Source organism: Talpa occidentalis, unplaced genomic scaffold (assembly GCF_014898055.3).
Source record: "Talpa occidentalis isolate TD23 unplaced genomic scaffold, MPIMG_talOcc4v2.1 talOcc4.16, whole genome shotgun sequence".
NCBI lineage: Eukaryota > Metazoa > Chordata > Mammalia > Eulipotyphla > Talpidae > Talpa > Talpa occidentalis.
In genome coordinates, this window is record NW_023601653.1 from 40,744,367 (window position 1) to 40,816,455 (window position 72,089).

General features: G+C 45.5%; 1 protein-coding gene across 1 annotated transcript; it reads right to left on the reverse strand.

Moving 5' to 3' along the window:
- Positions 1-27,641: 27,641 nt before the first annotated feature.
- On the reverse strand, positions 27,642-28,051 carry LOC119248299 (cytochrome b-c1 complex subunit 7-like). Its single transcript, XM_037515260.2, is given in 2 exon segments — positions 27,642-27,933; positions 27,935-28,051. Coding segments are annotated over 2 exon segments (333 nt in total). The 5' UTR covers positions 28,045-28,051; the 3' UTR covers positions 27,642-27,710.
- Positions 28,052-72,089: the final 44,038 nt, after the last annotated feature.

Consider the following 72,089-nt stretch of genomic DNA (forward strand, 5'->3'; position numbering starts at 1 on the left):
GCCAGAGGGGGTCTGGCGTGGGCGAACTTCCCCGCTCACCTCTGGCTCCTGAGGAAGCCTTCTGCAGGTAGTCTTTACTGAAGAAATGTCCCTATTCTATAATGGTGATGTGGGACACACTCCCTGCGCGTCCGGTCTCAGGCACACTGTTCTGCGCGCTTGGTCTGCCCCGGCTGTGGGTGCTCGCTCTCCCTGTGGGCTCAGACTACTTGTTCGGAAGGGGCCCGGCGTGGGCTAACTCCCCAGCTGGCCACTAGCTCCTTCAGGAGCCTGTGCTGGCTTCAAGTCGCTAGGTGGCGCCAGAGATCTCTCCTAGAGCCCTTGGGGAGCTGATTTTCCACCCCGTGGGACAGGGAGCAGAGCGGGGATGGTAGGGTACACCTCAACGGCTTTGGGGTGCTGTGTCTGCCTTGTGCCCCACCGTCGTGGGGAACCCACGCCCCTAATTTCGTGCCCCGGGTCTCAGTTCCAAAGCCCTCAGTTCCAGGACTCAGGCTGTAGCCCAGTTCAGTGGCGCGGGAATGGTGCCTTTTGAATCCCGCTCCCCTGCCTGGGCGCCTGGTTCCTGCTCACTCAGGGAGGGCCTCCGCGTGTCTCCCCGCAAGCCTAGGTCGCAGGCGCGGGGACCTGGGCAGCTGCGATCCGATCTGGATCCGCGTTTGCTTTTCAACCGCACTGCTTTTCAGCGCGATCCGCGCCGCTTTCCGCGCAATCCTGACCGCGATCCGCGTCTGCTTTTCCAGCGCGCCGCTTTCCGCGCAGGCTTACCGGGCGGCCGGGGCTGTGTGCTGGTCCTGGCCTCCTCCTGGGCGGGGTCTCTCTTTAATGGCGCCCGGAGCTCACCTCCGCGGCAGATCCTGCAGGGTTCTCCACAGCTCCCGTTCACGGGGTGTGGTGGCTGAAATAGTTCCTTTCCACTCACAGTCCCGCTTGCTGCGTCCTTTGTTCTTGTGGGCCGTTTTGGTTTGTTGTTTTCCTCCCCTCTGCCGGTCGGAGAGTGCCGCCTCTGTGGGCGGGGGAGGGGAGCAGGGTTCTGCGCTTCCCTCCCTTCTAGTCCTCTTTTATGGCCACTTTCTTCTTCGGGCAGTTTGCTGGAGTCACCCGTTTATCTTCCGTGTCCCAGTTCTCACTGGGACCTGCCGCTTTTCCTCCCTATTAACTTTTTTTTAATGGGAGATCTTACTCGCAGCGTCTCCTCGCCGCCATGTTGCTCCGCCCCCCCTGCAAGAGACTTTAAAGATCATTTTTCAGATTTGAAAACAGGCCCAGGAGAAGACAGACAAGTCCTCACTTGAGCTCACACTGCTGGTGTTGGGAGGTGAGGTGTAGAATTGGGTCCTTCAGCTCATGGTGGAAGGTTCTTTACAGCACGCCACAGTTAAATTAAGTCAGGTTTCTCTGCGGAGCACCTACTTTATACCATGTGTTGTACTAAGTCCGAGCAGGCGGACTGGGTATCCAAAAGACCCCCCCTCCCCCATTTTGGGGGGAGATTTTAAAATTATTTATTTATATATTTTTACATTGTTGTTCATTTTTGTACAATGTCTGATTTTGCCTCTCAGGTATACTCATAACATTCCAATCACTAAGACACCTGTGAATTATCATTTGTGTTCTTCCCTCCTGTTTTGATCTCCCTCCTTCCCTCTCTCCTGATGAATGTCTCCAATTTATAGTTTGCTTGCTAGTTTTGTCTTTATCTTTTTGATGGCTGTGTAGTATTCCATTGTGTATATAGACCACATCTTCTTGATCCAGTCATCTGTTTTTGCAAAAGGCCCTTTTCTTAAGGAAACTGAAAGTTTGAGCCCTAGGCCAGCCTGAATGTCTAAGCATCTGACAAGGCAGAGGCCCCAGGGCGGAGAAGTCCAGTGAAGACCAAAGCAGAAAGGCCCTAGGGTGCAACTTGCCAGTGTCCTGTCTAGAAAGGAGTCAGATCTAGTACACATGCAGGGCTGGTGGATGGTCTATTCTTTATGTTCCTCCTTCTTAAGATGGGATGGGGTGAGAGTAGGGCATCACAGCATTCCAGGGTTCCACAGTATGGTAAGGATGTTTAGGGGGTCCTTGCTTGGCTGCAAATTACCAGCAGTTCTGACTGTAAGATGAGCCAGGGGAGGGCCTCCTGTGAAAGTGAAGGAGCCAGGGGTGGTGGGCAGGTAGTATACATGAACAGAGACTATATATTCTTCAGAAAAGCTGTTTCTACTTCAGCACACAGACAAATGGGTGCATGCAGATCCTGACGGTATATGCCAATCAGCGTGGCCAAAGTTATTTTAGATTAAGTATTTATTTAAACATGAAATTCATGACAGCCATGGAAAAACACAATAAAATATCTATTTACTATAACTACCATATGATCCAGCCATCTTGCTTTTGGGAGTATATCCAAAGAAAATGCAAACAGGATCTGGAAGAAGTATCTGTCCCATGTTCACTGTGGTGCCATTCATAGTAGTCAAGAGTGAAAACAACCTAGGGCCTATTGGCAGGTTTATGGATAAAGAAGTGATAGTGTGAGAGACCTCCCTGGAGACCTAGGGGTTAAGTCTCAGTGTTGTCACCTGAATTCGATCCTGGCCCACATGGTGGAGTAGACCTCTCCTGTCTCGCTTGTAGATCCGCCTGTTCTGCTCCCCACTGTGTCTCTGGTGAACCCTCTTACCCCCTGCACCTCTGGTCTACACCCCTGTTGTTGTATGCATAATAAGTAAATAAATCTTAAAAAAAAGAAGTGATAGTGTGAGAATATGAAGGGGTCTTGAAGGCATTATATTAAGTGAAATAAAACAGACAAAGGAATACAAATACCGTGTGATATTATATTGCTTATATTTGGAGTCTAAAAATAACTACCTTGTGGGAACTGAGAGTAGAATGGTGGTTACAATGGGGTTGGAGATGGGGGAAGTGGGGAGATGTTGGTCAAAGTGTACAAACTTCCAGTTAGAAGATGAATGAGTTCTGGCAATCTAATGCAGTGTGATGATTGCAGCTAACAGTATTATATACTAGAAAGGGAGTACATCTGAAATAATGGTAATTATGGGATGTGGTAGAGGGGTGAGCTAGGGCTCTGGTGATGATTGTTGTGCAATAGGTAAATATATCAAATCAGAACCTCAGCATGCACCTTAAATTTAGATAATCTTAGGCCAATTATATCAATAAAACTGGAAAAAATATTATTTGCTTTTTGATGATTTCTTAGTGGTGAATTAAATGCAAGTTGTGCCTTTAACTGACCTGCAAGCAGAAGATCATTGGTTACATAAGAGCCAGTTGACTCACCAGAAGGAAGTCATTATATATGTTTAGGCTGTGGGATGTTTGGTTTAGAGGCTAGCAATGCAGAGTGAGTTTCTGGAACCTTCCATCTGGGATTAGGGGAGTGGGCACTTCTCAGGGGAGAGTCCCGGGAGAAGGCTGCAGGAGCACAGTCCTTAAGTATCTCAGATTGCCTCAAATTCAGTAACTATATTTTAATCAGTTTTTGTTACTTTTTCAGTTTTGTTTTATCAGTTTTTGCAAAGGATCTGAACTGTCACTGGGTCAGAACCTCTTTCATCAGTTCTGGTTCCAGCCACTAGATGTCACAAATGCAAATATAAGGGCCCTTGGTGCAGCAATAAAGAAAAAAACATTCCAATTTATTCTGAACAACAGGTTAGAGGACAACTAGCAGGGGAGAGGGACAGGGAGAGGAAGAAGGCCCAGTGGAGGCTACAGGAGGCTGCAGGTGAGACAGAGCTCTGCCACCCACCTCTGCTGGGGGTTGAGTAGCAAAGGTCCAGCATGGCCTGTAGGGGCAGGGAGGGTGCCACAGCTGCTCCACTGAATAGGAGAGAAATCCATGTGCTCTGCTTTCTTTTTTTTTTTTTTTTTTTTATAGAGGCATTTTTTTTTTTTTTATTTTGTTTTGTTCGTTTGTTTGTTTTGTCTATACATGCACTGGGTACAGTCAGAAGTGCGGGAGGGCGAGAGAATTCACCAGAGCCAGAGCGGGGAGCAGAGCAGGCAGAAGGACCGAAGTACACTGCTGAGGGGAGCAGCGGGCGGCAGGAGAGGTCTGTGCACCATGTGGGACCCTCCTCTGGTGGCTGGGAAGCAGCCGGGGATCGAACCGGCACCGCAGAGGCCGCGGGCAGCCTCGCAACCCAACGCTCAACCGCTGCGCCACCGGGGAGGCCCTCTGCTTTCTTTTAAAGGCTCACAAATGGCCACTCGTCCCTTCCCCTCTCACCCCCCCTCCCCCAATGATGTCAGGGGCAGAGTTCAGACCTAGGCACCTTGGCCCCTCCTGCTTGGGAGTATCTGGATGTTAGAGGGAGGAGTCTCACCCCCAGTCTGCTCATGGCTGCTCTAACACTGTGAGAGGCGTATTATCAAAACCATCTGTTAAGTTTTATTTAGACAGGGCCTCTGCACAGCCAGGTTTTTATCTGCCCTTGCCTTTTACTTGTGTAAGTATGAGTATCTTTATAAACAAATGGTTGCTTCTTAATTGATAATTTAAGTGGCTCGCTCTCAATTGCCCATCAGTCAGGGTCATTCCAATGTCAATACATACAACATCTTGGTCAATCAGGGTCATCACAATATGAATATATATGACAGAGGCAACAGCCTGAAGTCTCAAAACTTCTGCTTAGGTGTATTCCGTTGACACTGATGTTGCTCTTAAGGACTCCTGGTTAGAGTGTTATGGGCCAACCCCGATATAAAACGGATTGCCCAGTGTCTTTTGGCTTTGGTCTGGAGTAGGGGGTGGAGTCCACAAAGCCTGTATGGAATTAGCTTTAGGACATCCTTTTCCCCCTAACAAGAGAACATGAATGATTTGAGCAAAACTAGCTCCTGGAGTAGGCAATGTCACTGCCTTTTGGTGTCTTCTGTTTCCTTGTCAAATGATCACCAAGTGATGATCTTTAAAAACCTTTTTTTTTGGGGGGGGGCCTCCCTGGTGGCGCAAGGGGTTAAGCACCGCACTGTGAAGCAATCTGCAGCCTCTGCAGCACGAGTTTGATCTCCGGCCAGCCAGGGAGCAACCCACATGGCGCAGCAGACCTCTCCTGCCTCGCCTGCTGCTTCCCTCAGCAGTGTATTTTAGTCAGTCTGCTAGTTCTGTTCCCTGCTCTGTCTCTGGTGAATCCTCTCACCCCCCACACCTCTAGCCTGTACCCCAGCTCTTGTATGCATAAATAAATCTTTAAAAAAATTAAATAAAAGCCTTTTTTTAAAAAAAAAGATTTATTTATTTATGCATACAAGAACTGGGGTACAGGCCAGAGGTGCGGGGTGGGGGGAGGTGAGAGTATTCACCAGAGACAGAGTGGGGAACAGAAGGGGCAGACTGACTGAAATCCACTGCTGAGGGGAGCATCAGGCGAGACAAGAGATCTGCTATTCCATGTGGGTCACCTCCCTGGCCTGGGATCGAACTCATGCTGCAGAGGCTGCAGATAGCTTCATTGTTATGTTTAACCCTTGTGCCACCAGGGAGCTCCTCTAAAAGCCTTTTTGACAGAAATTCCCAAGTTTGCTACTGTAACAGGGTGGTCCCAGGAAAATGGGAAGTTCCAGGTTCCCCACCCCACCCAAAAGGAGGGTGGAGTTGAGCAGGGAGGAGAAGAAGCTGGAGAGGAGATTGAAGAAGGAAGTGTTAGGGGGAAAAGGATGTCCTAAAGCTAATTCCATACAGGATTTGTGGACTGCACCCCCACCCCAGGCCAAAGCCAAAGACACTGGGAACTCCAAATCCCATCACCACCAAAGGGAAAGTGGCTGGGACCTGAGGGTGGGGTTAAGCAGCCAGGTTGGTATAAAGCCAGACACGTGGGCTTTGGAGGGGTCCCCCATTTTGACTCTCTGCCAGCTCGCAGCATCCGGCCAGCTCGGAGAGTGACTTTGGGTTTCCAGGTCAGCGGATCGGGTAGGACGCATTAAAGACTTTATTTCCCTATTTTCTTCCCGAGTTGTACATTTTCCTTATTTCCTTTCCTCTTGTAAATAAACCTTTTATTAACCTTTTGTGTGTGCCTGTAGTGGAGTGTTAATAAGTCCCTTGTAAGCTCGCGGATGAGGACCCACAGCCAGGCAACCCTTTCAATATCGGGGCTGCCCTATAACAGAAGGAAGCAGGAAGGAGACCTGGAGGAGGCACGTGGAGCAGAGAGACATGTGAAGAAGCTGCACTTGCTTCTTGGTTCTGGACTGGGTGAAACAGAAGTGGGTGAGAGACCCGTGGAGAGGTTAACAATGGCAGCTTTGATCTTGATTTTGATTTTGCTCTTTTCCTCTGAGACTTGTCTGGTTGTTTCTGATGCTTTTCTGTGGGTCCCCGCTGGAAGGTGCTTTAGACGTGTGGCAGGCTTTGGGGCCTTACTCTGGGCCAATCCTTCTTGGGTGGACTTTTACCCACGAGGAGACGGGTAACTTTGGGTGCTTGATTTCGAAACTATATTCTTTGCCTTTCCTGTATTGTTTCCTAATTGTATTAGGTTTCCTTTTCATTAATGTCTCATGTGTTTTGTGTTGATGTGGCAGATGGCAGAACCTATTTAGAGCAGGCAGCTTTGGGGGTTCTGGGGTGCTCCTCTTCCTGTCCTGTAACATTTTGTCTTGATGCGGTGAGTGGCAGAGCCTATTTAGAGCAGGCAGGTTTGGGGTTTTTCTGGGGTGCCCCTCTTCCTGCCTCGTAATGTTATAGAGCAACCCCGATATTAAACGGGTTCCTGGCTGTGGGTCCTCACCCGCGCGCTTTAAAGGGACTTATGAATACTCTACTACAGACACACGCAAAAGGGTTAATAAAAGGTTTATTTACAAGAGAAAAAGAAATAAGGAAAATGTACAACTCAGGGAGAAAATAGGGAAATAAAGTCTTTAATGCGTCCTACCCGATCCGACGACCTGGAAACCCCAAAGTCACTCTCAGAGCTAGACGGACGCCGCGAGCTGGCCGAGGGCCCCAAAATGGAGAGAGCCCCCAAAGCCCACGTGTCTGCCTTTTGTATCCACCTGGCTGCTTAACCCCACCCTCAGGTCCCAGCCACCTTCCCTTTGGTGGTGATGGGATTTGGAGTTCCCAGTGTCTTTGGCTTTGACCTGGGGTGGGGGTGGAGTCCACAAAGCCTGTATGGAATTTGCTTTGGGACTGCCTTTTCCCCCTAACAGTAACACTACCACATAAGAATCACCCGTAGAGTTTTAAAACCCTAACGTCCAGGTCCCACTGCATCATGGCACTAAAAGAGAGTCTAGAAGACTCCCTAGGACAATGTGAGCCAGTCAGAGTTCTTTGGCTGGCTGACTTGCAGGAAGGAGAACCATCTGGTTGCCAAGGTGATGTAAGGAAGCTGAAGTTAGTTCTTACCTAAATGGTCACCCTCAATATTTAATCTACAAAATGCAATCTGCTCCTGTACTTCACCTTAAAGTCAGCAATTGTTGACAAGTGGGTGTAGCTGTGGGGGAAAGGGCAAAGGGAAGAGGAAGCTCTGTTTTGAATACCCACTTTTGAATAAGTTCTTCAAGTATCAAATAGTCATCACCGGGAATAAAACCTATTTTGGAAATCCCACTTGCTAATTGTTCTCCCAGGAGTCTCCAAAGAGTGGGGGTGGGTGGGGCATTGCATCAATTAGTTCCTACTGCATCCTCTGTTTTGTAACAGCAACATTTACTGGAATTTAGAGCCCATTCAAATTTAGATTATATTTCAAATGCAAATGTCCAGTGTTTGTTGTTTCTGGAGGAATTCTCTGGGTTGCCAGCGGTGATTCTGCCTTTGCTCAAGTGTTGAGTAAAAGCTTTGCTTCCCCCTCCTTTTTTTTAAGTTTAGCAAAAGCCCCACATTTTCTTTTGGCCATTACTTGTTAGTCAATTTGTAAAGTTTTGCGCTTTCTCTGTCTGAGGTTTCATGATATTTTCATTTAAGGAAAGCAGTTGCTTTGAAAAAGTAGATACTTGGGGAGAAATTAAGAAACACCAGTTACAGAATTAAATGGATTTAGAAAACCACTTGGTGGCAGTAAACCCTTATTAGCCACAGTGGGATCTGAACTGCTGGCAGCCTTCTTAATTTCCATTCCTTTGTGGGAGTCTTATTTCCATTTTTTTTCTTTTGATCTCCAAAAGCGACTCTCTTAAATGAAATGGGTATGGCTTCTTTTTTTCCCCGGCATACATGAATATTAGACACTGTAATCTGTTCTAAAAGAGGTGAATTTTGAGAGTTTAATGTAAAAAAATTCTGAATGAGAGAATCTGGGTTTTTTTTTTTTTTGGTTCTAATGGGGTTTGGTGAGTGGGGGGTCCTTGGGTCCCTTTGAGAAAGATTTTGGCAGAGTTAAGGAAAAAGACGTTTGCATAGACACAGGCAATGCCTGCATTTTAAGGGTTTATTGGGAAAAAGAGATGCCTGCACAGCGACAGGCAGGCAAAGAGCTGAATTTGAAAGGGGCAGGTTTAAGAGACACCTGTATAGACCCAGGTAGCGGTCTTAAAAGACAAGACCTGCATTTTGCCAGAGCAAGGGGTGTTCTTTTATAATGTTCTTTGATGAAATTAGTATAGGAAACTTCCAGCCTCGTTAAAGCATTCCTACCCCTACCTGTTTTTTTACCCTGTGGAAACTTCCATCCTAAAGTTTCCTACTCTAAGCTTCCATCATCCAGTTTGAATATTGTTACGTGTGAGTGAAGAAATGTGAGTTTTATCCTGTGTAGTCTATGTTAACTGGAATAAACATCTCAAGGATAGTAAGAGCAGGAGATTATTAGGTAATCACTGTATGGACTTGATCGCAGGAAGCTTGCTGATGGATTTTCACAACAAACATAAGCTTGCATTTAGTCTGTATGTTAGGGGGAAAAGGATGTCCTAAAGCTAATTCCATACAGGCTTTGTGGACTCCACCCCCACCCCAGGCCAAAGCACAAAGACACTGGGAACTCCAAATCCCATCACCACCAAAGGGAAGGTGGCTGGGACCTGAGGGTGGGGTTAAGCAGCCAGGTTTGGTATAAAGCCAGACCTGTGGGCTTTGGAGGGGATCCCCCATTTTGGCTCCCCGCCAGCTCGCACCTGCTCGGCCAGCTCTGAGAGTGCCTTTGGGTTTCCAGGTCAGCGGATCGGGTAGGACACATTAAAGACTTTATTTCCCTATTTTCTCCCTGAGTTGTACATTTTCCTTATTTCCTTTTCCCTTGTAAATAAACCTTTTATTAACCTTTTGTGTGTGCATGCAGTGGAGTATTAATAAGTCCCTTTTAAGCGCGCGGGTGAGGACCCACAGCCAGGCAACCCGTTTTATATCGGGGCTGCTCCGTAACAGTCCCAGCCACTTCCCTTTGGTGGTGATGGGATTTGTCTTTCCCAGTGTCCTGATGGCTTTGGTCTGGAGTGGGGGTGGAGTCCACAAAGCCTGTATGGAATTAGCTTTAGGACATCCTTTCCCCCCTAACAATACCACGACAGGTATGTCCGTGCTGTCCATGAGGAGAGGAAGGCAAATGCTGGGGTGTGACTGACGGGGTTTTTGGAGTTGTGGGGTCCTTGGGTTCATTCTGGGAAAGGTTTCACCAGAGCTCCCGTTTCAGGGGCACACAGTGAGTTTCTCCATGAGACAGAGACGTTAGTTATATTTAAAGAACTAGTTATATTTAAAGAACAGGTTTATTAGGGAAAGGGAAAGGGACAGGTTTTGCTGAGAGGCCTGATGGTTGCAGGCGGGCGGCCTTGAGGAGAGGGGCCTCTGCTGAGGGAGGTCAGTGAAAAGAAGCTTCGGCAGGTACAGGTCACGGGCAGGCAGGAGGCTGCTGCCCTGCAGAGGGAGAGAGTTGGTGAAAAGAGGCACCTGCATAGTCACAGGTGGGCAGTGGGAGTGCTGCCCCCAGCCTGTGCAGAGAATGCACTGATCTAGTCCTTTTCTCTTTGGGAGGGGTCACTCCTTGTGAGCCTTCAGTTTGTTGCTGATTTTGGATAACCATGCAGAATCCTGAAGGGACCGGAGATACTCAGGATGGGGAGTGGAGATTCCAGGATGGCCCCAATCTCCCTATCTTTACCCTCAGGCCTGTGCTCCACTCCCTGTAGCATCTGATCCTGCTTGGGTCTCATGCCTTGTGATAAGGCACTGGCGCCCAGGGGTCACAACCTCTACAGCTGGGTTAATGGTCAAGTTATTCCCCTCGACCCCCATCTCCTTGTGAGTCAGGTTCTGGTCTTGGGGCCCCTCCTTTCCAGTCTTTCTATTCTTGTCCTCCATCATGACCACTTCTCTGATTTCTAAAGAATGCACAGAGGATACAGGGCTGCCTGCTTCATTAGGCTCCACGTGAGTAGTGGAGGCAGGTTTATGCCCAGGCAGTGTTACAGGGCAGGGAGAGGAGCAGCCCAGACCCCGCAAACCTGCCTGCTCTATATGGGTTCTGCCATTGGCTGCATCAACACAAAATATATGAGACTTGAATGGGAAGGAACTTTAATACAATTAGGAAACAATACAGGAAAGGCAAAGAATATAGTTTCTAAATCAAGCATCCAAAGTTACCCATCCCCTCGTGGGTGAAAGTCCACCCAAGCAGGATTGGCCCAGAGCAAGGCCCCAAAGCCTGCCACATTGTTATAGGGCAGCCCATTCTTTCCCCCAACAACATGTCTAAAGCATCTTCCAGTGGGGACCCACAGAAAAGGGTCAGAAACAACCAGGCATGCCCGGAAGAAAAAGAGCAAAATCAAAATCAAGATAAAAGCTGCCATTGTCACCTCCCCACGGGTCTCACCCACATCTGTGTCACCCAGTCCATGACCAAAAGGCAAGTGTAGTTTCTTCACGTGTCTCTCTGCTCCCTGTACCTCCTCCAGGTCTCCTTCTGGCTCCACATCCTGTTTCCTTCCTTCCCCAGTCTCCTCTCCAGCTTCTCCTCCTCCCTGCTCAGCTCCACTCTCCTTTTGGGTGGGGCAGGAAACCTGGAACCTCCCCCTTTCCTGGGGACCACCCTGTTACATATCTATGTCCCCCATGTCCCTGGTACAAGTCCAAGGCTTAGGAGCAAATGCAGCTTCTTCACATGTCTCTCTGCTCCACGTGCCTCCTCCAGGCCTCCTCCTTGCTCCCCATCCTGCTTCCTTCCTTCCTCAGTCTCCTCTCAGCTTCTCCTCCTCCCTGCTCAGCCCCACCCTCCCTTGGGTGGGGCAGGGAACCTGGAGACTCCCCTTTTCCTCCCCACCTCCCCTTACACTTTCTCATCTGAATATGATAGGGTCGGGCAGAAGGGCCCTAGGGCCTTTTCCTTCTCTCTAAAAATTAAAAAAAATAAAAAGTAAGACTTTGAAGAGCATCCCTGTGAAATACAATAGAAGCATAACAGCTATATAACTAAATATAGCTAAATATAAATATAACATTTAGTTCAAGTCTGAATAGACTTCATACAGAAGCCATCAATGAGATCTTTCTGGAAACTATAAATTCATGATGGTGATGTTGGTTGGAGAGGTGTAGGGTTCAGAGAGTGGGGTCCTTGGGTTAACTCTGGAAGAGATTCACCAGAGCTCTCTTTTCATCAACACACAGTGAGATTCTCCATGAGCTAGAGACATTGGTTATAACCAAAAGGGCAGGTTTGTTATAAAAAGGGAGGGGATAAAGGACACTTACATAGACACAAGTGGGCAGAAAGAGCTTCCCAGAAAGGGACAGGTTTGTTAAAAGAGAGGCCTGCATGGGCACAGGCAGGCAGCCTTGGGAGGACTGCTGAAGGAGAAGGTTGGGAACCAGGAACATTTGCTGCTGCCCCTCGCCAGGGCAGAACTTGCACTAATAAGAGTCTTCTCTCTGGGAGGGGCTTATCCCTTTGTGGTGTTGTTAACTTCTGTTAAATGAATTAGTTCTAGCGTGTGACTAGGTTGATTTGTAAGGACCAGGGATTCTCTCCAATGGCTTCCATCTCCATATCCCACCTCTGGTCTGCGCCTCTGGATACCCTCTATAGCATCTGACACTTGATATAGCAGTTGGCACCTAAGGAGTTTTCATTTCTTCTTTATTATTATTTTTATTATTATTGTTTTAACTTTTACATAGAGGAACTTGGGTGCAGGTCAGAGGTGTGGGGGGTGAGAGGATTCACCAGAGACAGAGTGGGGAGCAGAACAGGCAGATTGAAACACACTGCTAAGGGGAGCAGCGGGTGAGGCAGGAGAGGTCTGCTGTGCCCTATGTGGGTCAGCTCCCCGGGTGGGGATTGGGATAGAAACTCCATTTTTATATCTGGTTTTATGATTATGTTAATCACTTCTACCCTCACCTCCAGCTTTTGGCCTTCTGGGAACTAATTTCTGGGCTTGTGAGGTCTCCTTTCTAAATTTCCTGCTCTTAGCCACCATCAGTGGTAATGAATGAACTTTTTCCAGGTCAAGACTCATGGAAAGAGGAAATCAGCTGTTTCTTGCTTGCTTGGATAGTCAGTTTGCAGAATCAGATTGGGTTCATTGCAGCTACAGTGAGAGGCAGCCCTGGAACTCGGCTCCTTCCTTGTTAGAAAAGCTTTGTTTGTCTTGGGGCCTTTCACTCTTTTCTGCTGAGGATGGAGAAATTATCCAGAGATAATTTCTGGGAGATTGCTCACAAGAGAGGCCTACTCTGACAGAGAGTTACTCAATAATTTTACTTCTCCTCTCCTTATTTGTGCTTTTGCGCTACCTCATGTTCACTAGCTCTTTGAAGCTACTGCTTCTGAATCCCAGCAGGCTCACCGCATTGCCCTGTGTCTGCCTGTGTGGAGACACTGTGTGTGAACAGTGCTTTGCTGTGTGCAAGGTGGGGCGTCAGTCCCAAGGCTAATTGTTTATGACTCACTGTTGTTACCTATATAAACTAAACTCAAACTTGTGTTTGTTTGAATAGCTTTCACAGAGTGGAATCTGTTTGCATGCTTTCTGGGTTTGAATCCTCACTTTAGTTACCTAATAAACTCTTAGTTTAACTATTGTTGAGACCTCTTCCAGTTAACATAGTTAACAGTCAAATTAAAAAATTGGGAACAAGGAAGGATGTCTGTCTGTAACTTCTACCAACATTGTACTGAGGTACTGGTCAGTGGAATAAGGCAAGAATCTGTTCCAGGGCAGGGTGAGGGGTGTGGATTCCCCAGTGCCCCTTGTTCTCAGGGATATTATCTTGGTGCCCAGAGTTCCTGCTGGTCAAGCTAAAATGTAGAGTCAGGCTGGGGGCCTCTTGCCAGGACAAAAGTCTTGGTATGAGGAATATACTGGAAAACCAGTATCTGCTGAAAACAACAGGCGGACTTTATGGCCAGATTAGCATAACCAGCTACAACCTTGATAGGAAGTTAAGTGTTAACAGGAACTAGAGATGGGATGTTTTAATGAGTGGAAACAATGGAACCCCCCAGGGCAATAGCTCCTATTTACTCCCCCCCAGCTTGTGCCAAACAATTATGCATCCCCATACATCCCCACCATATGCAATACATTCCTCCACATACTTGCCCACCTTCCCTGAACCTGATCCCAGTAAACTTGAGACTGCCCTTGGAAAGGGGCTACATTGAGGTGAGCCTCTCTAGGTCTCTTACTCAAAGGCCAAGTAGAGAGGTCTTTCTTCTGTCCTGTGCTGCTCCCAATGCTGCTGACCCACAAGGCAACAGTAGCACCCCAGAACCCCCAAACCTGCTCACTTTAAAGTCCTGCTATCTGCTGCATCAAGACAAAACATACTCTAGTGCTTAAGACCTTTAATGGAAAGGAACTTTAATACAATTAGAGTGCAACAAAGAGAAGACAAAGAATATAGTTTCTGTGAGACTTAGCCATTGTTCCTCCATCTTGTGTATAACCACCATTTTAGTATTTCAAGTTTTGCTTACTCAAGACTACATAGCCTGCATTCCAGAGGTTTCAACCCTCACCCCACTCTGGTCTTATCTCGGACGGCCAGCCACAGTGGAGCTGAGCAATGGAGTCTAACTAGCCATAAAATGGAGCCGAGCAATTCGGGCCACTAATGGGGTCAAACTAGCCATAAAATAGAGCTGCATCTCAATGTGACTAATCAGCTCAAAAACTGCAGCTGTGCACCCACTGTTGTTAGGAAATGCACCTGTGTAACCAATGAATGGTTGCAACATGATTTAATTTTTAGAAATCTGCTTGTAACCCTATATAAGATCCCTGTTTCCTTTGTTCAGGGCTCTCGACCTCTGCCGTTGCATCGGTGCGTGTCATGAGCCCAGACTCAAGCCCGTAATAAACTCCTTTGTGTTCTTGCATCAGCTGTCTGTCCTTGGTGGCTGCACTGGTCAACATTGGGCACAACATTTGGGGGCTCATCCGGGATCGATGAGTGCAGACCCCAACTACCGAGCAACCGAAAGGAGTCTTAAAGCGCGCAGGTGAGTGCCAACACTCGCCCAGGTAAGGCTTGTTTTAGTCTGCAGACTTGTAGAAGTATTGAGTACCTGTATTTGTATTGTTTGTGCTCAGTACCTATAGAAGCTATTTGTACTCAGTACCCGTGGAAGCTGTAATTGTTTGCAAACCTGAGAATCTGTTTGATAGCTGGAAAAGGCCTAAGTGGACGCACTGGCGAGCCTCCAGTGTGGTCTGTGGGAGATGTCCCCGGACCACCTGTTAGGAAGCCCTCACTCTTTGTGGGGAGCACATACCCTTTTGGGGGGCCTTTTTTGAAAAACTAGTCTTTGGTCTGTTTTGTGTGTCAGTAGCCACAGTACTTTTGGCATTTGTCATCATGGGTCAATCACCATCTACCCCTCTATCTGTGGTTTTACAGCATTTTAAAGATGTCAGGTCCAGGGGGTTGGACCTCGGTGTGGAAATGAGAAAATCCCCTCTAATCACCTTCTGTTCCTCAGAGTGGCCAAAGTTCGGAGTTGGTTGGCCCCAGAGGGAACTTTCAATTTACAGATTGTCCCTCATGTCAAGGAAAAAGTCACCCGTGGAGGAAGACTCGGACATCCTGACCAACTCCCATATATCTTAGTCTGGCAAGATCTAGTCCAGAACCCCCCTGCGTGGTTAAAGCCATTTTTGTTGTTACAGGCACAACCCGCACTGCCGGCTAAACTGCTTGGGTCCCACCCCAGCACTTCACCGGCACCTGCGGTTTTTCAAGACTCCACTGCCCTATCACAACCCTCGTAACACCCCTCCCCCTCCCCAACCTCTACTCCAGAGACGGAAGGGACTCGCAGGCAGGGTCCGACCCGGCCGCAGGTACCGCTCAGTGAGGGCGAATTCCCCAGATTCCACCGCCCTGCCCCTGCGCGTGGCAGGATTGCCCGATGAGCAGGGCAACCAGCCCGTGCACTACTGGTCGTTCGTGACCAGTGACCTCTACAACTGGAGAGCGCAAAATGCACGTTTCCCCGACAACCCTAGGGACCTTGTTAATCTCCTAGACACTGTTCTATTTGCTCATCAGCCCACCTGGGATGATTGCCAACAGCTCTTGCAGGTTCTCTTCACCACTGAGGAGCAGGATCGTATTCTGACGGCCGCCAGGAAGTTAGTCCCTGGAGAGGATGGCACGCCCACCACCAACGCGGCCTGCATAGACTTAGTGTTTCCTTTGACCCGACCTGACTGGATTTTAACCAGGCTGAAGGTAAGGAGAGACTCCGGGTGTACCGCCAGACTCTAATGGCAGGGTTGCATGCGGCAGATTGCAAACCCACCAATTTGGCCAAAGTAGGGGATGTGCAGCAGGAAAGGGAGGAGACCCCCGCGGCTTTTCTAGAGCGCCTCATGGAAGATTTTCGGCAACATACTCCTATGAATCCAGAGGCAGCGGAACAAAGGGCTGCGATGGTAATGGCCTTTGTTAACCAGGCGGCTCCTGACATTAAACGAAAATCACAGTGAATAGATAGGCTAGGAGAAAATCTATTAGATCTTATTGAGGTGGCAGAAAAGGTGTACAATCGCGGCAAAACTCCTGAGCACAGAGGATTGCATCCGCCGAGAAGAACGGAAGGTAAGGGCGCTGACAACGCACGCCAGTCTCGGGATATGGCCAGAATCCTGTTCACCGACACTCAAAAGGACGATCCGGGTAAGCTACCCTCCTCCCGCCACCCCAGCTCCACACGCAGGACTCTACAGCGTGATCAGTGTGCATACTGCACTCAGAAAGGACACTGGGCCAGAGAATACCCAAAGAAACAGGGGATAATCTCAAACAACCCTGCTGTTTCTGAAACTCCTGTCCTGGTGCTTGAAGGCAAGAGGGACAACAGCAACTAGGGCTGTCAGGACTTGACCCTCCCCGAGACCAGATTAACCTTAAAAGTGGAGGGAAGACCCGTTAATTTCCTTGTGGACACGGGAGCGCAGCATTCAGTTCTCACTGACTTTTGGGTAAACTGTCCGACAAAACAGCATGGGTACAAGGGGCTACGGGATGCAAGCAGTATCCTTGGACCACAAAAAGGTCCGTGGACTTGGGTAAAGGTCGGGTTTCGCACACCTTCGTTGTGATCCCTGAATGCCCGTACCGGTTAATTGGAAGGGATCTTTTAACCAAAGTAGGAGCACAAATCTCGTTTGGACAGGAAAGAGTTGAAATTAGAGACTCTAAAGGTTCTCCCCTGCATGTCCTCACTGTTTCTCTTCAAGATGAATACCGCCTGTTGCTGACGCCAGACCACCTACCCCTTCCCGAGTGGTGGATGAAGTCTTTCTCGAATGTTTGGGCAGAAACTGCAGGGGTTGGCCTGGTGTCCCACCGACCACCCATTATAGTCCAGCTAAAGGCAGGGGCTGAACCCATTCGGGTAAAACAATACCCTATGTCTGCAGAAGCCAGGTCAGGAATAACGCCTCATATTCGGAGGCTACTGGACAGTGGTTTATCCTTAAAACATGTCATTCTCAATGGAACACCCCTTTACTGCCAGTGCGAAAACCACATTTGCAAGACTTCTGGCCAGTACAAGACCTCAGGGTAGTAAATAAAAGGTTATAGACATCCACCCCACAGTCCCAAACCCTTATACATTGCTGTGTGCTCTGCCACCTCCTCAAGTGTGGTACACAGTGTTGGACTTAAAAGATGCCTTCTTTAGCCTACCACTCGCATCCCAAAGCCAGGAAATGTTTGCCTTTGAATGGCAGGATGCAGAACGGGGCATCGGTGGACAATTAACTTGGACAAGGTTGCCTCAAGGGTTTAAAAACTCTCCCACCCTTTTTGACGAGGACTTTCATGAGGATTTGCGAGAAATCCGCGGCCGATTTCCCAAACTAACTTTGCTCCAGTATGTTGATGATCTGTTACTTGCAGCGGAAAGTGCAAAGGCCTGCTGAACAGGAACAGCTGAACTACTGATGGAACTGGGCCAAATGGGATACCGTGTCTCCACAAAAAAGGCACAAATTTGCCTGCCCGAGGTAATTTATCTAGGCTACCGCCTCAAAAACGGCTATAGGTGGCTGACGGAAGCCAGGAAAGCTACCGTCTTATAGTTGCTGACACCCACCACCAAAAGGGAGGTATGTGAGTTCCTGGGATCTGCTGGGTTTTGCCTACTATGGATACCGGGAATCGCAGACCTGGCCCAACCCCTGTATGAGGCTACTCAGGAAAAAGTGACTTTTCAGTGGACTCCAGAGATGCAGCAGTCCTTTGAGTCCTTAAAAAGGGCTTTACTGTCCGCACCAGCCCTGGGTCTTCCAGACATTACAAAACCTTTCCATTTGTTCATAGACGAGGCAAAGGGCATAGCAAAAGGGGTGCTCACCCAGTCTTTGGGCCCCTGGAGGCGCCCTGTGGCTGACCTGTGTAAGAAGTTAGTGTGCTTACGCATGGTGGCAGTGGCTGCCCTCCTTTTCAAGGACTCCCAAAAGCTGTCTCTGGGACAAGTTTCTTCTATAATCACCCCCCACGCGGTGGAAGGGGTCCTCAAGCAGCCGCCAGAGAGGTGGATGAGTAATGCCTGAATTACGCATTACCAGAGCTTGTTGCTCAACCCAGAGAGGGTTAATTTTTCGCCACCCACGGGGTTGAACCCAGCCACCCTCCTGCCTGCCCCTGACCTGGAGGCCCACCTAGACTGTGTTGATATCTTGGCCCAGGTCCAAGGGCTAATCCTCTGCTGGACGGACTAGTTTGGTTTACGGATGGGAGCAGTTTTATTCACGAAGGGCGGAGAGCGGCAGGGGCGGCAGTAGTGTCTATGCAGGAAGTCATATGGGCTGAGCCTTTACCATCTGGGATGTCTGCTCAAAAGGCTGAGCTAATCGCCCTAACTAAAGCTCTCACCTTGGCTTCAGGGGAAGATTTAATTGTGTATACCGACAGTAGATACGCATTTGCCACGGCCCATGTACACGGGGCCATATATCGAGCGCGTGGGCTCTTAACCGCTGACGGCAAAAGCATTAAAAATACTCAGGAAATTCTGGACCTCTTGGCAGTGTTGTGGCTACTGCGTAAGCTGGCTATAGTGCATCATCCTGGTCATCAAAAGGACTTCTCGACTCCAACTCAAGGTAATAAGTGGGCAGATGAGGCAGCTTGGCAAGCTGCCCTGATGCCGACGGATGCCCTGCCGGTAAAACTCCCAGACCCAGGGGACCCGCAGCTGCCGACAGACCCGGAGTACAGCACTATGGACTTTGACTACATACAGTCTCTACTGGGTGCCTTTCCCTTGGGAGACTGCTGGTACACCAAAGAAATTAAAGCTATCTTGCCAGCACACTTGGCCACTGACCTCATTCAGTGCTACACCGAGCCACGCATTTGGGAGAGAGAAAAATTCGGGATTTAATCAGGCAATAGAACCTCCATGTTCGGGACGCAACCTGTACCGCACAACAAGTAGTGGCGTCCTGCCAGCCATGTGCCTTAGTAAATGCCACCAAAGCAACCGGTGAATCAGGGATGAGGCCTTGAGGAATGCGCCCAGGGGTCCATTGGGAAATAGACTTCACCGAGGTAAGACCAGGTAAATTTGGCTATTGATACCTGCTGGTCCTGATGGACATGTTTTCCGGATGGCCGGAGGTGTTCCCGACAAGAGGTGAGTCGGCTCGTGTGGTAGACAAAATTTTATTGGAAGACATTTTTCCTAGGTTTGGATTTCCAGTGACTATAGGGTCAGACAATGGACCAGCCTTTGTCTCTCAGGTATCAAAATCTGTGGCTTCTGCCCTAGGAGCAGAATGGAAGCTCCATTGTGCCTATCAGCCCCAGAGTTCAGTTCAGGTGGAGAGGATGAACAGGACTTTAAAGGAAACTTTAACTAAATTAACTTTGGGGCCTGGCGGGGACTGGGTGACTCTCCTTCCCTATGCCCTTTTTCGAGCTCATAACTCCCCTTACAGGTTGGGGTTGTCCCTGTTTGAAATTATCTGTGGGACCGCCCCCCCATCACCCCCCAAGGCGCTCAGTTGCCTAGTGTTTTACTACTGATTGTGAACTTTTCCTTTCTATATGGGCCGCGCAGCAGGCTCACCAGGAAGTTTGGCCCCGCCTCCGGGCACTCTACGAAAGGGGAGGACCCTCCCAGTCGGCACACAACTTCCAGCCGGGAGATAGCGTCCTGGTTTTCAGACAAAGGACTGACGGTCGTGGCCTTCAACCCCGCTGGAAAGGCCCGTACATTGTTATCCTGGCCACTCCCACCACACTCCAGGTCGACAGAATTGCAGCTTGGGTACACCATTCCCACGTGAAGGCTGCTCCGGTGCCCGAATCTTCGCAGCAGTGGCAAGTTCGGAAACACCCGACTAACCCATTAAAACTGACCATTCGAGCGTGTCAGGCACCAGGTGATAATGATCCGCAACCTATTGTGTCTGTCAGTTCTTCTAATGGTGAGCTGCCCCAATCCCCATGAGCCTAAAAGACTCATCTGGGTTATTCGAAATGGTGAGAGCTATGAGGTCTGGAATCAGACCGAGACCATCAAACCTCTGGGTACCTGGTTTCCTGAACTATATTTTAATTTAGAACACACAAAGGGATGGCCTGAGGATCTGGACTTACACCGGATGCGGCGCGGATATTTTGATGTAGTCGACCCACGGGTGCGGGAAAGACAGACAATGCGCTCTCATGGGTTCTTTACTTGTCCTGGTTATAGAGCTGGCAAGTGGAGACGTACTTGTGGTACCGCGCTAGATTATTACTGTGCTTCTTGGAGCTGTGTGGACACCAACGATGGGGAATGGAAATGGGAAACCTCCCCAGACTTAATAACTCTTCAATTTGTTCATCCTTATAGCCGACTTAGTTTGCACCCACAGGCCAATCTGTTGAAACTAACCTTCACTGAAAAGGGTCGCCAGGACTCCCGGTGGACTAGTGGGTTGACGTGGGGTTTGATGTACTATCAAAAGCCTTGGCGCGGCACGTTAATGCAGGTGATCCTACAGGTCCAATCCTTACAGGTGGGCTCGCTGGGAACGAACATGGCCATCCAACATGCCCCGGCCTTGGTCCCACAGTCCACAGCCAACCCTGCTGCCACCGCCACCCCCATGGCTCAACCCCAGGCAAATCTAACATCCCTCAAGCAATCACTCTCTGACCCGGGATACCCGCAACCAGCCTGGGATGTGTTATGGGACCTGCTATTGGCTTCCTTTAGAGTACTTAATATTACTAATCCCAAATGCTGCCCGACATTGTTGGCTGTGTTATGCGGAAGCCGCCCCTTTTTACGAAGCTACTGCTTTAATAGTGCCTATTAATTCCACTATCAGTTACTCCTCTTGTCCTTGGAAATTAAATCTGGCCGGTCTTAAGCAAGGGCTCACCATCCAGGGAATTCGAGGCGTGGGCACTTGTTTGGGGCAGACGGCAACAGCAGCCGCGGGGCTCTGCAACAGAACTTTAACCCTTGACGCCACTAATTCCACTAGGTGGTTCTACTCAGTGGGATGGTGGGTTTGCTCGCAGTCTGGCCTCACCCCGTGTGTACATGGTGAGGTCGTGAAACGAAATGGAGAATTTTGTGTGCAAGTTAGAATCTTCCCTAAGATCTACTATCACTCTGGCTCAGAGATATTCGATTTTTTTGAGAGGAATCCTGCATGTCAAGCAAAAAGGGAGCCCGTTACTGCCCTTACAGTCGCCACCCTTTTCAGCCTGGGAGTGGCAGGAGTGGCTACCGGTTCTACTGCCCTAAGCTACCAGCATAAGGGATTAGTGGATCTTAGGGCTGTCATAGATGAAGACATTGGGCAGCTGGAGGAGTCCATATCTCACTTAGAAAAATCCTTAACCTCTTGGTCAGAAGTAGTCCTCCAGAACCGCCGCGGCCTGGACCTCCTATTTTTACAGCAGGGTGGACTGTGTGCAGCCCTGGGGGAAGAGTGTTGTTTTTATGCTGACCATACTGGAGTAGTTAGAGAGTCCATGGCTGTGGTCCAGGAGGGACTGGAAAAGCGAAGACGTGAACGTGAATCACGTCAAAACTGGTTTGAGTACTGGTTCAGCAACACCCCTTGGCTGACTATCCTACTTACAGCAATAGCCGGATCGTTAATATTGCTTCTCTTAGCTTTAACTTTTGGCCCTTGCATTTTAAATTTGCTAGTTCGCTTTATAAAGCAGCGTTTGCAAACCATTCAGCTAATGGTCCTTCGCTCCCAATACGCCCCCCTAAGCCACGATAATTCACCCTCCCAATCCCTGTAGTAAACACCCTCTGCTATGGAGCCCCATATGTTTTCCTATGTTGCGCACTTTCAGCAGGAAGTGGTTACTGATCAGAACGACGTCCTTTTTTCCCCTAACTACAATTAAGGGCTCCATTTGCAGGTGGGGAGGGGGGAAGAAAGAAAGAAAGACAATAAAGTGCAGGAATGTGTGTACCAGATATCTGTTTTTTAGTTAAGTTTAGTTGTAGCTGTGCTAATGCTGTTATTGTAGGCTTTATGCTCTTGCTATTGTACAAAAATAAAAGGGGGGGGGAATGTGATAGACTTAGCCACTGTTCCTCCATCTTGTGTATAACCACCATTTTAGTATTTCAAGTTTTGCTTACTCAAGACTACATAGCCTGCATTCCAGAGAAGGTTTCAACCCCCACCCCACTCTGGTCTTATCTCGGACGGCCAGCCACAGCGGAGCTGAGCAATGGGGTCTAACTAGCCATAAAATGGAGCCGAGCAATTCAGGCCACTAATGGGGTCAAACTAGCCATAAAATAGAGCTGCATCTCAATGTGACTAATCAGCTCAAAAACTGCAACTGTGCACCCACTGTTGTTAGGAAATGCACCTGTGTAACCAATGAATGGTTGCAACATGATTTAATTTTAGAAATCTGCTTGTAACCCTATATAAGATCCCTGCTCCCTTTGTTCAGGGCTCTCAACCTCTGCCGTTGCAGCAGTGTGTCGTGAGCCCGGACTCGAGCCCGTAATAAACTCCTTTGTGTTCTTGCATCGGCTATCTGTGTGTCCTTGGGGGCTGCACTGGTCAACATTGGGCACAACAGTTTCCAAATCAAGCACCAAAAGTTACCCATCCCCTTGTGGGTACATGCCTTAACAGGCTTGGCCCAAAGCACCCTGCCACAAGTCTAAGGCATGTCCTGGTGGGAACCCATAGAAAAGGGTCAGAAACAGCCAGACAAATCTGGGAGGAAAAAATTAAAATCAAGATAAATGCTGCCACTGTTAACCCCTCATGGGTCTCTCACCCACGTCTGTTTCAGCCAGTCCAGGACCAAGAAGCAAGTGCAGCTTCTTCACATGTCTCTCGGCTCCATGTGCCTCCTCCAGGTCTCCTTCTGGCTCCCCATCCTGCTTCCTTCCTTACCTAGTCTCGGCTCCAACTTCTCTTCCTCCTTGCTCAGCTGCACCCTCCTGTGGGTGGGGCAGGGAACCTGGAACCTCCCCTTTCCCTGGGGACCCTCCTGTTATAAATACATGTACTTTGGTCTATTCCCTCCTCCTTTGCTTTAACTAAGGAACTGAGAATGAGAATGAAAAAAGTTTAAAAAGATGGACTGAGATCTGTTAGGGAGAACTGAGTTGGCCCCTGTATTGATGAGATTAGAGCTGGGGGATCAAGTGGGGAGCTGGGACTAGCTAGAAGAAGTTACTGAGGCCAGTGTCTTTTCTGGGCCATCATTTCTCCAAGATGACATGGTCTTAGACATGATTTTGTTCAATGTTTGTGGTGGGTTGAATGATGGCCCCCTCAGAAGATAGGCCCACCCAGAAATTGTGACTGTGACCTTATTTGGAAAAATGGGTCTGTGTAGCCAGTCCTGGACTACCTGAACCACAGTCCAAAGGCAAGTGTTCCCACAAAAGCAGGGAGGATGGAGGACAAGGCGTGTGAACATGGAGGCCAAGGACTACAGTGGCCCAGAGGCCCTGGAAAAGGCAGGGAGTGACTGGTCTTCAGACCTCCAAGTGGAGCCACTCCTGCTGGTGCCTGGATATCATATGTTGGGCCTGGAGTTGGGGAGGGTTGGGGAGGGATCCGCTGTTTATAGTTACCATGGCTAGGGAATTTGTTGCTGTGGCCCCAGCAGAACTAGCACAGTATTTGGTTTAAAGGCAAGGTTAATAGGGAAGTTTGGTACCAAGTGTTGCAGTTTGTGGGAAATGTATTTGGACACAGCATAAACTTTGGCTGAGATGGTTGAAATTTTTGCACAGAAGGGATTGTTTGCACTGTAGGCTGCTCTAGGGAATAGACCCTAACTGGGGGCTTGAGGAAGTCTCGAGAAGTGAGAACTGGCTGGGAGTATGGGAGGAAGAGAGCCTGCGGCTGCAGTCCTCTGACATTAGTGACTTTCCGTGTTTGGGAGACTTAATGGCTTAAAAGTGCTTTCCAGAATGAATTTAGAATTTACTCACAGAGCAGGGTCTGCATTATGGTGGTACTAATGGTTTACAAAGTCTCTGGTTTCTGTCCAGGTTAAGTCCCTCCCTCCCTCCTTATCTAAATGAAACTAGTGATTGGTAAGAAGCAGGTTGCAAACACAGTGCGGGGTAGATCATCTTAATGCACTTAAAAGCATGTTTGTTACTGCATTGATACAGATGCTGTCTACTTATTGAGATTGACCCTTTATTTCTGATGGGTCAGCAATTGTTGCTCTGTGTCCGAAGGAGGGATATACAAGCGGCCCTGTACAAGTGTTAAGGATGAAAGACAGCACTGCTCTGTGAAGGCAGGAAGAAATAACATGCACAGTGGCCAAGCCGCCTGGTGGGGTAACTCAGTCCCCAGAGCCCTCTGCTTCCTCACTGTATCCCACTGTAAGCTCCCCAGCCCATAACTCTTTTCCACTATGGTTTTCCCATCTTTCATTTTAGAATGAGAGAGTTTTGAAAAAGTAAAGGTGGGGTTAATGCAAAACACCCCTTGTGTCAAAGCCCAACTATGCTTCTCTACCTGCTTTCTTGATGAGTGACGTTAGTACTTATAAGGGTTTTAATTGAAATGTGTAATTATCAGCATGTTCTCCACCAGAAATATCAAGGTCATAAATTAGTACAAAGTCATTATTATAATGACAGCAAATCCAGAGGACAGTTAAAGCCCTTCCTTTCAATTTGGAATCTTAATTCCCATTTCCTACACTACTTTGTTGTAAAATTGGAAAAATGATAGAAAAACAAGTTTTTTCCATTGCATCTTCCACCTTAACAAATTAACGAATTTTGATGTTAGTAGACAGCAGAAACACAACTTTTTGAGTTGATGGTTTCAGGTTCTTTGGATAGATGCCTAAGAGTAGGATTCTTGGGTCCTACTGTATTTCCCTATTTAGTTTTGTAAGGTAGGTCCAGATTGTTTTCCAGAATGACTGCATCATTTTACATGCTCTTTTTCCACATCTTCTCCAGCACTTGTTTTTGGGAGTCTTTTAATATGGACCATTCTCCTGGGTGTGAGATGTGGCTGACTGTGATTTTGGCCTGTGTTTCCCTTATTTATGCATACAAGAACTGGGGTACAGGCCAGAGGGGTGTGGGGGTGGTGAGAGGATTCACCAGAGACAGAGTGGGGAACAGAACAGGCAAATTGACAGAAATTCACTGCTGAGGGGAGCAAGGGGTGAGTCAGGAGAGGACTGCTGTGCCATGTGGGTCACCTCTCTGACTGGGGATCAAACTCGTGTTGCAGTGGCTGTGGATAGCTTCATAGTGCTGTGTGTTAACCCCTTACACCACCAGGGAGGCCCCCATGAGATTATTTTCAATCAAATCCCAGACATCATACTATTTTGTAAGTAGACATGCTTGTATGTATGATTCAAAAAGACACAAACTATTTTAGAAAATATAGCCTCCACTTATTGCATTTTATAAAATAATTCTTTCCTATCATCTATACAATTACTGTTTAACTTGTTCTGATAATTGTCTTGTAAATACTTTTAATAGCTATTTTTATCAAATTAGGATCTAAGCAAAATCAACACATCCAATTTGCTTGAGAAATCTTTGACATCATTTAAAATCTACAGTTCCTCGTGCTTCCTTTTATTTTCCTTGCAAGGCAGCCACAGATAAAACTGGATCATTTACTCTGTTGTTTCCCAGATTGTGCTGATTTTGTCTCCAGGATATTGGTTCACTTGTAGTTTTGTTTCCTGTATTTGCTATAAATTGGTAGTCGGGTCTAGAGGTTTGATCAGATCAGCTTTTGGTTGCTTCTTTGACCGGAATACTTCATAGATGGTGTTGGAACTTCCATCAGGAGAATGTCAGGTGTTCTGTTGTGTGTAGCTACAATGGATTGGTCAGTTCTGATGTTGTCAATCTGTCCTTCCTCATCAGTTTTTGACTTGGTATTTTTAGCAGCCATTGGTGATAATCATTTCAAATCCAGTATTTCAAGGGAAGGACATTCTTATTTTTTTAAAAAAAAAATCATCTTAAAGAGCCAGGCTGGGCCTCCCCTGGTGGCACAGCGGTTGAGCGCTGGGCTGTGGGGCTGCCCGCAGCCTCTGCAGCACCGGTTTGTTCCCTGGCCACTGGCGAGGGTCCCACAAAAAAAAAAAAAAAAAAAAAAAAAGAGCCAGGCTGAGGATTACGTTTATTGTACCAACTTCTTGCAAAACTTGATCATCACAAGAGTCTTCACCAAGTTGTGCAGCACAAAGTATTTGCCTGGACAATGGTGCTGACGCAGGCCTTACTATGCGAGGGTTCCAGGATAGCCCAGTCCTGTGCCTAGAAGGGACAAAGTAAGTCAAGCTGTCAGCACGCATCACACTATTTGTGTACTTTAGCATTTTACAAATCACATCGGTAGTGTAAAAAGTACAGAAACAACATTGATACATGCCCTTCCCCACTTTTAATTCTTTCACCCTATTTATCCACTTATTATTATTGAGAAGAAGGGAATGGATAATCAATTTCCTTGGCCTTCACCCTGATCATTATTCCATGCCTTTCTTCTTCACAGCCTTGGAGGAATGTGAGGAAAGGGGAGACCAGATGGATAAGCTGGGGAGGGTGTTCCAGACCAATAGCTCCTGGTACAGTATGTTCCACTGGATTTTGGTTGACAAAATCTTTTTTCCAAACTGAACTGCATGCAGCCTGTGAGGAGTTAAACTCAATGCAATCATGAAATATTGGGGGTGAACATGGATTATTAGAATCTGGTCTTGGCCCCTGGCTTGGCATTGTTATTGATCTGCATTTGCAGCAAGTGTAGTGAAGCCCCAGACTAATATGTCAGTAAGCATTTTCCTTGAAGATAGTTTTCTTGAATCCTTTCCAGTGAGTTAAGGGAGTGCAGTGTCCCCATGGCTGTTATTTCACTCAGGTGTGTTAAATATGAACTTTTACTATGATGGTAGGGCCACACACAGGCAAGCCTCCTCTCTTCCGAGAGAGATTTTGATAATGTCATGAATCAGTGAAAACGTCCACCAAGGAAGGTCAAAGAAGGTCATTAACGTGTGTGTGTGTGTGTGTGTGTGTGTGTGTGTGTGTGTGTGTGTAGGGGTTGGTGGTGGTGGTGAAATTTTTTTCAGATTCTTGAAGGCAGCATAGAAAAACCAAGAAAGTGTTGTAGCTGGATTAATAAAAAGCTTCAGCCCTTCTGTGGTGACTTTTATTTTGAAAATTATTTATAAACATTTATCCATCTGGCTATCCTTGAAGGTCAATGACACTCTGCATTTTTGTTTTTTTTCAGGGGTTACAGAAAGATTTGTCTCTGTCTCCTGTTTCTGTGCCCTGGCCTTCTCTTTTCCTGGCCTGTTTATATACTAGAATACTTGAGAAATCACATTCTCCTGCTAGCTAGTAACTTCTCAGGTTGGGGCAATACATTTGTCTGTGTGAAAAGTTACTAAGGACATGAAAGTAAATGTTTATTAAAATAAAATCCTGATCTCTGGGCATTTTTTTTTTCTGTAATAAAAATGAAAAATGGCTGAGATGCATGCAAAAATGTCAATATAGTATTTATAACTCTGTTGATCTAGACCTTTTCCAGGAACATACAGACTATATTGGCAAGGATTTTCCACTGAAGTGATTTTATAAACCCAACTATGCCCTTAAATTTTTTTTTTGTTGTTTTTTTTTTACAGTAGATATTTATTTAAAGTAATACACATGCAACTCAGATAAGTTCTAAATTGCACATTTGAGGTTTAAGTAACTTCATAAAAATCCTTTGTGGACAGCTGCAGCCAGATTTTGACTACATGATTATTTCTTTGCCCATTCTTCTCTCTCTCTTCTTTCCCGAATAACCTCTTTCAGGTATGGTTCAAGGTAGAATTTATCCTCTTCGTATTTTGTCCACTGCTCTTTAGGCAAGATCTGCTGCCTGATGGTTAGATCCAGTGCTCTCTTAATGCGAAACATCCTGTCATTATAAATGTTTTCAGGAAGTCTTTTTAGGGCTTCTTTTATGTCATCATCCTCATATTGTATCATCTCGCATTAACCCCAGTTTATTGAATCCTGCAGCATTGTAATACCATTTTCGAATACCCTCCAGCCACCTGCCTGATGCTGAAACAGCTGGCCTGCCCGCCATTTTGACCCAAGACCTGCCCTTAAATTTTTTTTTTTAAAAAGATTTATTTATTTATTTATACAAGCACTGGGTACGGTCAGAAGCACGGGAGGGTGAGAGAATTCACCAGAGCCAGAGCGGGGAACAGAACAGGGAGACCGACGAAATATACTGCTGAGGGGAGCAGCGGGCATGGCAGGAGAGGTCTGCGTGCCACGTGGGACCCTCCCCGGCGGCCGGGGATCGAACCGGCACTGCAGAGGCTGCTGGCGGCTTCGCAGCCCAGTGCTCAACCACTGCGCCACCAGGGGAGGCCCCTGCCCTTAAATTTTGAAAGAATATAAGTCCAGCTTATTACCAAGGGGGAAACTTTTATTAGATGAACAAGCATCTACACAGAGATGTACACAGAGGTCACAGGTGAAAGAGCAGCACCCAATGAAAGAGCGGCCCGCAGAGAAAACGACAGGAAAGATGGACGGCCGGTCCCGGTCAGAGGACAAAGTAAAGAGGGTTTATTTGCACTCCCGGGCGAGGTTCAGGGACTCCGAGAGGGGGGTCCAAGAAGTCGCGCCCTGAAGCAGGGTGTGTGGGTTTTTATGTCCGTCCACGGGAATGGGAAATTTTATGGGGGAGGTGCAGTTCCAGGAGTTGTTTGTGCAGCCATTGCTGATCCGTATTGGGGACTTTCTGTCCCATGTCGTTTTTTGGTTAGGTTTCGGGTTTCTGGCTGTTGCTGGGTTGTTTCTGAGAAATGTCTCTGGCCTAGGTTTCCATTCTCCTCAGCTGCCTTCTCGGCCGCCTGGGGCCTCACATGCCCACCTTTTGATAGGAACAGGGGCGACGAGTCATCTTAGCTACTTCCTGCTGAACAGGGGTGTCGACCCAGGGAGGTGGGAGGTGGACCCAAGAGGCGCCCGAGGATTATTAAGGTTGCATAGGCAGGTAGGTGCCTCGTTGTCTAGCCAGGGTGAGGAGTTGGTATCTTAGTCACAGGATCATTTGGTTGAACGTGGTTTGAGCCACTGAGCGGACCCTGCAGAGTACAAAGTGGAGCAGGCAGGAGGTGAGGGCGAAAAAAATGGTAACCATAACCAAGGGTCCCAGGAACGGAGTAAGCCAAGATACTGTGGGGTTAGAGAGCCACCCCTGGTGCGCCTTGAATCCTCAGCTATTTTAGTGAGTTTGTTGACATCCTTTTCAACCAAACCAGACTCATTAATGTAGTAACAGCACTCCTCCCTCAGGAAGACACAGGGGCCACCCTTGTCTGCAGGCAGGAGGTCCAAAGCCCTCCGATTTTGTTGGTCCAAAGCCTCTAGGGAGGTTGCCTATCTCTGCAACGAGCTTATGGATCTGGCCGCCGTCTTACTGTCCGTTTCAAGTTGTTCTAAAAGGAAGCCCCTCAAGCCCATCCCCTTGCTGTGACCCCAATGGAGACAACTGAGGTTGCCAAGCCCAAGCCTATTGCCACAGGAAGAAAGAGGGCCCTGCGTGGGCATGAGTCAGGGAGAAACCACGCTAGTTCTGGTAGGGTATATATGGTGACCTGGGGTACCAGCGTTACCAAGACGCATGGCCCCTCCATGGTGGCATCGACAAGAAAGCAGGGTACCATGGCATCAAAAGAGACCTCCTGGGGGAGGATGCGTGACAGTAGAGACAGTCTTATTGTGTATACACCGATGTCCATGGAGCCAGGAGGAGTTGCCGGTCCATTGAAAGGAGGATAGGTTAAGGGGGAGAGCAGTCCACAGAGATGTCCGTCCTTGGATGGAGCATGAGCCCGTTGGAGGGGTCGGCTGATCAGGCGAGGACAAATTGTGAAGAGGGACGGCCACCAATGGAGGTCGAGCAAGCGAAGAGCAAAGTAAGCAGTTAGTGGAGTTATATGCTGGGACCATGGAATTGAGGAGTCGCAGGGAATGTGAAAGAAAGTCAGACCATGAAAACATTTGGGATTGGGGCAGCCGTGGATCCATCCTCTATCTGTCGCTCAGGATGATTTGTTCATGGTGAAGGGCATTCTGGGCAACGGTAGCCATTAAATTTGGGATGGGGCAAGGATCCGAATAATTTGGAGTGACCCTACTGGATAGGACTTGCTGACTCCCGAGTAGACGGCTGCGGTGACCCCCTCCTGCCAGCGCTGATGGAGCGGGTCAGGAATGAGGAGAGAAAAGTTCTGGCGGAGTGTGGTTAAGTCTGTGGTGGAGTGTTGACTTAGGTCCTGCTGCCTGAGTAGCGAATTAGGCTGATTTGGGAAGTGTACCTGGCAGGACCAATATGGACATCCCCCATACTCCTTCCATCTCGTCTCTGTGCAGTAGCTATGAGTTTGGTCATAGAGAAAACAAAGCATTAGGTCTGACAGCGTTGAGGAACCCAGAGGGTTTAAAGGAATGGTTATGCCTTCCAACTCTCGTTGTTTAGTTAAGAAAGCTCTGCCCACTAGATGGGTTACTTGAGTCTGGCCCATCATGAAGGTCTCGTGAACCTGAAACTGGGGCTGATAGCTGGGATCACTTACAGATGATGCGGAGCTTAGTGAGGCCAAGTTGGGTAGAAGTGTAAGTACCAGGATCAGCCTTAATACAGGAACAATGAACCCAGTTACCATGGCCCAGAAGTTTAACAGCCATGGGCGTGGTAAGGATGACCGTGTGTGGGCCGGTCCAGCGTGGTTTGAGAGTGTCATGGTGAAGGGTCTTTAGCAAGACTTGGTCTCTGGGCTGGAACTTGTGTGACCACGAGGGCCCGGTCAGAGGAGGCTGGGATAGAGAGGCGTCCGCGTGTTGTCGGAGCAAGTGTCTGAGGAGAGATAATGCAGGAAGGTCATCTGATAATGGGCCGTCTGAGGGAGGAAGCACAGGGTTGTATAAAAAGGGCTTGCCATACATAAGGAGGTATGCCAAACTTGGGGGTCGACTTGTAGCTGCCACCCCAGTGTAACCAGTCCCGTAGACAGGGCATGGTTGGAGTGTCGTCAATTCCTACCACTGAGACCAATGAAGGACGCAAAGGGCGAGGAAAGGAGGGAAGGACCGAGAAGTAGCCCCTGTGTCAACCAGGAAGGAGACTGATTTACCTGCTCCTTCCATGCTCACCCTATGCTCCTCAGCAATGATCAGGGTAGAGCCCGGGCCCCTTCAGTCTTCAGCTGCCAAACCCAAGACCTCTGTGAGCAGGGGCACAGACAAGGTAGGGACTGGCCGGGAGCTCTGGTGTCCTTCCGGACAGTCAACATTCCAGTGGCCCTTCTTTCCGCACTAGGGGCAGGGTCCGGGTGGCGTGCAGCACGGCTGCGTGCAGCGGTTGGCCCAGTGTCCTGGTTGTCCACACTTGAAGCAGGTGTCCGGGCATGGTGGTCCACACGAGGGAGCCAGGGGAACGGCTGGCCTAAGAGCCACAACCAGGGCCTGTGCCTGGAGTTGGGCTTTTTGACGAGCACGGTTGTCCTTCTCAGCTCTTTCCTGATCTTCTTGCCCATTAAAAACTTTTTTTTTTTTTTTGGTGGGAGCCTCGCTGGTGGCCGGGGATTGAACCTGCGCTGCAGAGGCTGCTGGCAGCCTCTCAACCCAGCGCTCAACTGCTGCGCCACCAGGGGAGGCCCCTCCCATTAAAAACTTTAAAGGCCATATTCAGAAGGTCTCACATGGGGGTCTGAGGGCCCTCCTCTACCTTTTTAGCTTTTTTCTGATGTCTTGGGTTGACTGGGAAATAAAGTGAGAAGCAAGCAAGGTTTGTCCTGCCAGCGAGTTGGGAGCTAAGCGGGTAAATTTCTGGAGAGTCTCCGTAAGGCGGGAAAGAAAAGCCACCAGATTCTCCTGGGGGCCCTGAGTGACCTCCCATTGTTTGTCAAAATTAACAATCTTTTGTGCCGCTGCCTGAAGCCCTCTCCCCAAAATACAGAAGATGGAGTGATCCCGGAGGGCGTGGTCAGGACTTCATTCTTGGTAGTCCCAGTGGGGATCGGTGGTGGGAATCGCCACCTACCCAGCTGGGGCTGAGTTGGGGTGTTCTAGGTGAGCCTGGTCCTCGTGTGTCTGGGCACCCAACTGAGCCTGCTGACACGCCTTAGGGGTAAGGGTAGAGGATAGAATAACATGGATGTCATGCCAGGTGAGATCGAGTGATTGAGTCAAGTAGCGGAACTCCTTAATAAAGATGGTCGTGTCTGCTGAAAAGTCTCCCAGACGTTTTTCAATCTGGGATAGGTCAGAAAGGGGGAATGGGTAGTGGACCCGTGGGGTCCCCTGGGTCTGGCAACCTCACAGAGAGGAAGGAGAGAATGGGAAACGGTATGGGAATGCATATGGCGTGCCGAGGAGAGAGAGGGTCCGCAGAGGTGGCCACATTAGTCCAGGAGGGGGCCAGACCAGGAGAAGACTGAGTCAGAGGAGGAAGGGTTGGCACTGGAGTGGCTGAAGCCGAGGTATCAGGCGTAGGGGTGTCCAAAGGTGAAGAGGGGGAAAGAATGGAAGAGACGGGGGAACGGAAGGTGTCTGAGGAGTGCTTGAGGAGGGAGGGATGCGAGTGCAGGAGAAGGAAGGCCTGGACTTATGGGGCCTCAGACCATTTGCCATTGTGGTGACAGAAATTGTCAAGATCAGTCAAAATTTGGAAGTCAAAGGTACTGTTGTAAGGCCATTTGGACCCATTGTCCAATTGATACGGCAGTAAAGAATGAGTCGCTTGGGTTGAATATCAGGCCCTAGATGACGAGGCCCCAGGGCCCTTAGGAGGCAATCTAGCGGGGTGTCTGAGGCAATGGTCGACTGTGCCAATCCCATGGTGAGGAAAATATATCACAGACCCCGGGAGGGAGAGGTTTAAGGAGACCAGTGTCCCAGAATCCTAAACCAGTCCCTGGACGCCCGAAAGGCGTGGAGAGACTTAGGGTGGTGCCGGCATCCCAGAGCCACACCAAGTCCCCAGTCGAGGACCTGACTGCAGGAGTAGGCCTCTCTCGTTCCGCGGGCAGATGGGGGACCCAGGGGATCGGAGAAGAGGCCGGCCAATAACGTTACGAATCCCCTGGATGGAACAGAGGTCTGAGACAGTTGACTCACCAGTGCGGAGTCAGCAGCAGTCCAGATCAGCCAATGTAGTCCGCAAACCGGTACCGAGAGCCGCCACGCCGGTGGGTGGCCGGAGGTCCCGGGTCCGTCTGGTTGAAGAGGGACAGAGGGAAGGGGAGGGGAGGGGTCGGCAATGGGCGGGTGCCCCTCGCACTCGGTATCCCCTCCTGGGTTTCGGCACCAAATGAAAGAGCGGCCCGCAGAGAAAACGACAGGAAAGACGGCGGCAGGTTGGAGGACAAAGTAAAAGAGGGTTTATTTGCGCTCCCGGGCGAGGTTCAGGGACAATGCGGGGAGTCCAAGAAGTCGCGCCCTGAAGCAGGGTGTGTGGGTTTTTATGTCTGTCCGCAGGAATGGGAAATTTTATGGGGGAGGTGCAGTTCCAGGAGTTGTTTATGCAGCCATTGCTGATCCGTATCGGGGACTTTCTGTCCCACGTCCTTATTTGGTTGGGTTTTGGGTTTCTGCCTGGTGCTGGGTCGTTTCTGAGAAATGCCTCTGCCCTAGGTTTTGGTTCTCCTCATCCCGCCTGCTCGGCCGCCTGGAGCCTCACAAAAGGGAAGTGCTAAATATTTCTTTCATTTTCTCTTTGCCTGGCCTCTCACTTGTGCCTAGTCCACTGTGCTTGATAAGCAGGGCCAGTCTGGCTCTCTCATCTTACTTTTTCTTCTTCTTTTTTTTTAAAAAAGATTTATTTATTTATTTATACAAGCACTGGGTACAGTCAGAAGTGCGGGAGGGTGAGAGAATTCACCAGAGCCAGAGCGGGGAACAGAACAGGCAGACTGATGAAGTACACTGCTGAGGGGAGCAGCCGGCACGGCAGGAAAGGTCTGTACGGCGGGAGAGGTCTGTGCGCCATGTGGGACCCTTGCCCGGCGTCCGGGGATTGAACCGGCGCTGCGGAGGCTACGGGCATCTTCGCAACCCAGCGCTCAACCACTGTGCCACCGGGGTGGCCCCTTACTTTTTCTTCTTCCATTATTCACTGTGCTTGGATTGAGAGCTTATAAAGGACTGCACACTTTTCCAGTTGATGGACTAGAATAGTAAGAGTCTGCCCTTAGTGAACTCACAGTTGAAATAAAAAGTGCATATAAAAAATATGCGTATTTATCTGAGGTACCCATGTAGCATATACATGCATTTATGTAAATACTTATTTACATATTGCATGAATGTATATCAGGTGAAGATATGTCCTGTGAAGAGATTAGGGAAGTTCTCAAAAATAAGGTGATATTTAAGCAGTGAAACTAAGGAAGTAAAGCGGGGACCTTGTGGCCTTTTGGGGAAGAGCATTCTAGATAGAGAAAAAGTTAGTGCCAAGACCCTGGGACAGGAAAGTGCTGGAGTCATCACAAAAAGTCAAGGATGGTGGCTTGACTAGCATAGAGTCAGCCAGAGGTGGGATGACCTAAAATCATAGGAGACAGATTAGCGAACATGTGTGTGCCCCTCTGTACATATGGGGTTGAGCCTCCCTGTGGACCTCGCCTGCTCTCCCTTCACTCCAGGCTTCTTCTACGAGGACCCTGACTCTGTTAGCCATCACGTGATTTTGTTTGGTTTTCTTCTTGATGGATCTAAGATATGAAAGGTGGGGGACAAGACTAGGGAGGAGAAATTTAGGTCCTTCAGATGCTCCTGTGTTTGCAGGGAGTGAGGAAAAAATGGCCTTCTAGTCAATTAAAAACCTGTAAGATAATATCAGCTAATATCAGCCACCTCTTTATGCCTAGTTTTGGTGCCTTTTTATGCTTGCGAGCTGTCTCTTCTTTAACTTACTGAATGTCTTCTGCCATGTAAGGTGAGGGTGTGATGGAATATTCTATCCTGTTACAATTGTCTTTTTTATTTTTTTACTAATATTTGTTTTATTCCCCGATTATATTTATTGAGGTGAAGTTGGTTCTGCTTTGGAGGCTATAGTTTCAAACCTCTATAAATGTATGTTTTCATACCCTGCCCACCACCAGTGCCCCAGTAATCCTCTACCATGTCTTGTTGGGCCCTCCCCCTCTCTGCTCCCCTCAGCCTATCACCCACCCCTTCTGGGTGCCTCAGTTTTGCAATGAAATGTTAAGGGTTTATTATTGGTTTGATTTTGTTTGATCCTTTGTTTTGTTTCTCTATATTCCACATATAAAATGAGACCAAGAAGGACCATTTGTCTTTCTTTTACTGACTTATTTCACATAGCATCATCCCTTTCAGTTTCATCCATGTTGTTGCAAGTGGCAAGAGTTCATCTTTTTTTTAAAGCTGAGTATTATTCCATTGTGTATTTGGACAACATTTTGCTGGTCCACTCAGGCACTTAGGCTGTTTCCATAATTTAGGTGTTGCAAATAATGCTGCGATGAACAGGTGCATATATATCCCTTGAATTAGTGTTTTTTAGGGGTGGAATTGCTGGGCTATATGGTAGGTCTATTTTTAATATTTTGAGAACTCTCCATGTTATTTTCCATAGGGACTGGGCCAGTCTACATTCATTAATATTTAAACTTCATTTTATAAAGTGGCAGAGTAAAATGTAAAGAATAAAACAGCAGTTAAAATAAATGCCAGGTCCATTGTCTTGCCCTCCAGGGGCCAGTATAGAACATTTGCTTTTATTCATTTTTGCACTTAATGAAAACAAACACTAACTCTACTTGTTTGAGAAGTCAATTGAGTTAGACACCATTGCAAGTTGCAGAATATTTCAGTCTGCCTCAAAATAAACTTGGACCATTAGCATAGGTTGACATTGGGGAGTGTAGGTTTTTTGAATTTCACAAAGTTTTGCCTAGAATTGAAGAGTCATATTTCAAAATTCAAAGTTTTGTTATTCTGTGGAAATACGTACCAGGCAAAGTTAGAAAGAGACTGTAGTTTTCTGTTCTCTCATAGATCAAGAAACCTTGGTTTGTGTGGCAGTTTATTGTTGGAAGGAAAAGAGCTCGCTGTGTGCCTCAGAGGTCTGCTGGTGCTTGTGAGAACTCGGATACTGTGGATCTGGCGTCTGGCTGGTGATTCCTCATCGTGTCCTGCTCCTCACACCCGGTGTGCGCCAGGACCGCGTTTCGTTGTTCATGCTGGAGACATCAGTTTAGAAACTCAGGATTGAACTAAATCCTTTGTCAACAGTGATTTTAAAATCATTTTTAAATGAGCTAATTTTCTCTGAACATTTGTGATTAGGAGAATTGCCCCGTTGGAATGTATGTACTGTAGCGATACAGGGTATTTAAGCAGTGAAGGTTGGTGATTCCATTCTCATCGATGAATAGTTAATGTTATACCCCGGGAGGACCATAGCCTGAAAATGTACCTGGGTTTCCTTTATGGCTCTTGCAGATTCCGCTGGACTAGGCATGTTGGTTTGCAATAAATGGAGACATAAATCAGGAAAATAGCCTGTCTAATTTTGATTGTTTAGGAGAGTTAATGCCATTAGATTTATATTTTATAGTTCTCTATTTTGTGTGGTTTCCCTGAACAACAAAAAGAAACATCACTGAATTTTATTTATGAGTAATTAAATTGGTATTGGTCTTTCATTACATTCTTACATGTGTCTTGAGATTTGGAATTGCTTTTATTATTATTTTACATTCACGTGGCAAACTTGTAAATGGAGAGTCTTGGGAGGGGGTTGGGAGTTGGAAGGGTGACTGGAAGGCTTTTTCTTTTCCTGGGAGGGCTGACACCTTATTCCAGCCTGTGCAGGCATCCATCCTTCTTTTCCTCCATCTTTCTTCCATTCCCTCAAAACCAACAGAGATCATGGACTGCAGCTTCAGGACCTAGAAAACAAGCCAGATTATCATGTCCACCTGGGGGCAGCCCCGAATGCTGCCTGAACGCCCCTGAACGCCTCTGTGTATGCCCCTGAATGCTGCTGTTCTGACCATTGTCACTGTCACACTCTGTCCTGCTCAGGCTTCTGTGAGTCTGCGGCGCCAGACCTGGCCAGCCCGTCTACATCTCTCACAACTCAGAGCTGGTACCACCATCTTTCTGATACTTCTTGATCAATTTTCCAGCTTCTTGTCTTTGACCACTTTGGGACTTAGGCCGTGCTCCAAAGCTGAGACTTCCATTTACATTATTTCAGTAGTGTTTGAAAATGACCTTCCTGATTCATTTGACAAACCACGAGATGATGCAGAATTAAGATTTGTACTTTACCTTAAAATGGACCATATTTAAAGATCCAATGCTAATGCCTTATCCCTGATATCTTATATCTCAGATACCTCTATGATCTTGCTTTGCTCTGCAGGATATAATTTGGGACTCACTTTCTGTTACTATAACTTCACTTGGCAGCCTCCTCTCAAGCCCTCACATGCACCTTAGGTGGGCCCTTGGTGTTGCCATGGGCCCATTTCCTTGCCAGGTCACCGTCTCATTTTATAGGCTGCTTTATACCTTCTCTCATCTGAAAACCCCGACTCCTCCTTCCACATCACTCTCAGCAGATGACTTTGCTTTCCACTTCACTGAGAATATAGAAAACACTAGAACTCATGTCATCCACACATTCCGCCCCCCACATCTCCCAAATCACCTGTGTCTCTTCATGGACTCTGCCTGTAGACTTCATCCCCTCTTACCAATTAAGAACTATGATTCCAGCAACTGCTACTCCTCATCTTGCACCATCTGATTATCCCACTCTGCTGCATTATTCTCACATTCACTCTAAAGCCAAGCTGTATTATCTTCCAGTTTTAAAAAATCCTTGTTTCACATTTCCCTGTTATCATTCCTTTATGTCTGTGTTCCTCTCTGTGGCAGAACTCCCTAAAATACGTGTCTGCACTCTGCTTGCAGCCTCTGCTCTTTTCCCTTCAGTGCTATGTAGTCAGGCTTCCAACCCATCACTTTAGCCCTCCCAGATTCTTAGTACAGCATGTAGGCACCTCCTCTTTTATTAATCTATGGGTCACTTTTAAATCTCCCTCTTTTTAATTCTAACTAATATTTGATAGAGTTGACTTCCCTCACTGTGTCCTTTCTTGGCTGCTCTTCTCCCCTTGCCTCACTGCTCCCCTCCCATTTTCTTCGGGTTCCCCTCTAATTGCTGGGGCATTCCAGGTCTCATCCCTGTAATTCGTCCTTCCCCAGACTCACTCTCTAGAGTATCCCCACCCAGACTCTTGGACTTTATACGACTAATGTATTTTTGAATACGAATATTTGATGTCTGCCTTGAATTTCTCCCTTAAACCACTCATGCACATGTCCAGAGGATATCCTGGCATCTCTGAATGGATGTCTATGGGGACCTCAGACTCAGCGTGTCCAGGATAAGCTTTCTATCCCCACCTCCATTAAAGATGCTTCAGAAAACTCCGTAAATAACAGGGCCGTTGTTTCAGGTCCTTAGGCCTAAACTCTTGCCATCACCTTACTAACTCCTGTGTCTCTTACATCCCACATGCTATCCAGTAGCAAATTTTGTTGACTCTGCCTTTAAAATCTGTACAGACATAACTGTGTCTTTCCACTCCCCACACTACCATCCCATAGTTGAGGGAGGTGGTTGTTAACCAAAGTCAAGTCATTGGAAAAGCCCCACCTGCTCTTCCTCCCCCCACCCTGGCCTCCTTGTTACTTATATGTCACACAGAGCCGGGGTCATCCTCTTACAGTGCAAGTCAGGTGAGTGACTCTTGTGCCTGTAATCCTCCAGGGGCCTTATCGCATTTGGAGTAGAAGCTATGTCCCTCCAGAATCCCCAGTCCTTTGTTACCCCCATGCTTCCCCTTTCTCCCTATATTCCAGCCTTTTCTGAAACACTCTTCCCCCAGATGTCTATATTACTTGCAACAGGCCTCCCTCAGATGTCACCTTACCACGGGTACCTTTCCAGACATTGTCCTGAAATAGCACTCCTCAAATCTACCCAAAGGACATAAAAAACTCAATTCGAAAGGAACCTGCACTCCTATGTTCTTTGCAGCCCTATTTACAATAGCCAAGATATGGAAACAGCTTAAACGCCCCAGAATAGATGACTGGATCAAGAAGATGTGTTCTGTATACACAATGGGATATTACTCAGCAATCAAAAAAGATAAGCTCGTGCTACTTGTGGCAACATGGATGGAGATAAAAGGATGAAGCTCAGTGAAATAAGTTAGAAGGAAAAAGAAAATATTGGATGGTTTCTCTTATAGGAGGAATATAGGGAAACTGAACAAGGGGTCAGGAAAAGACAAACTTAGCAGGCAAACTATAAATCTGAACCATATACCAGGGGAAGGGGAATGAGGAGGTCAAAATGGGAGGGAAGAACATGAGACTATGGTGACAGTTCACAGGTGACTTGGTGGGAATTTTACGGGGACAACACCTGAGGGGAGAAGTCAAATATTGTAAATAAGTCCTGCCATCTGCCTCATCAAGACAAAACATACTCGGGCCTCCCCGGTGGTGCAGCGGTTGAGCGCTGGGTTGTGAAGCTGCCCGCGGCCTCTGCAGCGCCAGTTCGATCCCCGGCTGCTCCCCGGCCACCGGAGGAGGGTCCCACATGGCGCGCAGACCTCTCCTGCCGCCCTCTGCTTCCTTCAGCAGTGTACTTCGGTCCTTCTGCCTGCTCTGCTCCCCGCTCTGGCTCTGGTGAATTCTCTCACCCTCCCGCGCTTCTGACTGGACCCAGTGCTTGTATAAACAAACAAAAACAAACAAACAAACAAACAAACAAATAAATAAAAAAAAAAAAGACAAAACATACTCTAGTGAGTACAACCTTTAATGGAAAGGAATTTTAACACAGTTAGTATGTGACAAGGAGATGAGAAGGGAAAGAATAGACAAAATGGTTTCCAAATCATGCACCTGAACTTACCCACCTCCTCGTGGGTAAATGTCCAGCTAAACAGGGTTGGCCCAAAGCAGGGCCACTGAGGCCTTAAAACCTGTCACTGTCTAAGGCCCCTCCTGGTGGGGACCCATAGGAAAGGGGCAGAAAGGGGCCCAGTATGAGGAGACAAGTCAGACAGAAGGAGAAAAATCAAAATCAAGATCAAAGCTGTCATTGTTGACCTCCCCACGGGTCTCTCTCCCACGTCTGTTTCACCGAGTCCAGGACCAAGAAGCAAGTGCAGGTTCTTCACATGTCTCTCTGCTCCACGTGCCTCCTCCAGGTCTCCTTCTGGCTCCCTATCCTGCTTCCTCCCTTCCCCAGTCTTGGCTCCAACTTCTCTTCCTCCCTGCTCAGCTGCACCCTCCTTTGGGTGGGGCAAGGAACCTGGAACCTCCCCTTTTTCTGGGGAGCACCTGTTACAGGAAGTGGGAAGGAAGGAGACTGGAGGCCTGGTTCTCATGACTTGCAAGGAAAGCCAGAAGACCGTGTCATCATCAGAATTTCTAGATGTGGAAAGTAGCACATACAAAAACCATATAACTTATCTGAAGATAAAGCACCAATCCCCATCAACTACTTTGTTAAACTGATGATTTCTGGGAAATTGGTGTCAATAGTGTTTTCTCCAGAAGTTTTCCCCAGGAGCTTGTGTCCATTGTGTCTGCCTCACTGTTATAGGCAGTGTGCAGGTGGCACGTTTAGGGCTAGACAGAGATGCTCTAAAGATTTGATGACTAGCCACCTGTGTCTTCAATGCATTAGGCCATTTCCAGCAAATGTTTCTTATAATGAACTTGCGTTAGAGGTTTTTATCTATAATTATACTTTTCATGACTTTCTGAGGCTAGCAAAGGGTGTGTCTCTTTAAACACAAATTTCATGTTCTGAACAGAAGAAGGGAGGAAAGAAAAGAAAGGAAGGGGAAAAAATGGCTCCAGGTATTACAAAAATGTCTTTTGGGTCTTAGAATTTTGAAAAATTCATTAGTACGGCAAGACTAAGTAAGTGGTAATGAAATCCTCTTATCAGAGAATAAGGCATGAAGTTAAGGAAATAACTTAGGTTTAATAACTCACTTTACATTTTTAAAAGAGCAGTTTTTTAGCATTTAGAAATAATTTCACAGACTATGAAGGTTTGGTGAAAATCACAAAGATAAAAAGTCAAAAAAATTAAATCAAGCATAAAAGAAAATGGCTCTGGTGGTCTCTACTCTTTGCACAATGCAATCACTCAGAGTACACAGGGCAGAGGAAGTTGTTTTGACTCCTGAAAAGATAATTTTCCAGTGAAGGCCACCAAAAATTCATTAATATGTCACCTATGCAGTTATTCTCCTTGTTCTGCTCTGACTTTTATACGATTCCCTCTTCCTAAGGTTGTAATGTGAGCGTCCATTGTACCAGAGCATTGGACCTGCAGGCCCAGATCTGGCACATTTTTTTTTGTCTTTGCTGAGCTGTGCCTTCCCAGTGAGGCTTCCTGAGCCCCGTCAAGGTGTAGCCAACCTTACTGGCCCTCGTACCCTGCATTCCAGCCACCCTCGCCATGCTGTATTTTCTCCTATAATTTTTAAGAGACTACACAATTTACTTATTTCATAAGTAGACCTAGCCCTGCCCTTTGGTTTGTGTAAGCAGCTCCCAAGTTCTCCTTGAATTTGTTGTCCCGGTCTGTGGTCTGAAACCCCAGGCAAACCTCTGCTGTAATACTTGAGTTGCAAAGGAAGAGCTGTAACCCATCTGCTGGGACACACAATCTGCGGCATTGTTACATGTCTCGACCAGAAGTTTGCTATCTCCGTGGGCACATGCAAGGTTGTGTAGGAGAGTTGCAAGGTTGAGTGGGGACTTCTCTGAGCTTACAGGAGCAGATGGTAGAAAACTCTTTGTACTTACTTCCTAATAAATGCTTATACTTCCAGCTGTATTTCATCTAAGACTTGCTGTTAGTGTTACATCCCATCTGGTTCTAAACACCAGGGACCACCAGTGTTTACAAAAGACCTGGCAATCTTGAAGCAGTCAAATTGGTTTAGGTAAATTTCCAACACCAGGACACTGACACTTAGCATTAAAAAGTCACCCAGTGAGAAGAATATTCCTAATGTCAGCTTTCTTGGAAACACTAGAAAATTATTGTCATTCAATTCTATCACAGTTCATTTGACATTAGTAACTTTGGCCAGTGAACTCTGAGCATTTATATGTAAGTACTATTATAGACAGACATAAGGTTTAATTTGATACGGTCTTTTTTGGGTAATAATTTAATGCCAAATGTTGCTGGGAAACCTAAACAGTTTACTCTTTGCTTTTAGCCAAATACATTTGTTTCTGTCATCTTGAAGGAATTTTCTAAAAAAAAAAAAAAAAAATAACTTTCCACTATTGATCATTGGGTTAAGTTCTCCCTGTGTCTTTTCTACATTTTCAAGCTTCAGATAATCACATAAAATTTCCTGTCTTGAATATACTTTAAAGATGTAGGCTGACACCATTTGATGGAAGGCAGGCCCTTCATGGAAGCATCTTCCATGTCTTGATGTCCATGTATGTGAATCTATGCTAAGCTTGGCGAAATGGGGTCATTTGGTGCCTTTTCTATCCACTGCCACATTTTATTAGTCAATTACAGTTGCCCTTTTAAATGATAGAGGAAGGCTGTTTGAATATACATTTAATTATGGGAAAAGTGAACTGTTCTTTCAAGTGAGTTATTGGTGAAAGTAGTTTTTAAAACACCTTTTAAGAAGCAAAATCATCCATTACAATTTTATCGTCCTATCTCAGAAGTAGGAAATTTGGTCCAGTCCAAAGATATGCGACGTATTTTCATTATAGAAAGCTTTTTGCTTTGCATGAATGCAGGATGAATAATAAAGCAAATACACTCCCCGTAGGAGCGCCTCCAGAAGCTGTTATGCAAGTAAATCTTTCTCTTCCTTTTAGCTGCTAAAGCAGAAGCTTTCTGGATTTATTGTTACTTTCATCTTCATGAAGTAAGCCAGAAATTTCTCACTATATTTGTTTCATAAAGTATGATGAACATTTGATGACTTTCAGGGAATGCAGCTCTAAAGTATTTGGGTCTTCACCAAGTGAGTAAGACTCTATAAGACAGTCTCTTTGGTTTCTTTTCCTTTGAGGGGACAATAAATAATAAGTGGAGGGAGAGTGGGATGTTGTATCTTATAATCTTACATAAATACAACAATTTTTAGGTCTCCACCTATCGTTGATGCCCATTGAGGAAGAAAGTTTAGCCTCGGAAAAGCTGGTTTTGAATTGGCAGGGAGAACAATGGGTGTAAATCCTCCTTAGGTCTCCCAGTTATTTGGTTTCTTCATTTAAATTTGATCAGTGAATTTTCATTTCATGAAAGCCATGAAATGATTTGCACTTTCCCCAAGCGCAGTGTGTCTGGAATTGCGCTGACAAAACCCTGAGACATCTCTGTTCCTGCTCGGCTTTGTCCTAATGCTTACTCAGGAAAGAAGAGATGAAATGGGTCTTTTGCTCAGGTCTGCATTTGGAACACAGATACGATACGGTTGATGTTCAGGTCTCAGGAATCCCTGCAAAACTCTCTACAGTGGTTCAGTCCTGATCAGAGACACAGTGGAGCAAAGAGCCACTAAAATAAGGCAGGAGCAACTTGACACTTTCAGCCTGTTGTGAGATCTCTCACTGTGCATTGCCATCTGGGTCTCTGCGTGCCTGTGTGTCTGTGTCCCTGTGTGTGTGCATGTGTGTACCTTTGTGTTGCTTGGGCTGCATGTTGTACCCAGCTGAGCTGGGAGTGAACAGAGGGACAGCCCAGGGCTTCTGGGTGACAGTGGGGAATTCTCTGTGGAAAGCGCTGCCGTGCCCCCAGTGGCCAGGAGGAGGTCAGGCTGTGCCCAGGCCACACTAGGTCACCCTGGAGACGCTTACAGGGATGCTGAGAGGAGGTATTACCTCTGCAGCCAGGAGATTTTTCTATATCTTCCCACGCCAGAAAGGAAAACCAAGCCCACAGTAGGTGAATATACTTATATCTCACCCTGTTTTCACATGTGTTATGAGGAAGAGAGCAAAACCTTTATTCTAAATCATCATCCAGAGTCACACAGTCTGTCACAGGTAGAATAACAGGCACGGCTAGGAGTTGCCTTATTAGGTACTTCAAGTGACTTTCTATTCCCTAGACTCATGTAATTAGGAGTAAGTATTTGCTAGACTCTTTTCTTTCTTTATATATATATATATATTTTATATCATTTTTCATTTTTGCACAATGTATGCATTTTCATCTTGGTTATAGTCCCCATACAATTCCCACCCCCCTTATTTTGACCCTAATCCCCTAATCCCTCTTCCCTCTCACCCTCCCATAGTGTGTCAATGGCTTATAGTTGCTTGTTGATTTTGATTTTTACTTTATTATAATTAGTCTTTTTCCTGGAAACAACCCAAATGCCCAAAAATAGATGACTGGATCAAGAAGATGTGGTACATATACACCATGGAATATTACTCAGCAATCAAAAAAGATAAACTCATGCAATTTGCAGCAACATGGATGGCGCTGGAAGGGATCATGCTCAGCGAAATAAGCCAGAAAGAAAAAGAAAAATAGGGCCTCCCCGGTGGCGCAGTGGTTGGGCGCTGGGTTGCGAAGCTGCCCGCAGCCTCTGAGGCGCCGGTTCGATCCTCGGCTGCTCCCCGGCCACCGGATGAGGGTCCCACATGGTGCGCAGACCTCTCCTGCCGCCTGCTGCTCCCCTCAGCAGTGTACTTCGGTCCTTCTGCCTGCTCTGCTCCCCGCTCTGGCTCTGGTGAATTCTCTCACCCTCCTGCACTTCTGACTGTACCCAGTGCATGTATAAACAAAACAAACTAATAAATAAATAAAAACACACGCCTCTAAAAAAAAAAAAAAAAGAAAGAAAAAGAAAAATACCAGATGGTCTCACTCATAGCAGGAATCTAGAAAACCTAACTAAGGGACCTGGACTCTTTTCTTAACAATTAAATTAGTCTCTTTGGAAACTAAACCGTTTCCTTTGGAATATGCCCCACCGTTCCTCTTCCAAGTCCCTTGGTCTTTTCTGGGTTTCACTGAAACCTTTCAGGTGAGTAAGCTGCACGTTGTTCAGCAAATTCTGTCCTGTCATCCCCGAGATCCCAGACTGGGAGGTCCCCCCAGGTCTTCTGGTCCTAGGAAGTTTAACCCTGGCCTTGTGAAAACATTTTTGCTATCCTCCCAATTTACTATGTGGCACATTTGCTTGTATTTGAAAGAACTCTCTTCTTAGATATTTTAAATCTGTCTGAGCTGACCAGAGAGGAGGAAGGACAAGTGTTATGGACAGTTAAAGATTCAGGTTACAGAGTCATTTGTGACTATTGTTATTTTCAAATTTAACTTCATGGAAATTAGATAATTTGCTCCTATCCTAATAGGATATTTTAATTTTATTGGTAATTTTGTGCCATAGTTTTTATTTATTAAAAAATTATATTTATTGAGGTAGATTGGGATTACAGCGCTGTATGATTTATGGGTACAGTCTCATACCTCTTCAGATTTACCTCATCATACCCACCACAGACCACCCCTAACCCTTCACCATAGACCTTTGGGCTGCCCTCACCCCTTTACCTCCCATCCCCACCTCCCCTCTGGTAGCCTCAGTTCTGCAGTCAGATTTCAAGAGGTTGTTTTGACTGTTCCTTTGCTTTGTTTTTCATAGTCACATAGGAGACACCATCTGTATTTGTCTTTCTCTTGACTTATTTGACTTAGCATCACCCCCTCCAGTCCATGTTGTTGGAATTGGCAAAATTTCATCTTAATAGCTGAGTCGTCTTCTATTGTGTTCCATGCTGGCCCCTGACTGTTCCCATATACACTGCCCAGCAGTCACGAGGACCGGGGGACCCTGCCTCTGCAGGGCTGGAAATGGGGGCACCCAGTGTCTCTGAAGCTCTCAGGTGCAGTTGGTAAGGGTCATGCAAGTGCCCGGGTGGTGAGGTCGGCACCTCTGGCCCTTGGGGTTGAGGCCCTTCTCTGATGAGACCTGGGAAGGGCCATGGTTTTCTGTCAATGCGCGCCCCTCTAGCTTCTTAGGACTAAGTCATGGGGTGTGTCATATGTTCTTTCTAATTTCTTTGGGAGGATACATGGATACTTTGGTAAAAAGCATTTCAGCTTTTAAAGAATTGAAAGAAGTTTGCAACTATCTCTGAAAAATACAAGCGCACCTATAAAAAGAGAATATCCACCCAGTGCTTGATAAAAGGCCCAGTTTACGAGAAACATTCGACAAGGCACCCTCTGGGGCTCATTTCCAGCTTTGTCAGGAAATATTTGCTCTTACAGGATTCTTATTTTTTTTTTTCCTGTTAAGTACTTTAAATTCTTGAACTTATAGGTACTTTGTAAGCTCTAACTATAAATAAATTGCAGAGGTAGTTTGCAGCTTTCAAATAAAATGACTTGCTCTTTTTTTTTTTTAACTCCCTCCTCTAATTTTAGTGGCTCATAGAAATATAGAAATATATCAACTTAATGCATCCACTTGAGAGGAAGGCTTGTTCTATTAGTTTTTATGTATTCTTTTCCCTTTTTTTTTTGGCTTTAAATCTAAAGGATATAATTCTTTTAGGTAAAAATGAAAACATTACTTACAGAACCATTAGTTATTTCAGGGCAGAAAACTGTCCAAATTATAGTTGTTCAGATGGGTTCACGCTCAGAACTTTTACTACTCAATACATTGTAGTATATAAAAAACAGTTTTAAAATAAAATCCAGATGTCAACTATTCTAAGATGTTTAAAATCTTTTACTTTATATGCTGAAATATTTGTAGTTTGTTTTAAGGAATCATGGTTTTAAAATTCTTTTATTTTATAATTGTTAGTAGTAATACATATTTAAAATGTTAATAAGGAATATTTTAAATTGTAATATGCAAAGTTCTATATGGTTTTCATGTTAAATATATTTTTTTGAGAGAAAACGCAAGACCACCTAATGCATAGAAAGCTGTTTTAAATAGAACTCCCTTCAAATGTGCCTATATTGACACACACACAGAAATGCAGCCGTTTTTATACTGACCATGACATATTTTTTTAAAAGATTTATTTATTTATGCATACAGAACTGGGGTACAGGCCACAGGCGTGGGGGCTGGGAGGATCCACCAGAGACAGAGTAGGGAACAGAACAGGTGTTGACTGAAACACACTGCTGAGGGGAGCAGCAAGTGAGTCAGGAGAGGTCTGCTGTGCCATGTGGGTAGCTCCCTGGCCAGGGATCAAACTTGTGCTGCAGTAGCTGCGGATAGCTTCCTAGGTTGCGTCTTAACCCCTTACGCCACTAGGGAGGACCTGACCATGACATATTTATTTATTTATTTATTTTAAACATTTATTTATTTATGCATACAAGAGCTGGGGTACAGGCCAGAGATGCGGGGGGGGGGGGGTGAGAGGATTCACCAGAGACAGAGTGGGGAACAGAACTGGCAGATTGACCAAAGTACGAGGCTGAGCAGAGCAGCGGGAGAGTCAGGAGAGGTCTGCTGGGCCATGTGGGTTGCTCCCTGGCCGGCCAGGGATTGAACTCATGCTGCAGAGGCTTCGGATTGCTTCATAGTGTGGTGCTTAACCCCTTGCGCCACCAGGGAGGCCCCCATGACATATTTAAACAGAAAATTTTTGTTAGTTCTAAATGAAAGAAACACCTTCACAAACTAGATGATTAGAGAACAGTGCTTTCTCGAGTTAATGAATCTTTTTAATTATTGTTGACTCCAAAAATATTTCATGGAACAAATACTTGCTTACTGTCTGATTTTGAGAGATGCCGGGAGATTCCCCAGCTCAGAAGATCTTATTGGCACCAAATGTTACATTCACATTTTATTTCCTTTTTGCTGCAGTGTATTCAGGGTTTGCGTGGCAATCATTTGCCATACCTTTGTCCAAATGTCTCCATTTTATTTGACATAATTGTAGTGATTTTCTAGAAGTATTTATTAACTTGCCTAAAATTATAGACTATGTTAAGTAGAATGAGTGTACTTAACTCCTATCTCCTTTCTTTCCCTCTTTCTTTTTTATTTAATTTAAAAAGGGTAACTATGAGCCAGATTTCACATTTTATCACATACAAAATGGAGTTATGTGAATGAGCTTGACCGTAGTAACCATTTCTGTTTATAAATCAGATGATCACGTTCTTTCTACACCTCAAATTGATACCATTATATTTAAAGATCTAGAAATAAATGAAGACATTTTAATTTAAACATTAAAATAAATACAGATAAAAAATGGGACGATCTGAAGAAAATATGTTCTTGAGAAGAAATTGGCTTAAAAAAATCTTAAAGGGCATCTAGGTGCATGGCTACATAATGCCTCTCGCACCATGTCCTGGAACTGTGCCGAAGCTCTTCCGTCCTCTGTCCTAATGTCATTGTTCCAAGGCCACGATTCTTTATGGGCTCCTGGAAATGTCTCTGAATCAAGGAACAGTCTTTATTCTGCCAAAGACTTTGTTCTGTCCGTTGTGTGTCCTGGAAGAACTCAAAGCTTCGTTGAAACACCTTTTCTCATTGTTTAGAATCAGAGCAATTGACTAAGCAATCTCTGACTAGTCAGTTTGGAAATTACATATGAGAACAGTCACTTTGTGAAAGTCACTTATATTGGCCAAAGCATTATTTAAAACCATCACTATGTTTTAGGGTTTTGAACTGATAGTTAAAATGATCAAAATCACACATGCTAATTAGAAATGGATTTCAAAATTGTAGGTTCCATAAGAACCAAGTACTTAAGAGCTTTGTTGAATGATTTCAGTGTCTTCTTTCCAGCTGATTAAAGGAGAGTCAATGCATTGTGTGTTTTGTAAGTCTCAACAGAATTTAGGAAGCAGCTTATTGCTCAAGAAATACTATTTGGTAAGAATCAAAGCAGGTCAGAAATCATGTGCCTTACAATGATAATTCTTATGAAATCTTGCAAAGGTGTCAGATCTTTGTTTTGAATATCTACATATCTAGATATTTGTTTTAAATATTTCATTAAAAAATTTTTATTTTAGTGTAAAAGAACTGGATTGTAGGCCAGAGATGGGGGGGAGGGGTGAGAGGATTCACCAGAGGCAGAGTGGAGAGCAGAACAGGTGGGTTGACTGAAATATACTGAGAGGACCAGGGGTGAGGTAGGTGAGGTCTGCTGCGTCCTATGTGGATCAGCTCACTGACCAGGGACCGAACTCAGGCAGCAATAGCTGGCAATAGCTTGATAGCACTAGATCTAAAAGCTTGCACCACCAGGGGTTAATTTTAAAATAAATTTTAACTAGTGTTATTATAGCTGTCAGTTCTCTAAGGGACATTTCTATGTTTCAGAGGGAACATTCTTTGTTGTATTACTTGCTTCCCCAAAGATTATCATTAGTAAAAAGGAGTAAAAAGCTCATCTTACATCTTCTTAAGAAGTTTCTCTTCCTATTCACTGAAGGTCTGTTTTAAATGATTATGAAGTGAAAGCCTGTCTTAGTTGCTCCCATCTGAATAGAATAGCACAGGAGTCAAGTTCATACTCACTGAAGTCCCAGTGAGTCCCAGTCAATCTCAGAGGATTGATTTACCTTATTTAGCAAAAAAAAAAAAAAAAAAAAAAGAAAGAAAGAAAAAAAAAATGCCCAGGATGAGTGAGAACAAAAATTATTCTCTTTTATTAATGCCTGTTATAGGCTGTATTGTGTATCTCCCCAAAATTCATACATCGAAGTCTTAACCCCCAAACTTGAAAATGTGACTGAATTTGGACAGAGGGCCTTTAAGTTGGTAATCTAGTTAAAATGAGACCAGCAGGGGGCCTCCCTGGTAGCCTAAGGGTTGAGTCTCAACACCATTACCATGATGCCTGAGATCGACCCCTGGCCAGGGAGCTGATCCACATAGGCCACAGCAGACCTCTCCTGTCTTGCTTGCGCCTCCCCTCAGCAGTGGATTTCAGTCAGTCTGCCTGTTCTGCTCCCCATTCTGTTTCTGGGGAATCCTCTCACCGTCCTGTACCTCTGGCTTACACCTCATTTCTTCTATGGAAAAAAAAAAAAGAATTGAGACCAGCAGGGTGGACTCCAATCCAGTCGGACTGGTGTCCTTACAAGAAGAGGTGATAAGGACACGCAGAGAGACCCAGGGACATGTGCATGCAAGGAAGGCCACGTGAAATATGGCGGGAAGGGTGCCATCTGCAGGCTAAGGACAGAGACTGGGAGAAAACAAGCCGACCAATAGATCATCCAGCCTCCAAAAGTGTAAGAGAATTGGTTCCCTTGCTGAAGCCCCCATTCTGTGACATCTTGTTCTGGCAGCCCCGATTAACCAGTGCTTTGCCTTATACTAAGTAATCATTTAAGCTTCGCCCTCTGTTCTCCCTCCACCCAAACCTCAAAGTGCCCTCAGTCTCCTTTCCTCTCAGTCGCAGGTGGAAAACTTGATAGGGGGAATGGCAAGGACTATTTAGTATGGGCTACTTGCTCAGCACTATACAGTTTTAGTGTCAGAAATTCATCAGCGAAATATATGGGGATCATCTTTTATTCTGGTGACAAGTGTCATTTTTATGGGTGTCCATTTTGAAAAGCCAGGCATGTTTATGGGTTAAATTGATGTATTACACATTTTTTGTCCTCCGATTTATCCAGGAATAGAAATATAATTTCATGGTTCCTTTTCTCATGCTTGAGTCATATTTCAAGTTACTAAAATTTCAAGAAGTTAAGGAGTTTATAAGAGATGATGAAATAATAGATTCTGATCATTTATTCATGTGCCAGATGAGATAATTTATTTACTGTATTGCAAAAGAGCAAATCCTAGGCTAATGAAACACTTGTACAGAGTGGAATGGGGGGAACGTAGAATTAGTACAGCACAAATAGTGTGGGCTAGAACTTAGTAGAATAACTGAGAAATTGGGTAGTTGTTGAAAAGAAGAAAAAACTGAAAATGCCTGTATACTTAAAAAAGAAATGCTCTTTATACTATAATCCCTAAACCTCTATAGATACTTGAGACAGGGAATTTGTAAAAAAGTAATCTTCTGTTATTTTGTTTTGTGACTAAAAATTTAATTTCAGATCCTACCTGTCAACATAAGAAACTTTAATCAAATAAGAATCTCAGTAAAAATAATAATGTTCCATGGTGTTCCTTGAGATGCAGTATGTGCAAATCATTCTGATGTGCTATCTTTGTTCCTGGAGAAGAGATACGGTTAACTGAGACAGAATCTAGTTGTTGCTGATGTTCTCATTGGCAGGGAAGGCCTTTCTGTTACCAGAGCAATCTAATTTAGCAAATGTATTCAAAAGAACACCAGCTGGTAACCTTGAAAATCACTGAAATTTGCCAGTTACCACTTTCTGGTATTGAAAGTGAGATGGGCGGCTGTCCTCAGTGCCTTCCAAAAATGTCTGAAGGAACGTTGTGGACATAGGTCCAGGAAGGTTTTTAGTTATCTGGAACTCGTGGAAATTAAAGGAAGATAGCCTAAGTCAGAGTTTTTTATAAAGCTAAAATCTATGCAATTTTAAAATTCTGAGATTATGTCAGTTTTACTTTATTACTGTGAGGATGTACTTTCTTTTATGAAATGGTAATAAAGGCAGATGGTAGTTTTATTTATTAAAAACTTTACTTGGCAAAATTAAAGAATATTAATAATCATCAATTTTTAACTTCCTTACTCGATAACTCTCTGGCAGTACCCCCTCCATTTTTTTTTAATAATCAAAAATTCCAGTGCTGCTACCTTGTGATTTTTAAAGATTTTGTCTACCTCTAAAGTTCCATTGTTTTATGGTTGAGACTGGCATTATTGAGAATAATGGAAGATCCCCCCAACACACTTTATGTAAAGATTTTCACCTATGGCATACAACTGCCTGACTGTCTAGTTTCAGCAGGGTTGGCTGGGTAAAGAGAATGGGTAAAAAAAAGAATGGGTAAAAAGACATGGATTAGAATCTGACACATCCCCTGGGGAGGCAGGTGAGGGAAGAAGTCTGCCTGCCTAAGGACAGGTGCTGTGAAGGGTGATGGGAGGCTCTGGTGAGGGGCCTGCTCTGTGGGGAGATGGGGTTTCCTCAGGAGCAGCAGGTATGGGCCATGCTAAGAAGTTTGCATGAGCAGTCAATAAGAAAGCCTGTGTCAGGAGGAAAGAAGGTCCTGACCTCCAGGGAGATGATAGCACCCTGCTCTCCCAGGTGACTCACCAGGAGGGGTCAGTCCATGAGAACAGATGTCAGCTAAAATTTCATGGACATTTAGCAGCTATATCCTCTCCCCACTTTACCTGATTGTGGGGCATGAACAGATAGCTGAGAAAAATCAGCTAAAGAGTTTCCATGAGTGGTAGGAGAGCTCACAGAAATGCCTTCATTCCCTCATATTCCAGAATCTCATGTGACAGGGACTGAGAGTGAGTGAGTCAGGAGATCTAGTAAGAGCCCCTCCCCCCAGCCCCCTGCGCCCCCCCCCCCCGCCCCCACAAACAAACTCTTCCAGCAGAAGAAAATCTGCCTGGAGTCCAAAGCAAATGCCCCAGCTACATAGAGAGGTAACATCCAGGCTTGAGCAAGGAGATGCCTCTTGCTGTGTGACATAAAGTACAAGGATAATTCTGGAACTTCATTATAGCTCACACCTAAAGTTTGCAAGAAAAAAGTCCTGATGTATTCTCAAAACATTTGAAACCAATGGCAAATTGAATCAAACTAAAGCTGCAAGAAACCTGAACTGAGATTAAGAGTGGATCAATTGACTCAGGTTCTGAATTGGCAGCCCGATAAGAAAATGACAGTGATTTCCATGGAGGTAAATATCATTTACCTCAGTCACTAGTATTCTGTTATAAAAATATCTAATACTAAAAAACATATGGAAGAGTCCAAGAAGCAAGAACTATATAGCCTGTGGTCAAAAGAGAAAACAGTCAGAAGAAGCAGAGTCAGAGGCGAACGGTGTTGTCAGACTAGGATTTAAAGACTGTAATAAAATGCATATGGCGGATGCATTCACTGGAACCCACTTTCCTTGAGGTATAGCCTCATAGTAGGGGTGGACTTCCAAGTCAGATCACCCCATCAGACCCTGTTAGTTTTTAACCTACATGCTGTGAAATGGGGTGATACTTGTATTTACTTCACAGGGTTTTGATAAGGACTTGGAATCTAAAGTAAAGTACGCACATCCTGAGCCTGCTTTGGCCACTCCCTATCAGTACCTTTCCCAAGGGGTGAGGAACATGAGACACCTAAAGGGCTGGAGGAATGTGGTTGGTTGGAGTCCATGTCCCCACTTCCTAGACCGAGTTCTGTAGACTGTGCTCCAGAACCCTGACCAGTGTGACCCTGGACCCACTTCCAGAGCCCACGTGAGCTCCTGACCAAGGGTCAAGGATCAGTTGTTGGCAGCTGTGTGGAGGAAGCTTGGACAGGTGGCAGTGTGGCCCTGGTGTCACTGCAGAGAGCAGGTGCCACCTTTCCCTGTTAGGCCAACTCCCTACACAGGATTCCAAGACCTCCGAGGCCCAAGGGTCAAGATGGCCTTCCAGGTTGTTTTGAAGATAAATTTGTCAAGACTGGAGGATAGAATGCTTTATTTGCCGGTATTTAATGGTTTGTAAGCTTGACTTGTAACTTGCAGATGTTTAACTAAGCAGGCTATGTGGCCTTCTTTCATAATTCTGCCCCAGGTTCCGCAGGTGTCAGGTCCATGAAGAACCGCAGGGCATTTGGTCAGGATATGGTAAATGACAGCTGTCACCATCGTCATCATCACTTCTCATCATCATTCCCATCTTCTGCCACTTAAGGCGAGTGGGATGATTGGAAGCCGACCACTTCCCTCTCCTTCTGCTCTTGGGTATATTTCCTGCAGGAAGACAGTGGGCTACTCCTGAGATTTAGTGGCTAGTGTATTTGGAGAGAAGCCGTGTGAGGATTCCTGAGCTCTGTCCAACTCAAGAGTGAGAGGGTATAATGGGGCCTCCCCGGTGGCGCAGCGGTTGAGCACTGGGTTGCGAAGCTGCCCGCAGCCTCTGCAGCGCTGGTTTGATCCCCAGCCGCCCCCCGGGAGCCGGGTGAGGGTCCCATATGGCACGCAGACTTCTGCTGCCCGCTGCTCCCCTCGGCAGTGTATTTCGTCAGTCTAGCCTGTTCTGCTCCCCACTCTGGCTCTGGTGAATTCTCTCACCCTCCCGCGCTTCTAACTGTACCCAGTGCTTGTATAAATAAATCTTTAAAAAAAAATCCTATTTAAAAAAAAAAAAAGAGTGTATAATGATTAAGTGCACTGGTGCTCCGAAACCTGACATTCCTGCATTCAGATCTTTGCTCTGACCTGGGCTGGTACTTAATGCTGCTTATCTTCAATGTCTTTACCAGTAAAAACAGGAATGTTAAAAATATGAACTGAGAATGGTGAGGCTGAGTGGATATAACATGGGCAGTGTCCTTGGTGCATCACGCCTGCTTGGTTAAAGTTTGCTCTTGGTGGTAGAAGACTGTATATGGGTAGGAAGGGCATGAGATGGCATTGGTGCCAAAGGGGTATCCACATGGCTTGTTCCCCTCCTACTTAAGATCTTTGGTCAAGTGTTGCCTTTCCTAAGACACCTCCTCTCCATCCCCACGTCTGTATCTGCTCGCAGTGCACTGAGAGCTTTCCTTATTTGTCTGTCATGAACAAATGGCCAGTCGGGATCTGAAAGCACATGGATGGGGCTTGTCCCGATGCTCTGAGATCATGAAGAACCAGCAAAGGTGATGGGGTTGCCCTTTAGAATTAATGTGTGAATATTTTTTAAGGAAATGAGCTGTTTACAAAAGTTGGTAACATGGCCAGAATGCTTGGGCAGTGTTGCCCCCAGTGACCATCGTCTCCCTGTGTTGCAGCATGGGCTCCTGCTTCCTCTTGGTGCACGGACTGAGCAAGCCCTGGGCGTGGCTGAACCGATGTGGGGCCACCGTCCTGACCGTGGCCACGGTGCTGCTGCTACTGCTTTTCCCTGGAAAACAAAGCAGAGCGAGATCTGGCTGTCCCGACAGTCCCTGCTCAGGTATGAGTGGACTGTCCAGGAACGAGTGGATGGATAAAAATGGACCTCTGTCCATTTATTGCTTTGCTCACGTGTCTGTTTCCAAACAGATGAGGTTCCAAGGGTTTGGGAAAATTTGTAAACTAAGGAATTTCATTAGTAGGGCTCTGAATGAAAAATATACTTTATTTGAGGTCTTGACTGTAGTTTTAACAAAGGACATTATATGGGAACAATGTGAGCCAGTTCTAATGTGATTTTATGGGGCGAAGACTTGTGGGAAGCTTTCTGGTGTGTGAATTCAGAGGGAAGCAGTGTTAATGATGAGCTGGGCTGTAAAATCAGCCATAAACAAAAGGAAACGGATAAGCCTAATTTCATCGTTCAGTCAAGCAGTTAGCAAAGGTATTCACGCAGAAAGAAAAAAGGGAAATGCAATACATCTTTAAAAGAATCTTCCAGTATGTTAAGCTGTGATCTGTAGTCTAGTTGCTAAATAAGGAAACAAAAAAATCTTTTCTTGTCCTGCAAGAATTTTTGTGAAAGAAGCTGTTTCTAAACGTAACCATGTTCATTCACCCCCTGCCTGTCAAGTATAAGCACTCTTCAGGACTGTCATGCATCACAGTGTATCCTCAGAGCTCCGCATTGCCCCATCTCCCCAGCAACAGAGACCTTCACCTTTCTTCTCTTGGTATCTCAACACAGTTTGTAACTTCCCCACTTCAACAGAACACCAGTCTATATTCTACTCCAGGTATTTATTCCTGCTTAATTAGCTGGTAGGCCTCATGGAGACCAAATCAGCCGATTCTATCAGCCTGATCTCTTCCTTCTCTCGTCAGCTGGTACTGGTGTTGATCATTTTAGATGTGTACCCAGTATCCATCCTACCTGATATGTACCCCCATACCCTACCTGTTACCCTTTACCTCCCTCTTTTGATTTTCCTTCTGGTTATTTTGCTAATCCCAAACTTTGCAAAGAATCCTTCATCGCCCCTTGTCCCATTACAAAACCACAAGGTTTGCTGGCTGCTTCCCCTCAAACTTGCTGTCCTTGTCCTCAGCTGCACTGTGCTTGAAGCTTCCCTCTCTAACCGTGACTCAGGGCGTGCCCTGTCCCCGGCCACATGCTGTTGCTGCTCTGTGCTACTGGGCTTGGGCTGTGAGTGTTGAATGACATTGTGCGTGAGGTGTCAAAGGTTTGAGAGTGGCGTCCACAGGTGCGTCTCCACTCTGCCCAGAAACGAGATGTCATCTCAGAGAAAGAATTATGTCTGTTATGATGTGTGTAAAATGCCACTGGATTATTTCTGGAAAGGAGGATAAAAGACAAAATTAACTCCTAAGTAGACGTTTTGAAGGTCACATTGGCGACTCCAATGCTGAATGTCTCGTGAGCTAGGCCCAGTTTCGTCAGTGCCTCTCCCCAGCTGTCACCGTGAGGACATTTTGATTCAGCAAACGAGTCAAGAAATGAAAGTTCTTTTTCAAAACTTTCAATTAATATTTGAATTTGTATTGAGGTATAACACCGGTTGGCATCCGTGTATCTGCTTTAGGAGTACAGGTTCACACCCCTTCAGGTGTATGTCAGTCATGCCCACCACTGAAATACAGGTCATCTCCACCACAGTTTTTTGGGCTCCCCACCCTCCTTCCTTTGCTCTCTCCACCCTAACTTTGGTTCTGTTGTTAGATACAGGGGTTTGTTTTGTCTGTCCCTTTGTTTAAGAAACCAAAGTTCTTAAAAACCGAACCTTTCCCTGTCCAACTGCTCCACCATGTAGGTTCACTGATCCCGTGGGTCAGGGCTCAGTCTGTACTGTGCTGGGTGTGTTCTTGTGACAAGTGACGAGCACCTGACTCGGGGTGACTTGGCAGGAATGTAATCTCTTGCAAGGGCAGGGAAGCTCCCAGAATTGAAGGAAACTTGAGGAAGCGGCTTGTACTGACCCAGAAATGGGAGGTGTTAAGGGCTGAACTATGGGAGATGCCTGGATCCAAAGAGCTGTTGGTTATTGTTGTCATCCAACTAGTCACAATGAGCTGTTAACATTTGCTGCCTCTTGATGAGAGCACTCACCCATTTCCACTCACTGCCCATCGCCATTGTAAAATGTCACTGCCCCGTGCCAAGGCACCAGAGATAAGCTAAACTAGAGACAAGCTGACAGCAGTAAATGACGACAGCAGACCCCTCCGGCAGAAGAGACCCTTGCCACTCACATGTGCCAAAAAATTCTGCTCTCCCCATTTCTGGCTCAACTCTCAGCCTGCAATAAAGGCCTCCTTTCTTTTCTAATATCTCTGACACCGCCTCTGGGGGACTGGTGCTGTCTAGCTCTGTTGCCAGGTGACCAGCACTCTGCTTGGACTTCTGGTGGGCATTGTCTGGGTTGAGGTAGTCGCCACCTGTGGTTACAGTGGACTCTTTTTTCCCCCTGTTTGCAAAATAAATACCATGGTTGTTGTTCCCTGAATCTGAGGCATCTTGCAATTGTGGGCATGGGTGAGAACCCACAGACAGTGACCCATCCCCCCTTATTATTGTATAGGTGTTGTAGTGCTATAGCCCTTGGCTTTGGTTTACAGTCTTTTGGCCTTTCTGGTCTTTTGGCTGCTGTCTAGAGCCTGGGCAGAGCATTCCAGTCACCCCTTCCTACCCTGTTTCATTTTAAAATACACTCATTGGATTTTTAGACTTAACCAGCTTACTTTTTTGATGGAAAATACAAAATCAGCTTGGCACACAGGCCTTCTGATTTTTAGTATGTGACGTAGTCCCATGTAGGGGTCTGCGCACTTCACTCTTGCTTTTGGGTTTCATTCACTCCTTCATTACCATGGAGCACATAGAACCTGTTCTGCAACCAACCCAGGACCAAGTCTTTCTTAAAAACAGACTCCAGCTAATCTCTTGGGGGGTAAAAGCAAAGTAGGTGACGTTTAGTTCTTTTTTTCCCTTCTTAAAATGCTCTTTCCACTCTTTAGTGGGCAGGAGTTTTATTCTTCAAGACAAGTGTGCCCTATGATAAAAATAATTTTGCCTGAAGCACAGCTGTGTCTTGTCCTGAGCAGCCTTGGAGAGTGAATGGAAAGACAACTTATTTCAAGGACAAACAGTTGGGGTTCAAACCCCCACTGCAGAATGCCTCTTCCCTGCATCTGGAAAGAGGCTGTTGCTTTGGAGAGCATGTAGGAAGTCCAGACCTGATCATTGAGACACAACCATTCTGCCTATGTGATGAAAGAGACGTAGCTGAGAGGCCAGTGGAGAGCACTTGAACGAATTTTGTCAATTTGTAAAGAAAAATTGATCACCAGTTTTGGAAACCATGTCTGTTATCATTTTTAAATCCTTTGTACTGAAATAGTGTTTAAGAACCCAAGACTTTACATGCATCCTTACTGCCTCAAGGTCAGGTGGCTTAAATTTGTCTGCTGGGTAATGTTTGGATGACTTAGCAAATTCACTGTTATGAACAGCGTGATGAGTGTTTTGGTTTAGGCAGGTCTGTAGTTATAGTTTCTTCAGTTCTTATCCTGGATATGCCCCCTATTAAGTATGTGATTTTAGGGCAGGTTACCTGTGATCTGTGATTTGTAATGAGAAATTTTACATATATACATATATTTGGTATTCGACCTTGGTCTTGCCACAGAACTCCCAAAACCCTAGCAATTTCTTAAGTGAGGAGGGTGAAAAAGGTGCCTTTTATGGTCTCAATGAGGTGACTTTTGGAAAGCTCCTGGGTAGTCTAAGCAAGGGGGCTGGCTGCTAGGAGAACCAACATGTGATCGGAGCATTGAAACTTTCAGTCTTGCTCTCGTGCCACCTCTGGGGTGCAGAGAGGAGCTGGATATTGAGCTCAGTTACCAATGGCCAATGATTTAATCAATCATAACTAAGGAAGGCTCCATAAAAACTGAAAAGAGCTGGAGTTGAGGAGCTTCCAGGTTGGTGAGTGTGTGACATTTGGGAAGTGGCTGCCTGGGGAGGACACAGGAGCTTGTGCTTTTTCTTTTTTTTCTTTTTTTTTTTTTTAAAGATTTATTTTTATTTATTTATTTATACAAGCACTGGGTACAGTCAGAAGTGCGGGAGGGTGAGAGAATTCACCAGAGCCAGAGTGGGGAGCAGAGCAGGCAGAAGGACCAAAGCACACTGCTGAGGGGAGCAGCGGGCGGCAGGAGAGGTCTGCGCGCCATGTGGGACCCTCCTCTGGTGGCCGGGGAGCAGCCGGGGATCGAACCGGCGCCACAGAGTCAGTGGGTAGCTTCACAACCCAGCGCTGAACCGCTGCACCACTGGGGAGGCCTTTGCTTGTGCTTTTTCATCACACCCTGTCCTGTTATCTCTTCCCATTTCTTACTTTCATCCTTTTATAATAAACTGATGACAAATAATATAAAATGTTTTCCTGAATTTTGTGAGTTGCTCTAGGAAATTAATGAACACAGGGGAGGGGGGCCGAGGGAATCTCCAGTTTGTTGCTGGGGACAGCCAGGGCTTGGGATTCATCTCTGATGTGGAGGAAAGTCTTATGGGTGATGACTCCCCTTGGTCTAAATTCATTGACCTATAATGTTTGCTTAGAGTTAAAACTACAGTGGAATTTTCTTTTCTTTTTTTTTTAAAGATTTATTTTTATGCATACAAGAACTGGGGTACAGGCCAGAGGTGCAGGGGGTGAGAGGATTCACCAGCAACAGAGTGAGGAGCAGAACAGGTGGATGTACTGAAAGACACCCCTGAGGGGAGCAGTGCGCAAGACAGGAGAGGTCTGCTGTGCCATGTAGGTCAGCTCCCTGGCCGGGGCTTGAACTCGTGCTGCAGTGGCTGGTGATAGCTTAATAGCACTGTCTTCAACCCTTGCGCCATCAGGGAGGTTCTACATTGGAATTTTCTAAACATAACTACCACTTACCAGATATAGCAGTCCTCTGAAGTGCTTAGTTTTGTTTAACAAATTCCAGAGACATTTTTCATATGCTAAAAATTCAAAATTCAAAGTCCAGAGTGTACTCTTTTGGCCTGAGACTAATGTTTTCCTGGAGCTCCATGCGTAGAAATGGACTCTGAGACCAGACAGATCTAAGATGTTTGGATATTTGCAAATCATGTCAACATTGTAAATTCGTAGTAGCATCCCCACAAAATCTCACTCAACTTTCCCCTGAGTGAGTAAGGTAAGATTCTGTTGTAAGCAAAACCCTGGGAATAAGACAAACAGTGTGTCAGCCAGAAGCATATTCTCTGTCTGGTTTTCTGCAAGCAGGAGAGAGATTAATTGGAAAGCATACAGAACAAGTGTTAAACACAGGAGGAAAAGATTGCAAAATTAGCATTCATTTATTTTTTCACTACATAACAGAATGGAAATTTCTATACCATCTGTAACAAACTGAAATTAAAGGTATGAAGGAAAAACTAAGTTTCAATATTTGAAGAAAAGTTTCAGACTTTAGTATGCCATTTTAAGAACATAGACTTTGGGGGCAATACTGAGGGATGATGAATAGGGGCTCGCTCTGTACGACTGAGTTTTGTTTTCTGCAAATTGGGGAGAATAACTTACCTGATAGGATTGTGTGTGTGAATGAAGTGATTCCTGTAATGCACTTAGCACCATACTTGATGCATAAGAAGGAATTGAGCAGGAGACTGCAAGGGAAAGAAATAAAGTATCTTCTCACTAGAGGCTGATGAGAAAGACTAGGTCAAAATAAAATGTTTCGATGATCAAATAAATCACATGGGCATGAAAAGTTTTGAAGGACATTTTCAAATTCAATATTAGAAAATAGAACTTAGAAAAGAAAGCAGAGAAATTCCCCGTTTGCCTGAGCCTATGATAGAGAGAAAACACAAAAAGACAGGCAAGTAAAAAAAGTCTCTAAACCCCTAGGAAACCTGAATGGTCAGCTATAGGATTATGACTAAATAACAGTACAACAGACATTTGTCAAATTAATTCACATAGAAGTGACATTAGATGAATTTCAACAACATGAATATCACAGATGATTGCAGGGGTATAATGCAGAGTCAGAATCACAAGCCTCCAAAGAATACTGCAGTCTGGTTCATGGACATACGTTGTTTGAAAGTGCCAACACGTGATAAAACAATAAAGATGAGGAAAGCAGATTGGGGAAGAGCACACTGTGGACAAACATGTCCATCCATTGTCTTGTCATTCTTTACATATCACGTATATTCTCCAAGGTCCTTTCTAGTCTGCTTATTTTCGACATGAACCTTAGTAAAACATGAACAAAATACATCAGCGGCAAACCAAAGAGTATGAGATAATCTGTGAGATAAAATGTAAGATGTCATTTTTTGTAATCAAAAGACAACCTAAGATCTTTGTAAAACTCAGTGTAAATCTGCCAAGTTCTTCATGTGGAAATTTCTCATTTAATGTTATAAGAGCACCATGTAATAAAGGCAGAACCGAGACGGTGAGTGAATAATGTTGTTTATAAAACAAAGCACCCAGATAAATGTCAAAGTACTGTGAAAAGTATTACTTATTCCTGGCTCATAACTAATCGAATGCTCCGTGGAGGCATGATGCCCCAGTACAAAGGTTCTTGTCATTTCCATAAAGATGATCATTTGATCTGCTGTTTCACTAGAGCTAACTCTGGGCAAACAGAATTCATCTTCTTTGCATAACATTTCAAGGACATTGGAAGCAGGCAGGAAATTAACTTCTAGGGGTGGTGGTAGGAACAACACAGGGAGCCTCATTTTAAAAGTAGATATTTTAAAATTTATTTATGCATACAAGAGCTGGGGTGTAGGCCAGAGGGATGTGTGTGTGTTTGGGGGGGGGAGCAGCAGGTGAGACAGGAGAGGTGAGACAGGAGAGGTCTGCTGCACCATGTGGGTTAGCTCCCTGGTCGGAGACCCAACTTGTGCTGCAGTGGCTGCACTATAGCTTCATAGTGCTGAGATTTAACCCCTTCTGCCACCAGAGAGGCCCCAAATAGACTTTTTTTAGAGAAGTTTGACGTCAACAGCAAAATGAAGTGGAAGGTGCAGGGATTCTCCCCGAGCACACCCCCTCCACCCCAGGGAGGCCATCTGCATTGTCAGCACCTCCACTGGAGAGGCCGTTTTGTCAGGTGGGTGAATTAACACTGACAATTCTTGTCACTTATAAGGTCCCACTTCACAAACCTAATATTCTAATCCAAACATCCTTCCTCTCCCTCTGAACATTAATGTGTCCTCCATGTGAACAGGTGTGTAAGCGTGTAGGCAATGTCTGGGAAAGTACATTTAAACAGAGTGATGTGAGGGAGACAAGTTCACTCTGAACTCTCAGGTTTTCTCAAAACTGAACAAGGCCCATTCACAGACCTGCTTGTTGGACCCAGGATTACATGGCCTGACCGAGTCACCAGGCTTCAATCCTGAAAGAAGCACCAAGTCCCGGTGCAGCCTGCACACCTGGACAGCACGGCTCCATCTGGGGGTGCCCAGGGGAGCCACTGCCTGTGCTCTACTGCTGGGCTAGGGGTGGGGAGAAGCAGCTGTCTGGTGAGAATGTCCAGGTTGCTGTCTAACCCTTGCCTGTTCGACAGATGTTTTGATACTTTCACTATCATTCAAAAGTGATTAACAGCTGCTCTAGGAAACGTGGGGAATATTAAAGTACTGTGTTTACTCTCTTAGCAACTTTCCACCTCTTCTTGTTAACCCAGCAGCTCTCACTAGGTCTGTAGCTGCTCTGCCCTCCGTGGCTCCTGATGTCTGCTCCCGTGGCCATGAACTGGTAACAGAGGCCTGCTGCCCCGGTCGCCGTTAAGGTATATTGGAACCACGTCACTCTGCTCTGAGCCCACCACAACCTTTGCAGTGATCCCTGACACGACTGAAACTTTCATTCCTAAAAAACCTTAACTGTCTCATCCTGGTTAAGTGCCGAGCATACCAGCATCGTGGGCCCACGCAGAATCACTGGCTATCAGTGAGGAAAACTCCCTGAGAACTGATCCGAGAAAGCTGTAGAAAATCAAGTCATTTAAGGCAATAATCCCAGTACAGAGAAACATAAAGAGGGAAAGCTTGTTTCCACGACCAGGATAAATGTAGACTGAAGTGATGCTCCCTTTCCCCAAATCCACCGACAGTCAGTGAGCGCCCGCTGCATTACGACATCGGGACCCCCTTTCAGGAGGCCTCAGATGGCTGTCAGATGCCACTGAAGGGCGCAGGACAGCAGACCTCAGCAGGGGACCCCGAAAGTGTCTCAGGAGCTCTGAGTTAGAAGCCATTTGCTGCATCCTTTCTTGAGTGTTTGTTGCTGCGCTGTGTGATCTAAACAGAGAAAGGGCAAGAAAGGTCAGAGCAGCCACCTGAAACAGAGTCTGGGATTTTTCGTACTGTACTGAGGACTTGGATCACAGTGAAACAGGAGCCCCAAATCATGGAAGAGACCTCGCTTTGTGGGGCCCACTCTTGCTTTTTCGAGTATGGAGCAGGTTTGTGGTGGCCCCTTTGGACTAAATCTCACCAACTTCACTCTCACTCCAGACCTGCAAGTTCCCACACACCCTGCCATCTGGTTTGCCACTGACTCACTTTTTTTTTTTTTTAAAGATTTATTTATTATGCATACAAGAGCTGGGGCACAGGCCAGAGATGCGGGGGGTGAGAGGACCCACCAGAGACAGAGTGGGGAGCACAACAGGCAGACTGACTGAAAACACACTGCTGAGGGGAGCAACGGGTGAGTCAGGAGAGGTCTGCTGCACCATGTGGGTTGCTCCCTGGTTGGCCAGGGATCGAACTAGTGCTGTAGAGGCTGTGGATTGCTTCATAGTGCAGTGTTTATCCCCTTGCGCCACCAGGGAGGCCCCAAACTCACTAATGATACCGCCGTGTACCTGAGAGACCATCAGGTCCCACAAGTCTGTCCTCTCACCCCACTTCCTAGACCAGTTCCAAACCCAGTTTCTTACTTGTGCATCTGAGCTATTTCTTGGGTAGCTACTCCTTGGGTTGGATCTACTTGCTGGAGGGGTTCACGGAACTCTGGAAAGCAGTTTACTCACTCAATTATTGGTTTATTACAAGGGCTGATCAGGATCCAAGGGAGCAGCTGGATGAAGTCTGCATAGGTGAGCTGTGCAGGGTGTTTGCTCTGTTCCTTCTGTCTACCTGGGAGAGCTGCTCATTTGTTTGCTTTGGCCACTCCAAGCATTCTCCCTTCCCCCCACCCTTGCTATGCCCACAGAAAACAGAGGTTCTGGAACCTGTTCATTTAGTCTTCTCTGGTGACATATATTTGCGTTTAACCTGGGAAAATGAACTCACCTTGCTTGTGAGCTGCAGGCTCCAGTCTTTTTTATACTCAGATGTGCTGGTCTTGTCTGTGACATCTCTTCAAGTCCAGATTCCTTTGCTGCCTCATAGAAATCCACAAGCTCTCTGTTTACACTGTGAGCACTTGGTGTGCTTCTCATCCTTGGGAGGGAGCAAGTGTGACACCCATGGTTTGATCTGTTTCTTCTCCCACACCCAGCTGAGTAGTCCTCTCCCTAAGGCATGTGGCTTTGCTGGTCTGAGGAAGAACTTGGTGCTGGGTTATAGGATATGCGGAGGAGTCTCCTTAGGAATGAACCCTGGATGCCTTTCTAGGATGCTGGTCCTTATTCCTGACTTCCCCTCGGATTTGACACGCCCTTGTTTAGACTGCCTCAGCGGGGACATTCGTGACAATGAGGGGGAAGGACACTAGCCTTTTGGACAATTTGAAAATATCAAGCAGATAAAAAACAGTCATGTGAGTCACGTTCTAGAAATATCTGCTGAATCAGCCTTTCCGATACACCTCATTCCCCACACTACAGGTGTTGAGCTGCCACTTGCTATTCCTCATGATTTTAATTTATCATCATCATTTTACTATACTTTGATTTTAATAGTTGCTATTTTTTCCTTTTTCTGTTTCTTTTCTTTAAACAACAGAAGCATTTATAATAGATTTTTTTTTTTTAAGCAACCAAGGGTTGTTCTGCCTTAAGGTATTTAATAGTTTACTTATAACTATTAAACCTTGCTGTGATTATGGGGATTATCTGGAACCCTTGGGGTTGCGCCAAGTCTGTGCAAACAGATAACACAGTTGAGTAGATTTGTTTGAATGAATTCTGCTTCATGGCAATATTTAGCTGTCTAAGCATTCATTTATTTCAAGCTGCTTAAAAACAAGGAATAGTTCAATCACCAGTTCATCACAACCGTGGTCCCAATTAAACTCCAGTCCCCCCTGAGCTGAGCTTGAATCTCATGGGCAGAGGTAACCCATGAGAATTAAACCCGGAGGCTGAACTCTTTCAAATGGGGAGGACACTCACCGCTCCGAGGGTGGGTGCCACATGCACAGGCAGAGTCTAGTCTCTGCAAATTTCTCTCTACCTAAGAGCATTTACCAAACTGGTTTAAAGTGGGGACTCAGGTTCATGGTTTACTAACAACCAAATGGTTCATGTGAACATTAAGTGGATTAATCTATGCAAATGCTTAGAACAATATATGATTCTTATAATCATTCAATGCATGGTGTTTGTTATCTATGACTAGAACATTTTGTGCAATATTGCTGAAAATTTTCAGGTATATTTTAAGAATTGAGTTATGTTTCCATACATAATATCTGAACATGTCATTCAGTCAGTTCTGACAAACGTTCTTCAAGACATGAAGTATTTCCCTTCTCCCTCCTTCTGGATTCCAGGTGACACCTGCCAGGAAGCACCCGCGATACCTTCCATTTCCATGGTCAGTGCTACCTCCCATAGGCATTCCTGTAGGTGGTGATTCCAACCCAGGTGGTTCTAACCTGTTAGGTTAGTTTCCTTGCCCCCTGTGCAATATCATGTTAGCGAGTCTTGCAGCATGAACTTTGTGCTCTTGACATCTCTCCTGCAGTAGTGGTTGTTGGAGATCAACCACGTTGCTGTGTCAGGAGGTCCTCCCTTGTTTGTTAGCTCTATCCTGTTGCATGGACATGCAGTATGGGTGAATATCTGGGGTTGTTTCCAGTTTGGGATCATGATCAGTGAAATTATTATGAACCTGCTTGTAAGGGGGTTTTGTAGACAGATGCTTTCTCTTCTTCTGCATAATCACCCAACTATGAAATTGTTGGGTCAGAGGATAGATGCCTCTGTAACTTCTAGGGATATTGGCATCGGGTATCACAAAGTGGCAGCACCATCTTACCTTCCTGTCTGTGACACAGTAGAATTCCAGTAGCTCCATATTTTCCTCAACAGTAGAAATTGTCAGTTGTTTCAGCGTTACCTAGTTGGATAGTGTGGTACTTGAATTTCCCTGATGACTAATGATTTTTCCCTGCACATTTTTGCGTGCTTAAGGCCTAGTTGCTGGATCTGTTCTGAGGTGTATAATCTATTCTTTGGTCCATTTTAAATTGGGTTTTGTCTTTCTCGTGGAGCTCCAGTTATTCGTCACATATTATGTATGTACTGTGTACCCTATATGCACCTCTGTCAGATGTATATGTGGCCCATATTTTCTCACAAACTATGACTCCTCTGTCTATTTGATTGATGGTGTTTTTTTAAGAATCAAAATTTGACATTCAGATGAAATCTTATCAATCTTTTCTTTTATAATGTAGCTTTCTGTCTTCTCTAAGAAATATTTGCCTGACATAGGTTGCAAGGACATTTTTGTCATTTTTGTTTCATTGTTTAATTTTTTGTTGCTTTTACATTTACTTACATGTTTTTTTCTTACTTTTTCCCTAGTGTCTTTCTTTCATTCCAAGATGCCATGGTGAGTTTCACGTTATGTTTACCTCTCTGTGTGTAGCATGAGGTAGAGATTGAAGATTTTCTTTCTTTTTTTTTTTTTTTAATGGAAACATTAACTTTTTTTTTTTAAGATGTATTTATTTATTTATACAAGCACTGGGTACAGTCAGAAGCACGGAGGGTGAGAGAATTCACCAGAGCCAGAGCGGGGAGCAGAGCCGGCAGAAGGACCGAAGTACACTGCTGAGGGGAGCAGCGGGCGGCAGGAGAGGTCTGCGCGCCATGTGGGACCCTCCTCTGGTGGCCAGGGAGCAGCCGGGGATCAAACCGGCGCCGCAGAGGCTGCCGCCAGCTTCGCAACCCAGTGCTCAACTGCTGCGCCACCGGGGAGGCCCTGAAGATTTTCTTTTTCTTTTGTTTCTGTTCATTTTTGAATATCCATTATTCCAGTACAGTTCTTCTCTTGTAGAAGCTATTTCTGTCGCTAGTTTGCTGTGGCGTCCTATGGGACATCATTTGACTAGATGTCGGTGCCGCTTTTCTGTGTTCTCCAGCCAATATCACACTGTCTCAGTTACAATAGCTTTACAGTAAATCTTGCAGTGAGATGAGTAAATCAATTTTTTCTTCTTTTTTCAAGATGGTTTTGGCTATTATTGGTCTTTTGCCTTCCTAAATTTTTAAAAAACATTTATTTATTTATGCATACAAGGGCTGAGGTGTAGCCCAGAGGCATGGGAGGGTGAGAGGATTCACCAGAGACAGAATGGGGAGTAGAACAGGTGGATCCACTGAAATCCACTGCCGAGGGAAGCAGTGGGTGAGACAGGAGTGGTCTACTGTGCCATGTGGGTCACCTCACTGGACAGGGATTGAACTTGTGCTGCAGTGGCTGTGGATAGTGTTGAGACTTAACCCCTTGTACCACTAGGGAGACCCCTAAATATTTTTTAAATAAACATTTTATTTCAGAATAATTTTAGATTTAGAGAGAAGTTGAGAATGCAAAACAGACACGTTTCATGTACCTGACACCCAGTTTCCCCATTTTCACCATGTTGCACACATGTGGTTAGCCTGTCACAACTAATAAACCAGGGTTGACACATTGTTATGAACAATGTCTATGCTTTATTTCATATTCCATTTTTTTAGTTTTTCGCTAATGTCCTTTTTCCATTTCAAGATGCCCTTCAGGGCCTCACACTACATAAAGTCTCTCAGCCTCCTCTGGGCTATGGTCATTTCTTAGTCTTTTCTTACTTTGGATGACCTTGACAGTTTTGAGACGTATAGGTCAGGTGTTAAGTAGAATGTCCTTCAGTTGGGGTTGTATGATCTTGTATTCATTACTGTACTGGGTTTATGGGTTGTAGGGAGAAAAAAAGCACAGAAAAAGATGGTAAAACACGATGCTTATGACAGTGCAGAAGTCTTCAGCGTGATGTCATGTTGCTGGTCACTGTGACCGTCTGAAGAGGTCCTGTCTGCCATGTGTCTCCATTGGGAAGTCTCTCTCCTCCCTCTTCCTTTTCCCTGATGCCTGAAGTCACGATGCACAGCTCACACCTGTGGCGGGGAGGTGGCTGATACTCCTTTGGGGAGAGGCGAGGTGTCTGTATCAACTATTGAGAAACCTTCTGCACTGGAGATCATGTGTCCATTTTCATTGATTTGTGTTGTTTTATTCAGTCATCATCTACATAAATTATTTGGAAGTCTTCTGTATGAGACCTGTGTTTCTTCTCTCCCATTTATCCATTCAGTCATTTCTTTTCAGCATTATAAACCCACACATGTTTATTTTACACTTTGTGTTATAATTCAATACTATATTATTAAATTTCCTGCTTAAGTTGTCCCAGTAATGGCCATTGGGATGCCTTTTAGGTTGGTGCCTGTATCATCATTTTCTTTTTAATGCTTTCTTGTCTTCTGGCATGGCAGGATGCTCTAGATTAATCTCCTCTATTCCATGCCTCAACCCTGGAGTTAATCATTTCTCCAAGGAGCCCTGGTTCTGTTGACGGGTGGGTGGCACCAGAGAGGTGTGAGCACCAGTCCTCACTGCTACTTGGTGTTAACTGTTTCTCGATGTTCTCGATTGGCAGGACAGTAACAAGCATGTGAATAGCAGTCTCTGTATATACACTTACCTGTAAATATGCATGTGCATGTTAAACATGAGTTCATGCTAGGGCTCCAGCTCTGATCTGGGACCTCAGGGGTCATTCTGGATTTGTCCCCCTTGCTTGTCTGCAACTTTTACCCCAGCAGGGAGGAATCTGACTCCCACAATTGCCCTTCACCTCCTTCAATGTTTATTCCTGGTTTATATGGACAGTGGCTTCAGAATTGACACTGGAGCAGAATGGTCACCGATCGTTTCTTTGCCTTTCATCTTATTTGCCTTTGGTCTTACAGATTCAGCTCACTTTCCAAGTGAGTTGGTCAGTACCTTTCCCCTCTCATTTTCTCAGTGAGGTTATTCTATACCTTTGTGATACAGTTTAGATCTTTTGTCACATTTTGCATTCCATTCAAGGGTCAAATAGTTTTTAAAACCATCTTGTATATTTCTGCAAGAAAGCTTTCTGGGATTGTGAATGGATTTGCAAATCTCTCTCCAGAGTGTATTTAGCTACTGTGAGAGTCTCTTTGTGGTATCTAATTTGGTTAAATTGATATAGCATTGTAAGAATATTACATCCTATGTTCATTCTAAGAGTTCCAGTAATGTAGGAGCTCAGAGAAAGGAGACCTCCCCAACTCAGCTTTCCACTCAGACTCCAGCTATGCACACATCATTGAAACTAGAGTGTGCAAGAAAGAAGAAAAATGGCAGTTTGGTTTGGTGAAACTTGGGGGGTAGAATGGACTTTAGAAAGTATTGAACAATGTTGACCAACCCTGATTTATGGCTGAGGAAAATGGAGAAAAATAGATGAGAAGAAATTATAAATGAGAAAAAAATGGGCAAAGTCAGTCAGGGAACCAGAATTTGGGGACCACTGGTGACTATTCTTTTCCCACTCTATGTTCTCCTCTTTCTTTGCCTGTAGTATATAGTCATTGGCTCTCTAAGGACCAAAACTTATTAGTGGTTGCCAGAGTTCACATTTTTCTGAAACAGAAAGGAAGAATTTGGATGCATGCCGTAATTTCAAGACATTGTCTTTGTGCCATCAATTGTGATCACACCCAATCTGCTTAAACAAGGACTCTGCTCCCCAGTGTGTTTTGCCTTCCTTTCCAGAACTGCAAATTACAGGATTCAGTGAAGTGTCTCTAGGCAGAAACAGTCTTCATGGGGGAAATGCACAGACTCATTGACTTGATTGGGAACCAAAATGACTGTTACCAAGTTAAATAAACCACTTTTAACTACCAGAAATATTTATCATAAGTTTATATAATCTATAATTCCCTTCACAGTCACAAAAGAAGAATTATCTAAGAAAACCAAGAGAAAAGCACTAAAAGAGTTATCTGCGGTGAGGATATAACTTATCAGATACAGAACACTCTGTTGGTCAGTAAGTGAATTATATTAGTTGTTACTTAGGTAAAAAGTGTCCTGTATAGCACTTAATGTAAGAATGTAAGACACAAACACTAATTCTCCCATCTGTCTGAAAGTAGTGTGTGGTGTTGTTATGCTAATTGCCTCCATTCTTTAAAAATCCATACTTCTGTTCCCTTTAAACTCTTCGCCAATAGATAATGGAGGAAGAATTCTCTAATGTCAGTCTTTTCATAGAAATTGCTGCTTAAGGGGATTTCAAAATTGACATGAATTCTTGGACCTCCCTAGTGGCACAAGTTGTTAAATCTCAGCACTATGAAGCTATCGGCAGCCACTGCAGCACGAGTTTGATCCCAGCCAGGAAGGTGACCCACGTGGCGCAGCACATCTCTCTTGTCTTGTCTGCTGCTCCCCTCAGCAGTGGATTTCAGTAGAGTCACCTGTTCTGGTCCTCACTCTGTCTCTGGTAAATCCTCTCACCTCCCGCCCCTCTGACTTACACCCCAGCTCTTGTATACATAACTAAATAAAGTAAATCTTTAAAAAAATTGACATGAATTCTCTAACTTACATATAAATAATAATGATGGCTTGCATATATATGAAAAATATTAAAAGTTTGTAATAACTACACACAATAAATATATCTTCCTGTGTGTTTATAATGTTCATGTATCTAAAGGTTAGTAAATTAGACCTCCCTGGTGGCTCAGGTGGTTAAGCGCCGCACTGTGAAGCTGTCCACAGCCTCTGTAGCTCAGGTTCAATCCCAGCCGGTGAGAATCCCACCTAGCGAAGCAGACCTCTCCTGTCTCACCTGCTGCTCCCCTCAGCAGTGTATTTCATCAATCTGCCTGTTGTGCTCCCAGCTCTGTCTCTGGTGAATCCTCTTACCCTCCCGTGCATCTGGCCTATACCCTGGTTCTTGTATAAATAAATAAATCTTTAAAAAAAAGTTAATTAAAAAAAGTTAATTTAAAATGTAAATTATGTGCATGGGTTGGTTTTAATCTAATTGTTTTAATAAAGTTCATTAGGAACTTCATTTAAATACATTAAAGAGGGTATTTGAAAGAAGTCAACTCTTAGTATCTCATAATTATTTAAATGCTAGAAGGTGGGGAGGGTGTATGTTTTCTAAACTGAGACTGAAAATTGGTCCTCTGGATAGGCAGGCAGGAATTCATTGGTCACTATGTGATTGCTTAAAATGAATTCAATGGTCATGGAGCAGGAGAATTTTGGGTAGGAATCAATAAAAAAGATGGCAGCCAAGATCACCTGGAGTTCATGGCCCTTTCATCAGAACCAGCTTGTTAGAGCCAGTCAGGATGCAGCAGGACATTTTTTTTATTAATTAGTTTTTTATTTTTTTACATCATTGTTTAATTTTATTTATTTATTTATTTATTTATTTTTAAGATTTATTTATTTATTTATACAAGCACTGGGTACAGTCAGAAGCACAGGAGGGTGAGAGAATTCACCAGAGCCAGAGTGGGGAACAGAACAGGCAGACTGACGAAATACACTGCTGAGGGGAGCAGATTATTATTTTTAAACAATATTTGCTTCCCTCCACCCCCTCAGGTGTAGTCCCCATAGAATTTCCTTCACCAGTGCACCTGTGCACCATCACCTCAGTCTACTTTGCTCCTCCTTCCTTTC